This window comes from Microtus oregoni, unplaced genomic scaffold, assembly GCF_018167655.1.
Source record: "Microtus oregoni isolate MIOR12 unplaced genomic scaffold, Mior012 000040F_ref0000088, whole genome shotgun sequence".
NCBI classification, from domain to species: domain Eukaryota; kingdom Metazoa; phylum Chordata; class Mammalia; order Rodentia; family Cricetidae; genus Microtus; species Microtus oregoni.
Window position 1 is genome coordinate 19519203 of NW_024543207.1, and position 72089 is coordinate 19591291.

General features: G+C 47.6%; 1 protein-coding gene across 1 annotated transcript; it reads right to left on the bottom strand.

The window, feature by feature from the left end:
• Positions 1 to 12158: 12158 nt before the first annotated feature.
• On the bottom strand, positions 12159 to 53336 carry Ice1 (interactor of little elongation complex ELL subunit 1). The gene is made up of 19 exons (XM_041632108.1): positions 53022 to 53336; positions 40009 to 40067; positions 39540 to 39574; positions 38720 to 38738; positions 37869 to 37980; positions 36113 to 36189; positions 35424 to 35461; positions 33613 to 33695; positions 32399 to 32438; positions 31864 to 31920; positions 31416 to 31502; positions 28740 to 29149; positions 22222 to 26862; positions 21581 to 21749; positions 18558 to 18718; positions 16996 to 17186; positions 15787 to 15893; positions 13919 to 14017; positions 12159 to 12762 (listed from the first exon to the last, which is right to left on the bottom strand). Exons 1-19 carry the CDS (start codon positions 53100 to 53102, stop codon positions 12557 to 12559), a joined length of 6672 nt encoding a protein of 2223 aa, XP_041488042.1. The 5' UTR covers positions 53103 to 53336; the 3' UTR covers positions 12159 to 12556.
• Between the last annotated feature and the right edge of the window lie 18753 nt (positions 53337 to 72089).

The window sequence follows — 72089 nt, forward strand, 5'->3', positions numbered from 1 at the left end:
CAACCAAAAGCAAACTAGCACACTCATCCAGGTGGTTGGTGGAAGCCTTTGTATTCCAGTCTGCCTGGGGCTTGTCACCTGTGAGGCATTAATCCCTAGACTGCCTGTGAGAGCCTGGCCTTCACCTGATTGCTGAGTTCACAGGAGAGCAATCAGTAGTGTCATTGCCCTTGAGGACAAAGAGGCACCTTGTGATTAAAAAAATCTCACAGACCCAGAGTAACAACCTTGCCAGCTTCCGCTATTTTTCACGGAGGAAATAATGAACAGACGCACCATGAAGAATTATGTGGCAAGGACCGCAACACTCTGGCGTAAGACGTCTAGATCCAGAAATAGGAATGTCTTTGTCCTCAAATTTGCCAGCTGGCAGACACGCTCATCAATAACTCCAGGGATGTGTCCTTCCGTATAAATGACCTTTCACACCAGGCCACCTGTCTTCCTGAGTCTGGATGAGCAACGGGTGCCAAAAAGACACAGCCAAGGTTAGTCTAGGTCTTCTGTAGCTAGCTAGGAAGAGGTGGTCTCGATCTTGAGAATCGTAAACCAAGATGTGTGATAATCCAATCAATAGATGGATGCCAGACCCACAGACAGATTGCAGTGCTCAGACTTCACTCATCTGTGATAGGATATCTGGTAGAGAGAACCAAAGGAAGAAATGGAAGCTGGGTTGTGATACCCAGTTTCAGAGGGTTCAGTCCAGGGGCTGCTGGCTACATGCATGGGGCAGAACAAAAGCTTTTGGCAGTTAACATACCCCTCTCACTTGCTCTAAGCCTCAGGTGGACAGGAAACAGATTAAGTGAGACAGTGGAGGGGAGAAAGGGGAGAGAAAAGTTTTCGATTCCTAAATCCACATTCTTGTGGAGGCTGCTGGCACATCTGAAATCTGCAGGAATGGTTGTGTCGAAATCCAGGGACAGCTGCTGGGGCCACACTTTTATCTGAGTGCCCAGACCTCAGTCTGTGGTGCAGGAGCATGCGTGCTCGTGCACACGTGCGCACACACACACACACATACACACACACACACACATACATGCACTCACAGAGACAGACAGACCACACACATTTACACACACACATGTGTGCACACACATTCATGCACACACAGACACAGACACATGTGCACACACACATGCACACAAACAGAGACAGACACACACAAATACACGTGCACACACACATGTGCACACACACATGCACACACAGAAACAGACAGATACATACACATGTACACACACATGCATATGCATGCACACAGAGACAGACACACACAAACACATGTGCACACACACATGCACGCACACACAGAGATAGATACACACACATACACACATGCACATACTCACAGAGATAGGCACACACATGCACACACACATGCACATGCATGCACACAATGAGACAGTCATACACACAAACACATGTGCACACACACATGCATGCACACACAAAGACAGACAGACACACATGCACATACACACAGAGGCAGACAGACACACATACACATACATGGGGGGGGGGCAGTGTCTCTCACATCACTCAGATCCTGTGCTTTCACAAACATGCACCATTCTGGATTTTTCATGGCTTCCTGGAGAACCAGGTTTGTATTTATGCAACTGCTTATTCAGCTGAAGGACTTTATTTTAGTAATGCCTGAAGAGAAATGGTGGGGGGAAATTCTGCGGCAGACTTCTCGACCAGCGAGGAAGAACAACCACCACACCAGGATTCTACTCAGAACACGCTTTACTGGAGTGTCCTTGATTGATGGGGAGCAGGAAACAAGAGGGGCAGGAAACGAGGGGCAGGAAGGGAAGGGCAGGGAGCGAAGGGCAGGGAGCGAGGGGCAGGGAGAGCATGAAGCGAAGGGGTGAAGGGCACTGAGGCAGCTGCTTAAATAGGGAATTGGCACACGGGTCGCCCTGTGGTTGGCTGCCACCAACAGCTGCCCCACCAGACCGCATCTGGATAGGCTCAAGGACCCTTATCCACCACGCATGCGGGAAGCGGGGGGGGGGGGGGGGGGGGGGGGGGAACACGCCGCTCTCAAAGGCATAGCCAAATATGGAGTTGTTTATTTCCAACAAGAGAGGATGTCGGCGCCATCTTGTAATGGCGATCCCGTCCGGCTCCCTACAAAATTCTCCTTTTATCTTTCAAAGATGTGCTCCTTTTGACTTATTTAAATGACTCACTTTGTTCCATGAGAACAGTAGATTCATATGCAGTTGACAGCCAGAGATCCCCTGTCCCTTATGAGCAAAGCTTACAAAACCACAGCAAGGCATCATAATCAGGACAGATGTAGTGGATGCAGGCAGTGCCTCAATGCAGGGTTCTACACTCTGGGGTACAGCAAGACCTGAACCTCTGCCCTTACACTCATCTGTGGCCACTGGTAATTAACAACACCTATGACCACTGGCAATCAACGACACCTATGACCACTGGCAATCAATGACACCTATGACCACTGCTAATCAATGACACCTATGACCACTGCTAATCAATGACACCTATGACCACTGGCAATCAATGACACCTATGACCACTGCTAATCAATGACACCTATGACCACTGGCAATCAATGACACCTATGACCACTGCTAATCAATGACACCTATGACCACTGGCAATCAACAACACCTATGACCACTGCTAATCAATGACACCTATGACCACTGGCAATCAATGACACCTATGACCACTGCTAATCAATGACACCTATGACCACTGGCAATCAACAACACCTATGACCACTGCTAATCAATGACACCTATGACCACTGGCAATCAATGACACCTATGACCACTGGCAATCAATGACACCTATGACCACTGCTAATCAATGACACCTATGACCACTGGCAATCAATGACACCTATGACCACTGTCAATCAATGACACCTATGACCACTGGCAATCAACGACACCTATGACCACTGGCAATCAACGACACCTGTGACCACTGCTAATCAATGACACCTATGACCACTGGCAATCAATGACACCTATGACCACTGCTAATCAATGACACCTATGACCACTGCTAATCAATGACACCTATGACCACTGGCAATCAATGACACCTATGACCACTGGCAATCAATGACACCTATGACCACTGGCAATCAACAACACCTATGACCACTGCTAATCAATGACACCTATGACCACTGGCAATCAATGACACCTATGACCACTGGCAATCAATGACACCTATGACCACTGGCAATCAACGACACCTATGACCACTGGCAATCAACGACACCTATGACCACTGCTAATCAATGACACCTATGACCACTGGCAATCAATGACACCTATGACCACTGCTAATCAATGACACCTATGACCACTGGCAATCAACGACACCTATGACCACTGGTCATCAATGACACCTATGACCACTGCTAATCAATGACACCTATGACCACTGGCAATCAATGACACCTATGACCACTGCTAATCAATGACACCTATGACCACTGCTAATCAATGACACTTATGACCACTGTCAATCAATGACACCTATGACCACTGTCAATCAATGACACCTATGACCACTGGCAATCAACGACACCTATGACCACTGGTCATTAATGATGCCTTTCCTTTCAGTAATTTCATTACAAAGCTATATTTCACAGTTGGAAATATTAGAAGAGGGGCTTGGTCTTCACTACTGAAGCCAATTTTTGCAGGATATGAAATTCCGGGTTGGTAATTGTGTGGGTTTACAGGCATGTGCTGTTTTAGTACTTTAAAGATGACTTTTCATAGTTTCTGTTGGCTTCCATGTTTGCTGAGAACTCAGTGCTTGCTATGCATCATGCATGCTCTTCCCTGACTGTTCAGTATTTGATGTTCAGTTCTAGTTTCCAGCAGGCACTGTAGTGTGCCTGACAGCTTTGTCTGCCCTGGTTGGCATTTTCTGAGTGTTTTGAATCTGTGGATTGATGTCTCTAGCCAGATTTACTCTCAGTCATCTATCCGTGAAGATCCATTCATTCTTCTTTCTTCTCCTACATGTTGACCCCACTGCATTGTACTCCATGACCTCTATAAATTAAAGTGTTGTTGTTGTTGTTGCTTATTTTTCTTTGTAATTTGTTTGGCTTTGTTTTTTGAGATGCTCTAGCCTAGATTAGGCCATTCTCTTGCCTCAGCTTCCCTAGTGCTGAGACTGCAGGCGTAAGTCACCACGCCTACAGGTTTATTTCTTTCTTCCTATGATTTTTTTTATTTCCGTTTTAATACTACCATGCTTAATTTTGATTAGTGACTTTATTGGGCTGATAAATGCCTAAGGCATTAATGAGACTCAACTTTGCATGTGTCTGTGAGGGTTTTTCAAGACGAAATTAACCGAGGAGGGAAGACTTGCCTTGAAGTTGGTCCCCATCATCCATGGGTTGAGGGCCTTGGATGAATAAAAAGAGGGAAAGGAAAAATTTATCCAAGAGCCAGCATCCTCCTTTCTCTGCTTCTGGCTCACACAGATGTGAGCAAGCAGCCTCATACTCCTGCCATGGGAGCCAAGGGCCACTCGACCTCCAAGCGTCCCTGACACAATGGACTGTCCCTTGAGCTGTGGGTCAGAATAAACTGTCCCTTCCTCCAGTTGCTCCTTGTCTGGTGTTTGCTCCCATCACTGGAGGAAGCAGCAGCACAGACACTCATGCTCAATGAATGGAGCGACCTTGCCGGGTCTCCCTCCCCCAGCCCTTCCCCAACCAGAACAAATGGCTCCAGCACTCCTTCTGTGATGGAAGATTCCCTGCCTTTTCTCACCTCTAAGACACTCACTTTCTGCCAGCTCACCTGTGCAGGACACATTTACCATCTGCTATTCAGTGTCGCAGGGAGAGTCTCTGCGGGCCTCCCTCCTCCTCTCCTCTGCCTCTCTCGGTCCTGCTGCCAGCCATGATTCTCATGCCACAGCACAGCACAGCCACGCTTACAGCACTCTACAGTTTACAGTGCTGTAAACTCTGAATGAGAGAAGAAGGCCCACCCTGTCAGCTAAGGGGCCTCACCATCACCAAGTTCACTGTGCAGAGCATGAGAAGGGACCGGCTTGTCCCATCGCTTAAAGTGATTTCTATGCATCTCGTATTGCAGTATCTGTAAGTGCTCAGGCAAATGTAGATGAGGGTTGATTTATGTATTTATTTAGCAGAATTGAGGACCACCCCCAGGGCCTTGGGAACGCCAAGCCAATCTCTATCAGTGAGCCACATTTCCAGCAGAGAAAGACTGAATTAAAAAATGTATCATTTCTACAAACTCTCTTACCGACATCCAACTTCAAATAGTTTCAACAATAAAAGTCTCAACCTTCATTTCTAATTTGAAATTCATCACAGGTAAGAAATAATTATCTCCTAAAATGAGTGGATGTTGTTATTTAGCTATTGTTTGGGGATCTCATGAATAAATGTTTGATTGACTAAATCAGTGTTAGATTGGGTAATTTAGAAGCCAAGTGCAGCCCCGCTTCTGCAAAGTATCCAAGGGAGCTCCAAGATGTAGTTTATATGTTCTAAGATGGATGCCACCTTCTATGGAGGAGGGATACACATTATGTGTGGCGCCCATGACAGATAATGAGCAGGAGGCATGGGGAGTGCAACGTCTCTGGGTCGGCCATGCGCTATACGCTACAGTAGGATTCACGAGCAAGGGACTGGAGATTGAAAGACACACAGACAGACAGAGACACGGTCATCATTGAAACAAAGAATATCAAGAATGTCCCCTTGAATTAAGAATGCCCCTTTGAATCAAGAATGTTCCCTTGAATCAAGAATGCCCCCTTGAATCAAGAATGCCTCCATGAATCAAGAATGCCAACTTTATTGTGTTCCAGGGCAGATTATATAGGATCTCCTTGACCAATGGCCACGCCCTAACTCTCAGCAGCAAGCCCACCAGAAACCACTCCCCTGTCTCAGAGCAGGTGCAGGAAAACAAGTTGTTTACCCCCGTCAGGCAGGGGGTTACAGGAAATTCAGGGTCTGGAGGTCCACAGTCCTCAACAGGGGAGAAAGGTGGTTTCTGCAAAAACAGAGTGGCCTTGCCTGTGTCCCCCCTGCCTGTCACATGTCTACCACGTGGCAGTGATGTTTCCATGGTGAAGCCACCTCAACGGTGTTGTGTGAAGGACCATCAGACATCTGTGTTACAGGCAAGCTGACTGACAGCACTCTGGCCTGTCTGGAGCCAATTTGTTGGCCCAGTCCTGCTTATCTGACCGGGATCAACAGCATCTTCCTGTTCCCAGGAGATGACGATGGGCATGGCCACCATGCAAGACTAGCCTTTGCACGTCCTTTCTCCAACCCTTGCTTAGTTACTATGAAATGCTGAGATGCAGACACCAGAACTAGATCTTACTTCTGGTGAGCACCTTGTGTCTGTGAGTCCTCCAAGGCAGGCTCTGTAGCAAGTGATTCTCAGGAGATTCTGAGTCATAGCTGGCCTGCGCCTCGGGCTCTAGAAGCAGGTGTAGTGATGATAGCAGCCTGCCCTGAGGACGACAGAGGTGTAACATTCCTCTTAAAAGACTTTGTATTTTCTCTCCAGCAGAGAGGTTGAGAAGCTCATTGACATAACTGTAATAGCTAACCAAGAGCTCCGCAACAGTCTGTGTGAACTGGAACGGTAAAGCAAGTCCTGGCTCACTTCTACTCCCTGATCAACAGACACGAACCAAAGTTAGGGTAAAACAAAGCAATGGAAACCTTCCCATTCCAGCAGGATGCTTGCTAGTTCTGTAAGTTAATACCCCTTGGCTTGAGATGCCTTGATGTCAGACTCTCCCTGTACAATGGGACATCAGGATTAGATGCTTTGTGCAAATGTTAAAACCCACACAAGGTCTTGAATGACACTTACTAAAGCAGTATTTATGAGTTTGGTGTGGTGGTTTAAACCTAGAGTCCACGCCAGAGGCTGAAGCAGGAGGAGGGGGAGACTAGGAGGCCAATCTGGACTACATAATGATGGCAAGGACAGCCTGGGCTACAGAGTGAGACTTTATCTCTCTGGATTATGTGTATTGCTCCATCTTCGCTACACTAAGGAATGAGCTGAGCATACAGAACGTCAGGAGTCACGTGAAGTCAGAGGAGGCAAGTCCTCCCTGTGAGTGGGAATTCCAGGTCAGGGGCATGGGAGGCATCTCCAGCCCCAATGCTGCCTCTGAGGACCCTCCCTGGCTCTTTGGAGGCCTCCACAGCTGCTTTCCCTCTGAGGCCATCCTTCACATCCCCTGGGACTGCAGCCATGGAGGACCCTTTTCTAATAAGTGAGAGGCCCTGGGTTTGATTGCTAACACAGCAAATAAATACATAAGAATTAGGGTGACGTTTCTGAAGGAGGACAAAGTTGGATTGATCCTAAAGACCTTTTGTTTTCTAGCTGTGTCTGAGCCCTGTTCTCCTGAACAAGGTGCAGAGCACCCCCTGCTGGGCAGACAAGGCTGTCAAGGCCTTGTGGTCTCAGCAGGTTTTCCACTAAAAAGGCTCCCCTGGAATTAACAACAATTTAAAACTAAACACAACAAAAGCCTTGAACAGTCACATACAGGGATCTGTGATTTGAGGTCCCATCTTCATAACTCCTTTCTGTGTCCTGGCTTGGCCATGTTGTAGAATTTGAGTGAACAGGATGTGATGTGCAACTTGTGAAAAACTGAAATATTCCCAGACGCACTGATTTTTTTTCCTTGAGAGCATTTAGAAGGGGATGTGCGTAGTAAGAATTAAAGGAGATGTGCATAGAAAGAATTAAAGGGGATGTGCATAGAAAGAATTAAAGGGGATGTTCGTAGAAAGAATTAAAGGGGATGAGCGTAGTAAGAATTAAAGGGGATGTGCACAGAAAGAATAAAAGGGGATGTTCATAGAAAGAATTAAAGGGGATGTTCATAGAAAGAATTAAAGGGGATGTGCACGTTCGTAGAAAGAATTAAAGGGGATGTGCACAGAAAGAATTAAAGGAAACATAAACGAGATCTTGCTTTCTGGATTTACATCTTGCTTACATCCGATGCCCAGGTTCCTCTTTAAGAGTGAGTTGCCCAGTGAAGATGTAGGTTTAGGGTTGTGTTGCAGATGCACCAGCTGGGGAACAGCTGTCTAGGTGGACGCAGGCCCACTCAGTAGGAAGGAATCCCATGCCTGGCATGGAGAGGCCATAGACTTGAGAGCCACCACTACCTCTTCCTAAGGCACCATGACGTTGACCTGTTCTCTATCTGCATGAGTGACTGATGGATGCTCTCACCCTTCACTGAGGATGTAATGGAGACTTTTAGAGAGGTGCACACCAGTTAAAACACAGAGAATAGGGTGTGCTGGGGGAGGGGTAAGGAGGGAGAGAGGGGGCGGAAGTGATGTATAAAATTCTCAAAAAAATATTTACACAAAATCGTATCAAAACCCAGAAAATTTATTTTCTCATTACTGAACAAGTTTCACAAACAGAGAAATGCACTTCAAACAACTCTGGAAAATGGCCTATGTGATGAGGGCTGAATTCCAGTCTCTACAAATGCAAAACAGAAAGGGCCAGGAAGGAGCAGCGCTCTGTGTTCTGCTCAACTCAGGCTTCCTACACGGATCCCCTTCATGCCTGCCACAGACATCCCGAATGGATACTGTTAAAGCCACACCTCGCGGTCCCCACTGGGCAGAGGATGATAGCAGCCACCATGTAGTGGCTCTCTCTCTAGCAAGCACCACACACTTGCTTCCCCGACAAACTTTCCTCACAGCGTCGCCTATGGAACATGCTTGCATTTTAAAGTCATATTTGCTTCTCCTAAGGCAATCCTTGGTGATGCTTTCAACAGTAACCAACAGCTAGGACCCAATTCCGATTTCCCAGGGGTTTTGGTTAATATTCTAATTTTAATTTTGAGATATTCATATGTCTGAGAAAGAGTGGTGTGAGCGTACACTCTACAGTGTTTGTGTAAGGCAGGCAGGCACACCTTGTGCACCTGCAGACCAGAACCTCTTCCTAGACTCCAAGTGCTCACTAGGGAGCACGCTCCCGTGCTCTCTAACCCTATCTCTGGCCACCATCATTTTACTCCCAGGTTCTCTAAGAGCAGCATCTCCCAAGACTACTTCATGGCGCTTATTTCTTCTTTGCCCAAATAAGTTCATGTCACACAATGTCCAGTTCTATTCAGTCAGCAACATGACACTCTCTTTGCATCAAATCCTCTCATGTGCAGGCAGCTTCTTTGCACACCGGTCCATCAGCTGAAAGACACTTGGGCTGCTAGTAGCTCCCAGCGGATATGAATGGTACTGCGGTGTGCATGGGGTGCAGAGGTCTCTGCAACACGCTGGTTTCATTCTCTTTGGCCACATGCCCCAGGAGTGGTGCTTGTGCTTGAGGATCAGAACATCCCTATTGGGGTATTAATTCCTAGTACGCACGGCAGGGTTCTCTCCTGGCCATGCCCATTAGCCCTATCACCGTTTCACTGGCAACAGACACACTTACTGAGATGGACAGCTTCCTGGGACTTCGACCTACATCTTTCTGGCGATTAGTAGTTAGCATTTTATCACATGTCTGTCAGACATTCCCGTGTCTTCAGAGAGACATTAGGCGGCTTGCCCACATTTAATGGGTGTGATGATTAATCTTGATTATCCATTTGATGGGATCCAGACTCACCATGGAAACAGATCTCTACGCTTGTCTATGAGGGATCGAGATTAATGAGGTTAGTGGAGATGGAAAGGCGTAGTCTAAATGTGGTTGGCACCATTTCCACCAGCTGGGGGCTCAGAATGAACAAGGGAATGTTAGCTGAGCACAAGCACTGAGCACCCTTGGCTTCCTGACGGGATGCAATGGGAGCAGCCACATCATCGTCCTGCCAAAGCTTCCACACCACGACGGATGTGTCCCTTAGGATTGCCAGCAGAAATATCCCTTCTCCCTCCAGTTGTTTCTCACCCCGTGTTTTTATCCTGGGAATAGGAAACCAGTCCCACTGCTTGCTCCTAGTCTCCTCTTTGGTACGCCCTTGCATGCTCTCCGCATTAGCCTGGATAGACGGACACTTTGTAGGTGATGGCTTCCATCCTGTAGGTTGTTTCATTGACAAGCTTTTTAGTTTGATGTGATCTCCATTACCCATTTTTGATTTTTGTTTGCCTATGCTTTTGAGATCTGATAAAAAAAAAACTACCCCCCCAAGAGCCCCAGCTATTCCAGTACCCCAAAGTATTTTCCTCAAGTTTCCTTCGTTCTGAGAGTTTGCTGAATTCTTTAGTCCTAACACACTTCTGGGGGGTCTCTATTTAAAGTCACGTTAACTGCAGCGGCCACGTCCTTCCACTTTTCCAGTCTCACTGCTTCTTCCTGCTCTGCCATCTGATTCCTCTGGCTAGGAGTTTTAGAACAACATTGACGAGTGAGTGTCTTTGTCTTGCTCCAATCTGAGAGGAAAAATGGCCAGTCTTTCCTGATCCAGCTCACCGTTAGCTACTGGTTAATGTTAACTGCCCTTTGTTGACACCGACATATTCTCCTTCTGTACCAGCAAGTTCGGTCTCTGAAGTGATGTCTCCACTGAACCTACTCAGGTATCTTCACGGGCTTCACCCTTCAGCGAAGGTCTAGGCTGCCCCATTCGCTCCCAGCAGGAAGTGGGTGGGGCCAGAGTTCTCAGTGCAGCGGTTGGCACCGGAACGAGACACCAGGGGTGACCCCCGCTGAGTCTACTGAAGAGCTAACACCTTCCACAGAAGCACAAAGTCCTTCATAAATGCTGTCTGCAGATGTGCTACTTCCGCCAACTCCCCGTGGCCTTTGACCCCATTCTGTCTTCTCCTACACGCAGAAATTTATGTACTAGCAGGAAACAAACTGTCTCCAAAGAGCGGTGGCCTATATACAAATATGCCAAGCAACATTAAGGTGTTAATACATTGTTTAGAAGGGCAGGAGAGGGAGTGTGCGTGTTCACAATCACACTCGTGAGAAAGAGTCAGATAGGTAGGAGGTAGAAAGGGAATGGCTTACACACTAGTTCCTCCCTGGCTCTAGAAACAATTTCTAGAACCACCCTGTTAAAATCTCTGCCCTCAGGTAACCCTGAGTTACCCTGGGTGACTCACATTCAAATGCCTCCCACAGGAGTGTGGATCAAAGACTGATGACCTTGTCCTCTGGATGGGTGCGTCTGCTCTGCCTGCCGCAGTCACTGCCACAGCCACCAACCCGCCTGGACACGTTTATTTGCACCCTCAAGTATTTTGTGTTTTAGAAATCACCAAAAAAAAATTGGACTGAACAGTTAAAAATTATTTACCTGTTTCCTTGCCATCCACGCCCCTCCACCTACCAGGTACTTTGGAAATAATGGGCCCAGGCAGCCAAATTAGTATCCTGGGAGTGGAAAAGGGCTTTCCTGACAGGCAGACTGTGAGTAGCTTGCCTGTGACCTTGGGCTGGTCTGCAGCGCCTCTGCAGTGCCCCCTGGTGGCCAAAACGTAAAAACATTTCTCTTCCACAACTGCATTAGATAAACTGCACAGCCACATTGCTTTGTTTTTATACAAACAACAAAATGAGCCATCTCTGAGCCAGCACAACAGCTCCAAGGACACAGTGCACCCAACCTGACCACAGAGGCATGCCCAGCCCGGGGCTCCACCCAGCTTCAGCTTCACTCCGTCTGTATCCGGATGGGCACCAGGAATCAACAGGCCCTGAAGCTGCCTCACCTCGAGAGAGCCGCCGTCCAGCACTAGGGTGGCTTCTGCCCTGCAGATGTGCCATGGGGAAGAACAATATGGTAGCCAGATTGGAGCTGGTGCTGGTGGAAAATGCCGCTGTCCACGGAAACTTCCAGAGGTGCTCAACCACTGGATACCCCAAACATACAAAGCCTGACCCCTTGGTCTCACTTGCAACCCACTCAGTCATGGTTGTGAGAGCTACTCAATAAGCGGGTGAGAGTCACCAGAATCCTTGCCAGTTGTGATTTTACAGGCATGAACCATAAGTGACCAGCAAAGCCTACAGAGAACCATTCCACTCCACAGTCGGGGAGATACCTTCATCCCCACTAGGATGGGACACCAAGCATCACACATAACTAACCAGAACAACAGTGCATATGGCTGGCTTTTATTTTTTATTATAAAAACACATACAAGAATTTTAAGAAATGATGAATAAGACAAATTATAATCACAGTGAGTTATTAAACCCATTTCTATGTACAAGTATAAAAATTCCGAAAGTGGAATACCATCCAATGTAAGACACATCACAGATAGCACTGTCTATCTATGCACAGACCACAGGGCTCTGCCGCCTCCGAGTGGCCATTCCCACAGTCCAAACGGGAGCCTTGCACTGCCATCCGCCTGCTTTCCGCCTTCTCTGCTGGACTCTTAGCTGAAGGCAGGTTAACCCTTACAACAGGTGTCAAGGCACTCCTCTGCACAACGACCAAGACCTTAGGGGGACCCCTCCTCCTCAGGGAGCCGAGCCTCCCTCACTCAGGGTGCAGAGCTTCCTGCTGAGTCAGCTGAGCCCTCAGCACTCAGGGAGCCGACCTCCTCCAGGCAGCTGACGATTGCAGACGGAATAGTGTTGGACGTCTGTGTCCGCCAAGCTTCCAGGATCTTGGATATCTCTGCTGGGTTGCTAGGACTCAAGTCACAAAGAGCATAAACAGCTGCCAGCTGTACACCCCACGGGATATCTGAAAAGAAAGTTCAGATCCGTCATGACACAGCGACAGGAAGCATCTGCTCTTCAGAGTCTCCACTCAGAATGGATTGTTTTCTGCCAGCAATGAAAATTAAATTCCAAAGAAAAATGTCTCCCAATAAAAAAGTTCATTCAAGATATGTCTACAAAGGAAAACTAAAAGTCAGAGCTCCCCGTAATCTGAGCAATGGCTGTCATAAGGAGGGTGGAGCTCCTCTGGTCCCATGAAGCTGTAAAAACACATGGATCCTGAAACAGCCAACAAAACTCAAACCATCCTCCAGGGCGGTCTCTAAGTGGATCAGACATGAAAATCATGATACAAAAGACCAAAGAAAAGCCTGTCCTTGTGCCACACTGACAGCGGATGAGAGCCAGTGTGACTCTAGGCCAGTGTGATTCTTATGCCAATCTGACCCCAGGCCAGTGTGACCTCAGGTGAGTGAGATTCCATGACTGAAGTGACTCTAAGGCCTGTGTGAACCCAGATCAGTGTGACTCCAAGACCACTGTGACCCCAGGTCAGTGTGACTCTAGGCTAGTGTGTCAGTGTGAGTTTAGTCTTAGAGCCATTGCCCCTATCTTGGCAAAAGTTTAATTTTTTAAATATAATTTATTAATTCATAATTTAGTTAATGTAATTCATTGAAATTTAAATTTAGGAGCTAAAGTTCATTATTAAGCATGTACCTCTGTATTCTACCTTCTGTGAACAAGGCAGGGATAAAGAAGGCAAAGCATAGTTTAGGCTGAGTGTCCCTCATCCAACGCACATCCTCAGGCCTAACCATGACATTCATTAGAGATCCTGTATGCCCTCTATACACAGCAAAGGCAATCCAGCAGAGCACTTTAATAATTTCATGTACTAAGTTTCCTGGCAAGGAATTTTACAGCTATAGAATTTTGTCAGTGCCCAGAAAGTCTTATTTTTCAAATAAGGCAATGCTCATTCTCTGTCAAAGGCAAACACCAGAGAAACCCATGTGTCTAAACTGATCTCAAGACTCAGGGAAAGCATAGACCATGGCTCCCTTTGGGACCATGAATGTCAAAACCACATGATCGTCAAGTTAGAGGGGCATTGGCTCATGTCCTCAGAACAGGCAGGGAGAGCAGTTTGAAGGACATGAAATCCACATTCTTACCTTCATCCTGAGCGTGTTGTATGAACATACCAATAACTGAGCTGATATTCTTCACAGCAGTTGGAAATCCTTCCTTCAAACCCAACTGGCCTAATCGACCTGAAGAAACAAAATACAATAAATGTAGGCTTCAGTAAATGCTAGTCAATATTCCTAGAAACTGTAAGTTCATGTTGTAGTTTAACTGTAGCAGGAGACAACATTCAGTGAGACAGCTGAGGCCACAGAGCTCACAGCGTGACCCACCCTGCCCTCCAGGAGACATTCTGAGAAGGGCTCACCACCTCTTACCATGCAGAAGCACAAAACACCTAATGCATTCTTAGGTAGTATGCTAACTACTTTTATGTCACCTTGATGTAAGATAAAGTCATCGAGAAGTGAGAATGCAGTTGAGAAAATGCCTCCATGAGACCAGTCTGTAGGCAAGACTGTAGGGCACCTTCTTAGTTAATGATTGATGTGGGAGGCTCCCACTGGTGGTCCTGGGTTCTCTAAGAAAGCGGGCTAAGCAAGCTAGTAAACAGCACTCCTCCATGGCCTCTGCATTAGCTCCTACCTCCAGGTTTTTGTCCTGACTTCCTTTAACGATAAATTATAATGTGGAATCGTAAGCAAAATAAACCCTTTCCTCTCCAAGTTGCTTTTGCTAATTAAGACAGGTAGCAAGGCACAAATGGATTTAAATAGTGGTCACCACAAAAAATGTGAGACAGAGAACTTTACCAGGGTAACAGGGAAGGCTGGCATTTGCCAGCACGGGCCGTCTTACTCCCTTCTCCCCCTGCTCTGGGATAGAAAGTCACTAACCAAGGGTCTGAGACTGTGCCCCATAGAGTACATGGGATCACCAGGCCCCTGCCTGTCCAGGCATTGATTTGACTCTCGTGAATATCCAGCCTTTTGCTGTTGCTGGTTCTCACGTTCTCATATTAGGTAACATAATACCACACACATTTTTACTTATTCGCACCCAGGCAAGCTTCTGTCTCGGATGTTTTACACACGTGCCAAGCACAGCACCACTGACTAGTGTGAGGCTCATGAGGAGGAATGCGTGCGGGTACGGGACAGTCAGCAGGCCACGGCACTGCCCACTGTGTACTTGTTCAGGCGGCACATTCCCGAAGAGTGACATTATTCAACAGTGTTGCCTTTGGCGTTTAATTAGCCAAAGGGCTCTTTGAACAAACTAGGATAACTTTGGTTTGTGCCCCTCAGGAGGAAGGGAGCATCTACAGGTCAAACAAAATATGAAGGCTGTTAAAGAACAGAGAGTACTTCTGATGATCTGGAGGAGTGGAGGCTGCCACAGGAGGCAAAGAGGAACAAAGTAAGTGAAAGTGAAATCTTGGGGTTTCCGTGAGGAATCCAGAGGCCTTCTCCAGAGTTTACAATGAGGAGAGTCTGGGTCTCAGTTCAATCAAACAGCGACTTTGATTTCTAGAACAACCTGAAGTGATCTACTTAGACTCTATAACTGGGAGGGCTGATAAGGAGGTATGCAAGTTGTGGCCCCCCAAACTGAATGGAAGCCCTCAGGTTCAGCACCTGTGCCTTTGCCTACTGTGTTATCTTGCTGACCTATGATGTTATTTTAGACACTGAAGACCACTGTGTACTTGGTAGCAACTCAGTGTGTGTGTCGCCATGACCTCTAGAATCAGAAATCAAGCACACTACCATGGAGCAGCTAAGTCTCTGACACAAATGGCTGAAGGACTCAGGGTAGCGAGAGAAAGAGTCAGGAGCACAACGAAGCGCAACCTTGCAGGAGAGGCGCTGCAGAGCCAGTATGTCAGCATGCTCAGTCCCCACCAAGGGCCTAACCAGAACTAGGGCGGCAAGGCAGGCAGACAGCGACTTACCGATCAGCCTGAGCACAGACGCCACAATAACGTCAGGGGTGTACGCAATGTTCGAATGTCCTTTCCGGTACTTGATCCACTTGTCCATTACAGGCCACAGCTCCTTACTAGAGAACAACATGACAGATACATGCCCGTCACTGCGCAAACAGTACGCACAGTCCCACAGTACAGCTCCTGTAATTCTGCTTTTCTTTCCAGCCCCCAACCCCTTTCTGATTACAGATGTAAATGGCATGGCGAGAGAACAGGGATGGGAGGGAAGAATGAGGTCTGGAGTCACTGAGAGGACAAGGACAGAGCACTCGACAGGTGCCCGCTCTGGTCCCTCCTCTGATACTCAGAAAGAATGGCCCTGCATCCCTGAGCACATCATGCATCCTCAGACAGGCACCAGGCAGAGCTCTGCCATTCCTTATGTGGGGCCGACTGTGACATGCTCCTCTATGTCTGTGTACAAGGACCTCACAGACAGGACCCTTGACACAGTTACCACTCGAAAAACAGACCTCGGGGCAGTTCTCACCGTGGGACTGATGTCTGTCTTTCCTGGGCTCGGGAGAGTGAAAACACACCTCTCCCGCACAGACAACTCCGTGCAGAGGTGACCCTCACAGAAACTAAGTACTTCAAAGACACAAGCCACACACTGTGTGGTGAGCAGTTTAGTGTCATATTCTCTCTGAAAGCAGGCTTTCTTGGCCAGAATTCAAAAACAACTTTTTTATATGGGGGACAATTTTCTCCTCTCTCCATGGATAGAGAGAGCATGGTTAGATGCACAGACGAGCAGAGAAAGCCGTCTGGGACAGCAGACACCCTGTCCTATTGCAGAGCAGCTAGCTTGTCATTGGCACACTGTTGCTCCTCTGGGTTTTCTGGCCTATGGGGGCATGAAGGTAACGAGTGCACACTGCCCCAGCTTGTATTCGCTGAGGTGCCTGTGCCGATGTCATTCTGGAGAGGTGACTGAGCGCAGGCCCTCAAGTCTGAGTCACTTCCCTTGGGGCGACATGACATTACTGGGAATAGTGAAAGTAGTTAGTAGCATACAGAGAAACAAAGCAGGGGGATTTGGGTGACTCAGATATTCTAGGAGCATATCTGTTAACTCCTATGGAAATAAGTGGTTGGTATTTCAAGTGACTTGTGTAAGAAAGATCCCCCTCCCTTTCCCCAGCTCTATGTTAAACCAGCAAAGCTGCTCACCTTATGATGTTATCATGCGTCCAAATCCACCTCTGGTGGCAGCAGAGGAGATCAATGGCAAATATGTATTCCCAAATGTTTGCACTGAGGTCCTCACCAAACTCTTCACTTGACTGAAACTCTGTTTTGGGGCATAGCTGTATGGTCAAAAGCAGCTTAGAAACCACGATTCCAACATCTATGGGAGCATTCTAGCAAACAAAAACAAACATATTAAAAAGAACATCTTGGGATGCTAGCAACCTGAGATTTTAACAGCAATCTGATAGGCCGCCATCTACCCAAAGAGTGAGAGCTAGAAACTAGTTGTCACAGTAAAAGCTCCTGGAGCCACGATCTGCACCAATCAGAGAAGAGCTGAGCTGTGATTCAGACAGAAGCACAGACTGCAGTCAGTACAACCAGGGAATTGAGGTCATAAAACGCGGACTAACACTTAAAATTGTATAAACTCTGCGCCTCTACAAACGCTGACCAGTCTGCCCTCCCACAGACCACTAGATGATGGCGCCAGCCCCCTTCACTTCTGGGCTTCAGCTGTTCCATTCTCACCCATGTGAGCCGCTTAAGCACCTCCTGCCCTGTTGAGTAACAATCACACGGAGACACCACTTTAGGGCAGCTCTCCTCTCCAGAGACAAAGGCATATCAGACAGTACCCAGTTTTGTTTCTAAGAACATTAATATGACTTTGTGGCAAAAAGCTTCCTTTCCCTGAGGGGCCCAGGGTGGGACTGCAGGGGACTGTGCACACCAAGCAACTCCCAACACGGCTGCACTGCTCAGGATCCCACCAGCACGAAAGCAGATCCTGGGCCAAATGTGGGCTCAGACCAACACAGAGGAGAGCCGGAGCTTGGAAATCTGTGAGCCACCGGCACTTCTCAGGTTTCCACAAGAGCATACATCTTCTTGGAGAAGCTGGTGACTTTACAAGCTGAGAAGATGCAGAACCACATTCTAATACTTCTCGCCACATTGACCTATCTACGAGTCTGCAGCAGTACTAACTATGCAAGACGCTGGGGTTCCCAGTATAGGTTGTGGTTAGAGCTAAGGTACCTGGCACCAACACGATGAGTTACAATGTCTGAGAGACAGCCTTTATCATGGGAACAAACATTCAATGAAGCTCATATTCCATATTCTCAACTTGACTTCTAACAATCCCAAGTTAAGGGCTTAACAAGAGTCTACTTGCTAGAGCTGTAGTTTTCGAGGAACGTATCATTTATGATTACTTAAAATGCTGCTAACTAAATGAGTCAAGTTTACAAAGACCTCTCGCTTAGGAGATGTAATCTGTTGTATGTGCCTTAACACGACACTCGTCAGTGGTCAAAGTACAGTCACGCCTACTTTTAAAATTGTTACCTGATTTCTGAATGGAACAGGAATAACAAAGCTAAAAGCTTTAAAAACGGGTTAACTTTAAACCTTAAAACCAAGTACTGCTGTATAGCAAGTCATCATCTCTGTACACAGAAGCCCTTTGTGGACTGTGTCATCTCCATGGAGTGAACATGGAGGTGCTGCAGAAAAGAAATAAAAACCGAGTGTACCTTTTCCCAGCTGAGAAATGCTCTCAAGCAGTTCAGAACCTCCCCTCTGGCACGCTGCCTGGCAACCAGCTGCATGGCTTGACTAACGGCTGACTGGGAGAGAAACACTTCACGCCACATGTTGGCAATGAATAGCGTCAACTTCTCAGATTCTGGAAAGTCTGTAAGAAAGAGAGGGATAAAAAGAGAGACTTTATGTCTCACCTAAGAAACTGACTTAAAAACTAGGCACATATTTTACTTCACAGGTGCCTCTCACCCGGAGCAGACAGGCTTGTGAGTGGATGGTCAGTGGGGCTCTCTCAGAATTCGCTCTTCCTCCCTCCCCGTCTTGGGTACTTCTTTGAGTTTTGAGAGACAGGCCTCATTCTGTAGTTCAGACCGGCCTCAAACTGGTGGCAAACCTCTCACCTCAACCCCCTAAGTGCTGGGATTATAAGAGTGAGTGGTCATGTCTGGCTTGGCATACTGTTAGCTAGACTTTAAGCCTAAACAAACGATCAACAACTGTGTGGAAATGAATTCTCTCGAAATATGGTGTATCAAATAGGAAAATTCTGAGCCTGAAGCAATGTGAAAGCAAGATGCTTTACCTTCTCTCCGTCAGTGCACCCTTCCTCCCAGCCAATCCACTTTCCACATTACATTTGATAGTTTTGTACAGGTTTAACATACAACAGTCTCTAAAGTGGAACAATTGTTTAACATTTGTACTTATTGCTGCAAATTCTTACTCTCCCGGCTTTTCTCTTCTTAAATAAACTTGACAAACAGTAACATAAAACTTTAAAGAGTACCTCCTTTCCAGATGGAACACCCCAATCCGTTTGCTATCGCTACAAATCAAGTTGGTATTACTGCTTCAGTGTGCCATGTATTTTCTCTCTGACACAGGCCACCTAACTTCTGAGATCTGTCCATGGTGCTGATGCACAGCTAGGCAGTATTCAGCTGTTCAACAGACAACAGCGTGCTGTCCTGTCCATTCAGCCACTGGCAGACATTTGTTTCCAACTACAGGATATTATGAATTAAAATCATAAATATCCGTGTTCTCAAGTCTGGGTAAGGATGTCTCCATTTCTGTTGGATAAGTACCTACAAATGGAACTTCTCAGTACGTAATGAATTGAGTGTCTTAATTTTACAAACAAAACCAGTTTTCCAATGCAGCTAACATGAGGAGTTCCGTCCTGTTTGTCATGAAGACATAGCTGATTAAAGCTTTCCTCCCCTTTGTCAGTGTTCCCAGGAGCAAAGGGTGAGTGGGCCAGAGCACAACCACAATGCACTGCTTTGATGTGCTGCTGTGCAGCCTGTTACTCTGATGCCCCTCCTAGGCCTGACCCACATTCTTCACTAGACAGAGAAATTTTCCTGAGTCCTGTCCTGGACTATGAAATCCACCTTCCAAGTACAATCCTTGCTCAACAAATAGTTAATGGCTATAAGCAGTGCATTTTTCTGGGTGGGATAGAATTTGTCCACCTAGACTGTCATGCCACCTCCTGTGACGTCTGCGTGGTCTCTCACGTAGGCTGTGGCACGAGCTTCAAGGAAGCGTGCCCGCAGAGGTGTGTGTGTTTGTGTATGTGTGCGCTTCCTGCATTGGAGCCCTCACACTTTTGGCATTACCTGCTTATGTTCTAGGGAACACAGTCTGGTTTCCTCTGGAAGGGAAGACAGTATGTTAAATTTCCAGAGTCTACTGATGAGCCACTGCCATACCCAGGAGCATATGATGCTAATGGGGGAAGATGGGTTAACATTCAAGGGAGAAAGGTTTCCACGTTTAATCTGGTGCTTAGTAAATGAAGAACAAAAGGCAAACTTAATTAAGCAATTAAGACAGATTCAGCAAAGATGGGATAAGAATAGAAAAGAGAGATAAATGCCTGTAACTTCTTGGGATTGGTTTTGGGGAGGGTTTGAAAAGGAGTTTGAAATATGGAGAAGGAAAAGGAAAAAAAGTTGTTTTATTCATCACCCAATGAGAGAAACACATATTCACAGCATACAGGATGTCCTACATCCGGTCTGAGTGACCCTGTGTCTGGTGAGAACAAGAAATTTACACTGGCTAGAGCAGACTCCTCTACTCTCTGCTACTTGCCTTTGTGTTCCACGTTACCATGGTCTGCAGCCCTCCCATGGCCACACAGCACGCATCCCAGAGTGGGTTAGGAAACAAATCAGTGAGCAGACCCTGTGGGCACACTCACACTGTCTTGCTGGCACGAGGCTATGCCGTGTGAGGACAGACCCTGTGGGCACACTCACACTGTCTTGCTGGCATGAGGCTATGCCGTGTGAGGACAGACCCTGTGGGCACACTCACACTGTCTTGCTGGCATGAGGCTATGCCGTGTGAGGACAGACCCTGTGGGCACACTCACACTGTCTTGCTGGCACGAGGCTATGCCGTGTGAGGACAGACCCTGTGGGCACACTCACACTGTCTTGCTGGCACGAGGCTATGCCGTGTGAGGACAGACCCTGTGGGCACACTCACACTGTCTTGCTGGCACGAGGCTATGCCGTGTGAGGACTGATGGTTTGCTGCCACAGTTGAGGCTGAGGAAGTGAGGCCAGCCCTGCTCCTCCACCTCCTCATCATTACTAAGGTACATCTTTCCACGAGGCTACAAATCCATCTTACAGCTACTGTCATTTAGCCAGGGCACAGCAATACGGATGGACAGTCACTATACAAGGATTCCCATTATTTTGCAGTGCAAAAATAAAGTAAACATAGAGTGGACAAGAGACAATCTACATACAGATGAAAGTACACATGCCAATGTAAGTAAGCGTGAGTAAATTCAGCCAGTCGGACACTAGTACGGTTACGGTTGGGGATAATTCGTCACTTAAACCCTCTAATACAGCACAACTATTTTTTTTCTTAGACAGTATTTCTACATCAGCCTGGCCCCAGACTCACGGAGATGAAAAATATCCTTTTCAAAGAGGTGAAAACGTGACAGAAGCCCTTCAACACGAGCGCTGCAACCTGAACACACCTTCTTTCAGAAGGCTGTAGCAGAACAAGCGAGCTCTTTCCAAGTCTCCCAGCTGCCGACAGATGCCCACATATACTCTGCACAGTGCATGGATGTAGCTATGGTCCAGAGATGTCTTCTGAACCTTTAGCTCTGAGAGAATAGAGCGAAGTAAGTACTCTCCTAAATGCTAGATTGGGGAAAAGATAGAAGAATTAGGTTAGCGATGCAAGAACCAATCCTAACTAGGTATCTATCAGACACAGTAACTGCTAACACGATGTCTAGCATGGCAGCCATGGGTATAGCCGGAGCCAAGCTACAGATACCACATCAAGTCTATAAATGCACCTACTTGCCTATGATGACATGGTTGCCACTCAAATAAATTATGGTTTACTGGTTTATGCTAAGAACCCATGTGTGTAAGTATGTGTGTATGTACATTACCTAAGGCTAATTCTATCTCCATTTTTGCTTATTCTACTGTTTTTCTCCGCAGGTTTATGTGTCAAGCCTCCACTGTATTTCTAATCTATAGATGTGGGCTAGAAATAGACAAACTTTAATGCTGAGGGGTCATCTTCAGTGCCGCCTGCACCAGCCCATCCCTGCCAGACCCTCATGCTTCATACACCCTCACTGAGAAAGGCTCCGCATACCTTGTTTGTCGTGCTAAATTCATAAACAACTTCCTTCTCTTGGTCTCTCATGACAGGCTTTTTGGAGATATTGCCCACATACACGTGACTACGGATGACAGGCAGCAGGTCAAAGGGGGACTCGGCAATCTTCCTCAGAGCCCGAGCAATGGCTATGCTATAGGACTCCGCCATGTCCCGCGGTCTAGCAAGCAGCACTGATGCAGGACTGCAGACCAGGGCAGCAGTTTGCTCTTCCTCAGCTGGGACAACGTGGGCTGGTGAGATTCCTGATGGGGGGTCCTCGGGGACGCCTTCTGCGGTGGCCTGGCTGGGGTCCGCCTCTGGGGACTCACTGTCCAGGCGCAGTCTCTTAGGGCTCCTCAGTATGGACGCTGCCAGGGTCCTTTTCCCGCGGGCATCCTGCTGGACGTGCTGGGACTCACCTTGGCTACTGTCACCACCAGAGCTGCCCCCCGTCAGGACAAAAGCAGTTGATGTTGAGGTGATGGCTTTGAGGCCTATGAGGGCGCTGACACGCCCCGGCAACACCTTTCCGTCCACAGAGGAGCCTCGGGACAGCTGCATGTTCCCTTTGAGGAGGCTGAGGGTCCGGGCCCTGGCAGACAACTCTGGGTACATTGTGTCAAGGATTTTTACGGAATTTTCCTGCGGCCCACTCACGGCAGCATGGCCAGGCGCACAGGACGGGAGTCGGCCGGGCACAGGAAGGGCGTGTTTTGGGGTGGCAGCACAGAATTGCAGAGGAGAGGACACTATCCTCCCGCTGGCTGCTGCGGTAGACGGGGATGGAGAAGGATCCAGGGGGGAGGCCTGCTGGAGTTCTTCAGGCCATGGGGACAACACGGGAGGTCCTGAAATCTCACACAAGGGGGAAATGCGGCCAGCAGGTGAGGTCAGTGAGGACGGACTAGAACTTGATACCAGAGGAGACAGTGGCCGTGATGTCCTTGGAGGTGTGGCTATCAGTGGGGGGAGCAGGGGAGGCAGTGGAGGCCCCACTTCTTGCCGGATCCTGCTCAGAGCATCAGGGGAACCGTGGGTAGGAGTGGACACATCTGCACCTGCCATGGTGGACTGAGCTTGGCCTCTTGCTGTTTCTGTTTTTGTTCTTTCTCCTGATTCTGGCTGAGGGCCTTCACTCGGATGCATTTCCGCTCTGTTGTTCAGTCCTGGAGTCTTTGCTAGTTTGCTTGACTGATCTTTGTTGGAAATCTTTGACCGAGTCTTGCTCTTCCCAAGTGGTTCTAACTTCCAGTTATAGTAGGTGTGATCAGAGGCCACCTTCTCGGTCTCTAGCGTTTGGTCATATATCTGAGAGCGAATCCAGATGCTGGGCTTCACGGGCCTGTTCCGAAGACGACTCTTATCAAAGTTGGCACTCTGTCCACCACTGGAAACCTCCTCCTGGGCACCAGGGAGCCCACCAGCACATGGAGGCTCTTGAGGTAGAGGGCCAGCAGGACTGGCTTCAGGGGACTTCTCCACAGAACCATGGTCTAGGCCTCCCAGGTCCTCAGAAGCAAACGCTTCCAGAGTGTCACAAAGGACGACCTGCTCCATATCAGGGGAGATGGCCACGCCACTGATGATAGTCCAGTTGTCCCCCTTTTCGATCACGAGGTCTTGATTCTTATTTATAAGTACACTTATAACTTCGGAGGTCACCGCGGAGATCTGATAGCGAAACGCCGTCTCTGTCACACAGGCAGGGCTCTGCTCTCCCCTTGGTGGAGCTGGAGAGTCAGAGCTCAGGGCCAAAAGCTCCTCAGGTTCTGCCAGGCCCTCCTCCCCACTGCTGGGGCAGTCCTCGTAGTTGGTCTCATTCTCAGGGTCAGACCTGCCACTCAATGGGGAGCTGCCACCCGCATCCGCATCCACAGCTGCTGGTCCAGGGAGCTCTGCAGGGTGGGACATGGAGCTGGACGCTTCCTCGGGCGGAGTGTTCTCTGTTAGCTCTTCAGCAGTCTGGCTGTGATGCACACTCGAGGGTAGCACATGCTCGGCATCCTTCCCTCCGCCCCCAGACTCGAGGGGAATGTCAGACGGCACTTGTGGAGGACACTGGGCATGCTGGCTTGGGTTCTCGACACAAGAGGCTTCTCCCTCTGACTCCACCCACACTTCTGAGGCTCTGAGTATTTCTTCTTCATGGAACCTTTCCCCATGGCTCTTGCTGAAGATTTCATTTTGCTTGAACTCTTTATTCATTTCTTTATCTGGAGTTCCTCTGCTAGAACATTCTGAAGTAGAGGCCCTTGAACTATAATCCCTTAACTGACAACTTTCAAGAAACATAACCACCTCTGATGTAGAAAGCTTGTCCATGTAAAGAAAGGTGCTTAAGTTACATTCCTGCAGAGCTGAGGTCAGATCACCTACATCTGGGGCGTGTCCAGCCTCATTCACCCCAGCTTCTGGGTCTCCCAAAGGTCTCTGCGAGTCTCCTGCTGCATCCTGCTGCCTGGGCCCCATGACAGCTTCGGCCTCATCCTCTCCGTCGCTGCAGCTGAAGGACTCATCCTCTGCCTCCGTGGACTGTCTCTGCTCTCGGATGCCTGTGTAGCAGTAGGAAGTTCCAGAAAGACTACTTTGGGAGGCACTCTGCGTCTCCTCATCTGCGCTGCCAAGAACTGAAGGACAGACAGGGTCAGTGGGGACACGGGCTCTGAGAATCGCTCTGCTTGGCACTATGGGAGGTGTACTGACATTTTGTGGAGTACTACGAGAATCTCTTGCAACTGCAGGGGCTTCAGTGCTGGCCTGGTGATGAGCTCCACAGGGCATTTGTCTAGCGGGACAGTTTCTGGACGTTACCTCAGCTGGAAGTAGCTTTCCAGCCTCCAGCCTACTGGCACCTGACGGGGTGGTATGGGGAGAGCTCCTGGGCTTCTGCAGTAGGTCACTCACGACGCTCTGGCTCTGGATGAGGTTGTCTGCAGAAGGTAACTTATCTGTAGAACCAAAGTTCTCTGATGACACAGAACCACTTGGAGAATCACAACTTGACTTTCGCCAAGACACAGAAACCTCTGGAGCTGGGCTTTCCTCATCGGCTATCCTGCCAGTGCCCTGTGCTGTGGGGTCCCCGTCTCCAGCACACTCCGATACCGATGACATAGGATCCGTGTCCTCACTACTGTCTACAGAGGGACTCGGTGTGCTCCCAGGTAGCTGCCAGTGCTCTAGGCTGCTACTCCGCACCCCCTCGGGTCTTGCCTGTTTTGTTATGACTGACACTTGGTTTGGCAGCAGAGCAGCGGCTGCCCTGCCTCCCTGAGGGACAGCACTTTCTTCAGGAGGTCTCAGTGCCGCTGTCAGTCTGCTGTTCTGTAAGGCTGGCTCCGCCTTCTCCAGCTGAAGCCTGCTCTTCTGCGGATGTTCTGTGTTGGCCCTGGGACTGCCTTCCCCACCTGTCCTCAGGACAGCACTCCGGTGCCATGAGGTGCTGTCGGCAGAACCAGGGCTCCTCCTGGTGAAGCCAGCCTGAGGGCGTGCTAAGGAAGTCCAGTCTGACTTGGGCAGGGTGAGCGCAATGCCTGGGCCTCGGTCTCCACACTGCCCACTTCTCACTGGCTTCTGAAATACTGACTGGGGAAGTGGGTGTGTATTCGCTGTGCTTGTAAACAGGTTTCCAGGCTCCGGGCCCCTGCTCTTCCAGTTACTAAACGTAGATGCTCCTAGTTTTGATTTGGGACTCAGAGCAGGCAGGCGGTTCTCTGGGTCATTTGCTTTTGGAAAATGTGCTGCTGGCTCAGACCACAGAAGAAATGTGTTTACAGGTCTAGTTGATGACTTCTGTTCTACATGAGGCAGGTCTGTGCAGGTTACCTCTGCTGGAGTCCGTGCACTGACATAGCCTAGCTGTGAGGCCTTGAGGTTACTGCAGACAGACCCTGGCACAGAGGTAGACAAGGAGGAGGAAGGAAGACTGTCTGAACGGTCACGCCCTGCTGCGGCTGCGCGAAGGCCTGACTCCAAAGTAGACTCCTGCACATCTTTTTCCTTTCTCTGAAAATGGCCAGAATCCATTGCACAGTGTGACCTGGAAGCAAATTCACCAGGGAGTGTCCATTTAGTAAATTCTGACTGCGGTGAGCATGCTTTTGATGGCAGCGTTTTTCCTTCAGATCCTATGAGTTCCCTGAACGTCCTCTTGCCCAGGGAAGAATAGCATACCTCTGACTCTCCAGCTCTGGTGTCCTTCCGTGCTGGGCTTCTGGACGCCCTCTCTACCCACGGTCTCCTGTTCTGCGTAAGCAGCCCTTTCCCGACTCGCACAGATTTACCCATGTCCTGGGCCTCTGCCTGTTCTTCTGCCTCTTCTACGATGTCTCCCCTATGCCTCCCAAATACAGGCGATGCTATCCAGTGCCTTCCCCATGCTAGAGAAGATGTGGCGGGCTCTTCCAGTGCTCCTCTTCTGCTGTCACATCCAACAGGGGCCACTCTGTTTGCAGCCTGGGCAGCCTCCAAGGGCCTGGGCTTTTCCAGGCATGCGTCACTCCTTTTCAGTTTTTCAAGCAAGTCAAGGTAACTCCGAGACTCCGCTGTGTAATCCTCTGAAGCTGCCTCCGCAGAGGTTCTGAGTGGGGTGGAGTCAGTGTCGCTGGAATCTGTGAACTCTCCTAAGAAGGATTCCTTCAAGTGACAGAAAACACACAGTCATACGGATGCTCAGCAGAGCTGACCGTCAGAACAACGAAACACGTTTGCAAGAGTGGGTGCGTGAAGAAAGTCTAAAGCCATACTTTTGAAGGCTGGGCCAGGCTCTGATGTGGTGCTTGCACTCCCTGGTCCTTGAGGAAGCTGGTTCCCGCTCATAGTCCTTTCCCATGACCCAGGCTCCTAACCAGGCCGGGCGGGGTTTGTCCTCCTAGCTCTGCACTCTGTTAAAGGGGAGGCTCTCTACTGAGGCCCACTGGCCTCCAGCTCCACCACCCTTTGCTTCCTCTCTGCACTCACACTCAGGAAAGCTGCTGAGCCATCTCCTCTCCTTACTTAGCTGTCTCCCTCTCCACCATGTTCTCTAGTCAGTAAAATCACCTCTGCTCCAGAAAGTTTCCTCCATCCCAACTAGGAGCTCTCTTACGTCATCAAACTGCACTTCCCATGCAGAAGGGAAGGGTGAACTCAAGTGCCGGAACGTAACTCCCTAGTGTAGAACCCCATCGTCAAGGCCTCTCCCCGGCTGTCCCCACAGTCACACCACCTGTCTTTCTCCCCGGCCTCTACTCTCACTTATTGGCTGGGAGCAAATCCAGGGCTCTGACTGGACCCCTACCTTTTCTATATGCTTACTGAACGTCTCCACAGGCACACGGCTCTGCTGCACACAGCCACAGGCGCTAAGTGTCTGTGTCCTGCCCATCTCCACTGCGGCACCATGTGCTTGATCTCAGATGAGAGAGTGCACAGGTGAGAATCAGCAGGTAAAGCAATGGGCACCTGTACAATTCCCCAGCTGAGACAGTTCAGATCAGCTGTTTCGTGACTGCTGCCACTGCACCTCCCCCGGAGACCACACTCCTCAAGCCTTTAACAAATGGCCCCAGTGCCACGACCTCTATACAGAGAGTAAGAACTAGTCCTGACCCACATTCCTCCTGCTTCTGAACTGTCAATCTGCTTCTATTCAGACTGTAACTAAACAGGAACTGAACAGAAACCCTGTCACAGTCCTTGCCTTTAGAGTCAAGAGTCTCCTGTCCCCCTAAAAGTGCATGAGTTTCTTAGGAAGTTTGCAAGATCCTTCCAGAGACAGCCTGGCTCAAGTTTTCCAAAGCCACATTCACCTTGTGTCACACAGCACTGTATAGCAGCCTCTCCCGAAACCCAATCACTCCTCAAAGTTTTCTTTAGGGGCTTCTGGCATCCAGAAAGACTCGCACAGCCTCCCTGCCAGCCTCTCCTCTGCAGAGCTCTGTCCTCCAAGGAAGAAGGTGCCCTGCAGCCCTGCAGACATCTGCTCACCAGACGAGCTGTGTGCTCCACGCCTATTCCTGATTCACAAGACAGCCCAACACTGCGTCTTCCACTACCTTTGAGCCCACAGTTCTGGGCTAGGTGTCTAGAATACAACTGCATGCCAAGACTCCTTAGGGGAGCAAACAGTATGTAAACTCTTAAAGACAGACCGAAAGGCGACTTCTCCTAGGCCACGGGGGAGGAATGCAGACATGGAGAATTTTCTGTTTCTGGACACAGCCCATGTCTGCACGAATATGCTTCATTCTCTCCACGTCTATCATGTCCTAGGCACTAGCAATACAAATAAACTTTCTATATAAAAAGCATAATAAAATAAAATAAAATGTAACCTTCACACATAGTGAAGAAAATCCTACCACAGATGCTGATGCAGAGGCCCTGGCACAGCCTTTTATTTTCATATGCTACTTCATAGAAAAACTAGCTACAAAAATGAACAGTTTTGTCTAAATACACTAATATCTTTGAAATATCTTGGACATAAGACAAACATCCACATGAAATTAAAATTCAGAAAGCCAACTCACATGAGCCAGGGAGGAAGATAAAGAGCCCAGGTGTGGTGATGTCACTGGAGGCGGTGAGGGCACTGGAGACAGAAGAGGAGGGGGAAGCTTGAAGAAGTCAATTGCAGCTTGAAGATCATCGTCAAAAAAATGTTTATGGTCATAGACATTGGTCCTGTTGCCATCACCAGGCCTCTGCACTGAGACTTCGGGATGACTTTCTTCACAAAAGGCATGCTCAGCGCTAGGGCTTCTTCCACCAGGCTGCTCTTCTTCTGCACTTTCAGAGGAAGTGAAGTCACCCTCCACCTCCATAGACAGCTTGGTGAAGAAAGAATGCATATCGGAGGTCCTGGCAGGACTGCCTTGGCTTGGGAGCAATTCATCTTCCCCAGAAGCTCTGGATGCACTGATTTCTTTGGCAGGTTTTTCTGAGTAGGAGAAGCAGGCATCACATATTCAATGCCAGGAAAACTTACAAATTATATCCTGATAACAGGCCAAACTGCTAGTAGAAATAAGCCGATATGGGCAGACAGCTTTAACAATGACATCAGTCAACTTCTAACATTATCGTATAGACTGGACAGGGATGCTCATGGACAGTGGTCCACTGAGGCACCACAACCCAGTGGGAAACACGGCAGCAGGGACAGAGGCCTTATTGCCTCATCACATACTGGAAGATGCTTTCCTTTCCACAAGGGTCTCACGCACCTGTACACAATGCCTATGGGTAGGTTTGACACTGGTTGGCTTCAGATCGCTCTTTTACAGGGGAGCATGGGGTTGCAGTGCACTGGGAAGCAGCGGCAGAGAGAGGAGCATGGGGCTGCAGTACACTGGGGAGCAGTGGAGAGAGGAGCATGGGGCTGCAGTGCACTGGGAAGCGGCAGCAGAGACAGGAGCACGGAACTGCAGTGCACTGGGAAGCAGCAGTGGAGAGGAGCATGGGGCTGCAGTGCACCGGGAAGCAGCAGTGGAGAGGAGCATGGGGCTGCAGTGCACTGGGAAGCAGTGGAGAGAGAGGAGCATGGGGCTGCAGTGCACTGGGAAGCAGTGGAGAGAGAGGAGCATGGGGCTGCAGTGCACTGGGAAGCAGTGGAGAGAGAGGAGCATGGGGCTGCAGTGCACTGGGAAGCCGCAGTGGAGAGAGAGGAACACGGGGCTGCAGTGCACTGGGAAACAGTGGAGAGAGAGGAGCACGGGGCTGCAGTGCACTGGGAAGCAGTAGAGAGAGAGGAACACGGGGCTGCAGTGCACTGGGAAGCAGTGGAGAGACAGGAACACGGGGCTGCAGTGCACTGGGAAGCAGTGGAGAGAGAGGAGCATGGGACTGCAGTGCACTGGGAAGCAGTGGAGAGAGAGGAGCATGGGGCTGCAGTGCACTGGGAAGCAGTGGAGAGAGAGGAACACGGGACTGCAGTGCACTGGGAAGCAGTGGAGAGACAGGAGCATGGGGTTGCAGTGCACTGGGAAGCAGTGGAGAGAGAGGAACACGGGACTGAAGTGCACTGGGAAACAGCAGTGGAGAGAGAGGAGCATGGGGCTGCAGTGCACTGGGAAGCAGTGGAGAGAGAGGAGCATGGGACTGCAGTGCACTGGGAAGCAGTGGAAAGAGAGGAGCATGGGGCTGCAGTGCACTGGGAAGCAGTGGAGAGAGAGGAGCATGGGGCTGCAGTGCACTGGGAAGCAGTGGAGAGAGAGGAGCACGGGGCTGCAGTGCACTGGGAAGCAGCAGTGGAGAGGAGCACGGGACTGCAGTGCACTGGGAAGCAGTGGAGAGACAGGAGCATGGGGCTGCAGTGTACTGGGAAGCTGTGGAGAGAGAGGAGCATGGGGCTGCAGTGCACTGGGAAGCAGTGGAGAGGAGCATGGGGCTGCAGTGCACTGGGAAGCAGTGGAGAGAGAGGAGCATGGGGCTGCAGTGCACTGTGAAGCAGTGGAGAGAGAGGAGCATGGGGCTGCAGTGCACTGGGAAGCAGTGGAGAGAGAGGAACACGGGACTGCAGTGCACTGGGAAGCAGTGGAGAGACAGGAGCATGGGGTTGCAGTGCACTGGGAAGCAGTGGAGAGAGAGGAGCATGGGGCTGCAGTGCACTGGGAAGCAGTTGAGCTACACTGATGTGAAACAGATCAGAGTCATGAGTGGAAGGGGCAGTCTTTCTTATGCAAGAATTCCAGTAACTAAATGCAGAAGGAATGGGATTAAAAAAAGTCTTCAGTGGGCAAATTGGAAGCAAAGGAGCTCTACCATGGCTGCAACCCTCAGTGGGTAACAGTGTAACATATATTCTGTTACCAGTCCCCAGCACAGAGTGCTGAGCAGAAAAGGAAAGTGGAGTCTGGGACTGGATCCTGGACAGGTGGGAAATACACATTTTCCGTGAACCCCACAATTAACAGGACTGGGAAAGAGTTCTCAGAGAAGTTTCCCACTGTTCAACTGATGCTTTGTAAAAATAAAAGTAACATTGCTATTTTGTAGTACAGGAAGACTCCTTGGTCTCCCACCCACAAGGCCCGACCTCCCATTGCTCTTCTGAGCTGCCACCAAAAGTTGACTGAATGTGCTGAGATCAGTCATACTGCGTCACAGTGTGGAGTACCACTGTCTGCTGTCCACTGGAGGCTGCAGAGCAGCCTGGGGCAAACACTATCACATTCACATGTGAACAGTCTCTGTGTATCTCTCACCTGGTATGCGCCTGCCACTCTCCCCAGACAGCTTGTGAGCAGTGTTCACACAGAGCCACAGCTCTTTCAAGAGAACTTTCACCTTCCCTGGGAAGAGCAAAGGGCGAGATCAGTCACAGTTCCATGGCACGGACTCCTCATCCACTTAGCAGGCAGTGCAGCCATAATAAGGACACTGAGCCATGAGATTCAGGGTTGAGATATGAAGACAAGCATGGCTAACTTTTCCTTTCCCTTAGACACTTTCATTCATACACTTTAAGAAAATGGTTGTCTTTAAGCACGTGGATAACATGGATATATGAAGTCTAATTAACAGCATCCAAATAAAAAGATTTGTTCCTACCAAGTATCTACAAAGCCTGAGTTTTGCTATGTTAGGAGGCACATATGCCAGCCAACCATAATAAGCAATGCATAAAACCAATCACACGGTTAGAATACTTACTTTTATCTATGCTTCCATGAGAGTCACTTGAGATCTGTGTTCCAATGTGTCTCAACTCTAAAAATACATAGGAGAAAGGCTTCAGATAAACACTGCACACTGAACTGCTTCAGATAAACACTGCACACTGAACTGCTTCAGACAAACACTGCACACTGAACTGCTTCAGACAAACACTGCACACTGAACTGCTTCAGATAAACACTGCACACTGAACTGCTTCAGATAAACACTGCACAGTGAACTGCTTCAGACAAACACTGCACACTGAACTGCTTCAGATAAACACTGCACACTGGACTGCTTCAGACAAACACTGCACACTGGACTGCTTCAGACAAACACTGCACACTGAACTGCTTCAGATAAACACTGCACACTGAACTGGCTTCAGATAAACAGTGCACACTAACTGCTTCAGATAAACACTGCACACTGAACTGGCTTAAGACAAACACTGCACACTGAACTGCTTCAGACAAACAGTGCACACTGACTGGCTCTCTCTCCACACAAGCGCTCAATTAATACTCACCCCTTTCAGTCTGCTGTTTGGAAAATTCTTCAAACCTTTCCTGTGTTGGGAAAAGAAACACCAAGAGTGTTTATGCTGCACAGAAGCAAACATGATGAAGCAAAGGTCAGATGGGTGCAAGGCAGCCTGTGGTTACAACCCGGATGCCACAGAAGCCCAAGTGAGGGATGCAGAGGATACATCTTTTACCCGGTAGTTGTGTCCACAGAGGCCCTGGATCAGAGATGTAAGGTGTGCACCACTGTACCCAGTTCCTGTGTCCATGAGTCAGAGATGTAAGGTGTGCACCACTGTACCCAGTTCCTGTGTCCATGCGTCAGGATGTAAGGTGTGCACCACTGTACCCAGTTCCTGTGTCCATGCGTCAGGATGTAAGGTGTGCACCACTGTACCCAGTTCCTGTGTCCATGCGTCAGGATGTAAGGTGTGTACCACTGTACCCAGTTCCTGTGTCCATGAGTCAGGGGTGTAAGGTGTGCACCACTGTACCCAGTTCCTGTGTCCATGTGTCAGGATGTAAGGTGTGCACCACTGTACCCAGTTCCTGTGTCCATGCGTCAGGGTGTAAGGTGTACACCACTGTACCCAGTACCTATGTCCATGTGTCAGGATGTAAGGTGTGCACCACTGTACCCAGTTCCTGTGTCCATGAGTCAGGATGTAAGGTGTGCACCACTGTAGCCAGTTCCTGTGTCCATGCGTCAGGATGTAAGGTGTGCACTGTACCCAGTTTCTGTGTCCATGCATCAGGATGTAAGGTGTGCACCACTGTACCCAGTTCCTGTGTCCATGTGTCAGGATGTAAGGTGTGCACCACTGTACCCAGTTCCTGTGTCCATGAGTCAGGATGTAAGGTGTGCACCACTGTACCCAGTTCCTGTGTCCATGAGTCAGGATGTAAGGTGTGCACCACTGTACCCAGTACCTGTGTCCATGTGTCAGGATGTAAGGTGTGCACCACTGTACTGAGTTTCTGTGTCCATGAGTCAGGGATGTAAGGTGTGCACCACTGTACTGAGTTTCTGTGTCCATGAGTCAGGATGTAAGGTGTGCACCACTGTACCCAGTTCCTGTGTCCATGAGTCAGGATGTAAGGTGTGCACCACTGTACCCAGTTCCTGTGTCCATGTGTCAGGATGTAAGGTGTGCACCACTGTACCCAGTTCCTGTGTCCATGCATCAGGGTGTAAGGTGTGCACCACTGTAGCCAGTACCTGTGTCTTCTTAAATTCCTTTTCAAGTATTTTCTTTTCAGTTCTCAATTGCTTGAAGTCCTGAGTTTGCTTGACAGCAGCCTCTATGTGTAATAGGTACAGCACAGCAACAGAAAAAGCGGAGAGTTAGTGATCCAATCCTGTGTGAGCCAATGCCAGCTTTTTTGCTTTCCTCAAACTAGACACATGTCACAGACAGGTACACATGTCATGAAGCTACAGAGCTGACTAAGGCTGTGAGGATCCTTCCCACACCTGACACGGCAACTCCAAAACCTTCCATGCTACACTCTGGTGGGGACAGTGTGCAGACGTGTAAACTGTGGGCACATCATTCATTCCTTTTGGGACGGAAAGCACCAGACGATGCTCACCCCAGTATGAATCTGTGCAGAGCTGATATCTCAGGGAAGCCAAATTCCACCAAAGACTAATAACATTCTTCTCTCACTGAGTTTGGCTGTGCTCACTTTCAGTATGTCCTATCAATTCCTAGGGAAAATTATGTTTGAGACACTAAAAGTAAAGGCCACATTTGACTTCACAGAAGGTCTTTTCAAAGTTGCATACAGTCTCTTAGGCATTCCACTTATCTCCACACACAAGAGAGGACAGGCTGAGAGCACAGCCATGTCATGAGATGGATATTATCCAACCATCTGTAGAGTTCATATGTAAACCGAGGACAAGAATACCTCATCATCCTTGTTCTAAATGCTCTTGTGCAACTAACTTTGCACTCCTAAGTTCACAGCATATGTGGAAACACCTCACTCTGAGGCAGAGCACAGCCACTGTGATGCTGGAGTCCATGGAGTAGACACCTGGACACCATGCTGGGCACTCAGTGACAACACAGCATTGCCTGGGCCGGATTCCACTCATAAGTAACTGTAAACAAAATGGACATTCCATGCCTAGCTGACTTTTGAAAGCAGCACTGTCTGAAATGTAAAGACAGCACAGATCCCAGTGTGCCCATCTATACTCTGCCTACTCAGAAACAAGAAGCCCCAAACCCAGGAGGGTTATGAGGGAGGACCAGTGTGGGGCACTTCATAGAAATCTGTATATGTGTGCATGGGCGTGCATGCACATGAGTGGGGGTGGGGAGAGGGAGAGAGAGAGAACTATCTATGTACATCAATTCCTTGACATTATCTTGGCACAGGCTAGAGTGATTTGAAAGAAGGGAGTTTCAACTGAGGAAATACCTCCATAGTTCAGGCTGTAGGCAAACCTGTAAGGCATTTTCTTAATTAGCAACTGATGCAGGAGGGCCCAGCCCGCTGTGGGCAGTGCCATCCCTGGTCTGGTGGTCCTGGGTTCTATAAGAAAGCAGGGTGACCAAGCCACAAAGAGCAAGCCAGTAAGCAGCCTCCTCCCAGGCCTCTGCATCAGCTCCTGCCTCCAGGCTCCTGCCTTGCCGCCTCTCATTGGATTCTGATATACAAACTGAGTACACCCCTTCCTCCTCACAGTGCTCTGGACATGGTCTTCATCACAGCAATGGAGACACTGACTAAGACAACATAAATGTGGGTGCCTGTTATAGTAACCACAATTTCAACTGGGAATAAAAGAAACAAAAATGCAAAATCCCACCTTCCAACATTGAACTACTGCATTTCCTTCCATGCTGCCTGTTTACAGCAAAGGGTACAAAGGAGAGGATGTGAGCAGCAGCACACGCATCTCCACACACCGAGCCGATGGCTGAGTGAGTGGCACACCCACTGACACTCACAGCTCACACTTACCAGGGTCTGCACAAGGCATGGCTCTGGCCTGCAAACATCAGGTGCACTTACCTTCCAGCTTCTTCACCTTAGCTTCCAGCTTCTTCTTCCTAATAAAAAAACCTTGTCAGTTAGACGGCAAAGGTTTTACAGCTCATCACACAGGGTGTATACAAATTCTTACTCATAGCCAGTATCACATGTCAACCACATTAAACTGCGTTACCAGCAACTGGGCTCGTGGTAGAGGGCGCCCGGGAAAGAGCACCACACCACTTCCTGCGCAGCGTTTCCAAAGTGGGCTTTAGAGCCTGGCTAGTGTTTGAGAAACACAAAAAAGGGCCTATGAGTCTGTGCCACAAACACATGTGAGGCCCCTCCTTCAGCAGTGAGTGTCACCTGTGGGCTGTGTCCAGATGTGTCTCTGAGGGGTGAGGCCCAGGTCCCATTTCACAATGGTAACAAAGGCCCTTTGACAGTAAGAGACAAACAGGTACAAAGACAGGAGGCCCATGACTATATCTGGACACATAGGCACAGGGGCAGCTCACGCGTGATAAATCAGGCATGTTCAGTACCTCTCTGTGCATCCCTTCAACACCAAATGGCCTTAGTCACAATGGTGCTGACCCCTGTGTAACAGTGAAACCTGGGGCTGAGAGACTAGCCCAAGTGTGCACAGCTAATTAATTACAACAATGAACAGAAAGAGGAAGAAAGGAAACACTATTATTTACAAATATTCACAGTAAAGGACTTACTGGGCATCAGTTCTCAAGCATTCTTCCTTCACACGAGCATATTCCTGGTGAGTGTCCTGATACAGCTTCAGAGAACTCTAACAAGGAAACAGGAAACATAAGTATAGCCCAAAAGCCACTGACTGCCACTGACCATGGTCCTCACTCGTTTGATAAAAAACTCAGTTCTCATCTAGTAGCACAACACCAACCCAGTGCACAGCCTGAAATGTCAGCAAGGCCCAGAAGTCACTCAGCATCTCCACAAGTAGGGTAGGTCCCCAAAAGACAGCTGATAGTACAGCCAGGCAAATCTACACAATTCCAATCTGCACACCACACTGCTGGCTTAAATACCATGTCAGCAATTAGAGTAACAGGATCTAAGCTGGCATAAGGCTCAATAAAATGTTATGTTATTACAGTCAGGAAAAGTAAACAAGTTGCTGATCAGTATTGACTGGGAAAGTGCATGAACACCGTATCTTCTGCCATGATGACCCACCCTTTGGGCTGGGAAGACACTGTGTCCATGATGCAGTCTGTACCCGGCATTTCTCTGACCTAAGAGCTCTGAGAGATGAGCTTCATCGAGCCCTCTTCACCAAGGACTTGACAGGATGGCATATTCCTGCAAAACATGGTCACTCAGTGACTAAGAGGGTCTACCACTGAGGCCTGACTCCAAGGTTCACACGGCCTTGGGGATATACTGCAGACATTATATAACTGTGTGTGTACACATACATATACATATATACATACATATACACACACATATATACATATATACACACATACACACACACGACTGGATACGGATTGGCTGATTAACTTTTACTACAGTTAAACCATAAAGAACTCTCATAGAAACAGGAACACTGACATGTACAATCATAGAGTACATGGAAAACTCTATGACATATAGTGATGTGGCAACTACACATCACTAAAACCATAACATGAGGCAGATGGACAATGGATAATAGCAATCTTCTCCGAAAAGAGGTAGAAAGGACACAGGATGGATAATAAGCCAGAAAGCTCCACCTCCTCTCAGGCCAGCCACCTAGGTAGGGGCTGCAGCTGCTTCTGCCTATGAACTCCATGGACCCGCTCCTAGGGTTCCTATAAAGGACACACCAAACGTCACCAGGAAAGCATTTATAGCAGCTTGTGCAGAGTGCTACAAAGGGCTTGACCTGGAGAAGAGAGCCCATGAGGGGTCAAAGTATCAAGCATCATCTCCCAAAGCTCCATGTCCCTCAAGTAAAGGAAATGACCACTCACTCACCTGTAAGAACTTGAGATACGTGAATGAAAGTGGCTCTCTGTGGACCTCATAGCCCCGAGAAACCACAGGGACTAAGCACAGTTACTAAGCCCCAAACCAATCTGTCAAGAGCATACATACTTACTGGCTCAAGATTCAAGAGAGGTCCTCAGAGGACATTTGAACTCTGCCAGAGCAGAGGCCTGAGAGCTGAGCTGAAGCTACACCCGTCCTAAGGAAATCCAATTCTCCACACACTGCCACACAAGGATTCTACCACTCATCTGACGTCTACATGTTAGTCCCCACTTAAGTCAAGACAAGTTTTAAATTACTATTATTACAGGGAACAAGAAACCACAAGCGTCCGCACATAAGCCTCTCCACACTTCTACACCAGCCAGAGCAGGGTTTCCTTCGGCGCTTACGTCCTTCGCTACCATGGAAACGTTCCCGAGTCCCACTTGGCCGGCACACAAGCTCATGCTCACTGGTTCTCCGCACCTTTTTCTCCTCCAGCTCTGCTCTCAGGGACCCCAGTTCCTCTTGGCATTTCTGCAGGGGGGAGATTTTCTGAAGCATCTGCTCCACCTGGTGATGCAGCATAGTGTTCTCCCTGAAAGTGGACAAGGCATTGGCATCAGAGCAGAAACAGCTGGAGTGCGCTATTAAACCATAAACGAATGTTCCTGTTCACACTAACAACCTGAATCCTTTTTATCTTTTAAGCATAACAAACTTTTTTAATGAAACTGTACCAAAAAGCAACATGAGAAAGTAGTCCAACAGACTTTAGCACCCCGGAGACGCTGTCTGAGGACAGTCTGTCAAACATCTGGCACAGCTGATCTTCATCTCCCCGGCATGTGTTCCAATTAAGTGATATAGTGATGCTATATCTGATTTATAACCTCATATTGACTTTTAAGTGATGACTAAATGCAATTGCAATGTAAACTAATATAAATGCAACCTGATTTATAACCTCACTCTGACTTCTAAGTGATAACTGTAGTCAGAGCATAAAACATCATTACAATTTTAGTGGCTTTATTTTGTTATAAACAACACAAGATAAACGGCATTGAACAGTGCAATTGTATGGGCAACAGAGGACATCAGCTTCAGCTCACAGTGTGGTCAACAGTCACTGAAGCAAACCACAAGAGTTCCATGGGAAGCCTAAACAATAGATACATTTGAGGGATTTGATAGAACAATGCAAATCTGCTTGTAAGGGGAGCATTCAAAGCAGTTTCTCCGAGGCAGGTCTCCTAGGCTCTGGCCCGCCACAGATGCACCTCTACCCCAGAATTCACAGGTGTTGTCAACAGCTATGGAGACAGGCAGCTCACCTTCTTGCGAACTGCAGCTGTAAAACTTGTTAAAGAAAATGTTAACCTTTATGTCCTGCTATTTGTCTGAACATAAATTCTGTCCTACAATAATCATGTCCACCTAGGCTGGACCATTAAGAACACCCAGCTCTAACAGTGCTGAGTCTACATTATCCCTCTTACCGATGTATGAGTCTGTGGTGGACTGAATTAAGAATGGCCCTTAGAGGCTCATGTATTTGAATGCTTAGTCACCAGGAAGAGGCACTATTTGAGGATTAGAAGGATTGGAGGTGTGGTCTTGATGGCACAGGTGTGGCTTTGTGGAGGAAGTGTGTCACAGGGGGTGGGCTTAGAGGTTTAAAGAAGCTCGTTAAGAGGCCCAGCATCCCTTCCCCTGACCTCTCTCTGCCCACAGATTAGGATGCAGCGCTCAGCAAGACCCATTTCCTAGCCAGTTCAATAACCTTGGTTATTTTTCAGTAGATTAACAACACCAATCAGCAAGCCCTGCTGCAGCCACAATGTTGCACCTACACACTGACATCACATCACACCCCTATACAGGAGGAACATCCACTCAGTAACAAGCTGAAAACCCACAATCAGAATGAGCAACAGAAACAAGAAAGATGCTAGGCTGCCTTCTATTAGTATCCCCAGTACACACCCATTGCTACTGCACCAATTGTTGGCTGTGCTTATGAAGAGGGCTTCCATAAAGACAACAGACACTGCCTTTTAAAAAATAATTACTAAAAAGGAGGGCCCTCCTATCTTTTAAGCTATTACACATAAGTCAGTGCTGATATCCAAAAGAAAAATAAGTGAAGGATATCATCGCATTTCTTCTGATATTCCGTCAGCAGGTTACTGCAAAAGAGAAAAGAGAGGTTAGGCTCCCATGTCGCTGAGCAAGCACAGCACAGAAAACCATGCAGATTGCTCTAGATGGCCTTTCTCCTTTGCTCCCCAGAAACAAAACATGCCAGGCTGACATCACCTTGATTCCTCAATGCACTACACAGGTGTTATGAGCTTTTAATCCAAAACATGACATTATCAAAGAATATTAAAAACCATTAAATCTCATTATGCAGCATATAACAGTGTGAGCCAGAATATAGAATAGTTTTAGAGAGAAAACAGCTTTTAAAATCTAATTTGGCAAAGACCATTTTCTACTAAAAGCCTGTGAGCCACTAAACAAGTGTTCAGTAGTTCTATCCAGCACCACTGGGTCCACTGAAGGTTCCAACCACCACCCACGTCAGCCAGCTGGCCTTCCAACATGCAGATATACTTACTCTGTATTAATGATCTTTTGTTTCAAGGCAATTAATGCTTCGACATATTCATTTAAGTTCTGGAAGAAAAATGTTACAGTCAGCTATTTCTCTTCCCATGGCACTTCACCACATGTAACTGTCCTACAGTGTAGACATAAGCAGGCAGTCCACAGCACGACAGGAACAGAAACGGGCAGGTCCTTTCATGCACTGCAGGACTCCGCTGCAGTCCCGGCCTCCGCCCTCTGTGCAGTGCCCCTTCACAGTGAGGGCAGAGGGCAGTAACAAGTACTGACTGCCTACTACTTAGCAGAAACATAGAAACAGCAAAGTAACAAAAATTGAGATAACCTGACAGAGATTACAAACATTACAGTGGGATCAAGATTAAGTTAGAAACTTTGTGAGGCTCTGCATTATACTGCAGGGACCAACCCCATGCTGGCTCCCAGTCCTGTTAGGAAAATGAAGATCAAAGCATTATCTTTTACACTGTATACTCGATTTGTTTAGATGGTCCCAACAACTAAAACACAGATTGTTTTCTTTTCTTAGGTTACTTCTTTAGATGTCAATTTTTCCAATCAGTAAAAAATTTCAAGAATAACAGCATTGTATTAAATACACCACAGTATCTTTTAAGCATCTAATACTGACAGGTTCATACCAGGAAGTATACCCAACACTCCTGTCTCAACAGTCAATCTCTCCAGAGGATTTGGAGAGGACAGTAATATTTCCACTCAGGTGTCTATATCATTTTTGTAGCTATATGTACATACCAGATAAAACAGATAAAAACCTAGGCTTTACTGTGGGACAATGGTCTTGTACCCTGTAAAGATTTGTCACTTGTACTGGTTTAATAAAATGCTGATTGGCCAGTGGTCAAGCAGGAAACACAGGCAGGGAGACCAGAACAGGAGAATTCTGGGAAGAGGAAAGGTTCAGTCTGCAGTTGTCACCCAGATTCAGAGGAAGTAAGATGAGAATGCCTCACTGATGAAAGGTACCAAGCCACGTGGCTGACACAGATAAGAGTTATGGGTTAAGATGCAAGAGCTAGAAGTCTGGGCTAATAGGCTAACAAGTTTATAATTAATGTAGGCCTCTGTGTTTCTTTGGAACTGAACAGCTGCAGGACTGGGCAGAACAGAAGCCTCTGTCAACAAATGGTGCCCAACATGGGGCAATCACATCCACATAAAACCTGAGAGAGCTTGGGAAGGAATTCTAGACACAAAAGAACAGACTTAAGCAGCATTTTCTTTGGTGGTCTCTGTTTGCTAGGGGGCAAGTGTATCTCATTTAAGAGAGGTTTCCTGACTTAGCTTTAGCTGCAAAAACCTTGCAGCTCTTTAAGAAGCCAAGCCACCAAACACTTAAATGGTGTTTATGAATAGCCAACAGCATGCTTCTTGATGGTGGCAGGGACCTTGAAACTTCATAGAGTTGTAGCAATAAACACAGCTCCTGTTAGTACCTCTGCCATGAAGCTACATTCTAAGAAAGCTGAGGAATGGGGGGTGGATCCAGGCATCAAAGTCACAGCTTTAATCCTAGATATATTGCTTAGCAAATTAAAGACTTATGTGGTCAAAAGAGAGAGAGAGACAGAGAGACAGACAGACAGACAGACAGAGAGATACAATAAAGAGAGATTCAAACAAAAACAAACTCTAAACAGATAAAAAGATAAAATCCTAGAAAGAAAGAAAGAAAGAAAGAAAGAGTAGTTGGGTGTTGTGACACTAACCTTTAATCCCAGCAATTGGGAGGCAGAAACAGGTGGATCACTGTGAGTTCAAGGACAGCCTGATCTACACAGTGAGTTCCAGGACAGCTAAAGATACACAGAGAAACCCTGCCTCAAAAAACCAAAAATTAAAAATAAAAGTAAAAAAAAATCGAGTTTAGAATAAAACCATATAAAGACAGAAAATACACAGAGAATTTAGATACTGCATGTTATTGTGTTGTCTTTGAATTGTTTGATGGCTGAGAAAGGAGCAAAAGTTGCTAAAAGGTATCTGATTATAAATGCTGCTGGATTAATTCAACATATATAAAAATGCCTTGACTTCAAAATTTAAGCCAAAAGATATGTTACTTTGGAGAAGAGGTTCTGCTTTTGTTTCCAAAGAAAATGAGAGGCTGTGGATTCATTCTGGGTGAAGAAAAATCAGGTTTGAGCAAGGAAGACCCCTGAAAAATCTCCAATAGAAGCAGAAGGCCCAGATGATTCAACATTTCAGAGGACCTCTGTTGCAGTTTCCTCTGAGTTCTACATCCAGAACAGTTTCAAGACTGCTAACTGAGATGATCAAGCTTCACAGAGTATTCCAGTCAGGACTTGACAATAACTCAGATTATCAGCATCCCCAATCAGCAGGAAGTCACCTAGAAAATTATGCCCACATTCCCAAAATAAAAATGGATTATGGATATTTGTCTTTGTTTAGAGTGTTGGCTACAAGCTGTGATAGGTAATGGTCAGGAGAAGGCTATCCAAAGGAGATTAGATTTAGAGTTCTTATTTTGAAAAGAAAAAAGGTGGAGGAAGTAATGTAGGACAATGGTCTTGTACTCTGTAAAGATCTGCTGCTTGTATTGGTTTTAATAAAATGCTGACTGGCCAGTAACCAAGCAGGAAGTATAAGCAAGGTGACCAGAATAGGAGAATTCTGGGAAGAAGAAAGATTCAGTCTGCAGTTGTCACCCAGACACTGAGGAAGCAAGATAAGAATGCCTCACTGATCAAAGGTACCAAACCACATGGCTAACATAGACAAGAATCGCGAGTTAACTTAAGATGTAAGAGTTAGTTAATAAAAAGCCTGTGCTAATAGGCTAACCAGATTATAATTAATGTAGGCCTCTGTGTTTCTTAGGGACTGAACAGCTGCAGGACTGAGTGGGACAGAAACCTCAAGTCAACAAGGTAAGAACCAATAAAGTAAAAGACTCGGGTCCTCTGCATTCTCCATACAACTTAGCTTTTTGTTGCCTTCTCCAGGGGCTCAACGTCCCAATTCTCTTCTGAAGGGCACTTGGTCCTGCTCAGTCATTCCTAACAGCAAGCAATGAATTCCTTGCTTTGCCACAGCTGTGATCTTGGATAGTCTTACCAAGTATGCCTATTAGCATTTATTAATTTATTTGTGTGTTTTGTCCACATGTGGCATGTGTGTAGAGGACAGAGGATAGTTTTGTGGAGTTGGCTCAGTGGATGGAGCCCAAATTGCTAGGATTGTGTACAAAGCAGCATTCCTGGGAGTCGTCTCCCCCGCCCCTCATCATTGATGAGAGGTCTTCTCAGTTACTTTTGGGCATCCTTCCTTTTTTTTTTGTTAACAGTCTGACACTTGCTTGGTGCTGCCAGTGCATTAAGCTACAGTATTTGACAGACAGCAGCATCCCATCACGTGTGCACATAGGCGCGCGTGCTAAACAACCATTCACGGACATTCACAAGGCAACTGGAAATGTCTAAATACTGACTCAACTGAGTATGTCTGAGTATATGCTAAGGCTTTGTTTCCAGAAACAAACTTAGCAGGGTCATGTTTTCCTAGAACCAAGTGAGCTCCTACCACCTGCAGGAATGCCATCTTTGTTGCTTCTCTTACATTCCTCAAGCGGCTCTTACAGATGTGAAGGAATATGACTAATCTGTATTTGTTGACTGCAACAAATGTGTTGATTTTACAATGCCACTTACAAATAGATGCAGAAGTTGGCAAACCAGAATGCTCAAGTGAATTCAAGAGTGTCCACAGTGGACACTCTATGTGCCCAACTGTACATCCAGAGGCCCTCCGAGAGTGATGCCCTTCCACTACTGTGCCCTTGTCTTCCTGAAGTGACATAGAACAGGTGTGGCCACAGGCACCTGTCTTCAATCAGAAGTTCAGTTCAGCCTCCTTCCATCATATGCTGAGACTTCCACCCGTGCTAAAAGTGCCCCTCATGAGATACACTTAGCACTTATTTAAATATGTGGGTTCCTCCTATTGTCTGTAGTGGATTTCAACAATACACTTCTACAGCTGAAGAAGCTTTAATTTCAGATGAAGACATCTGTAAGCCATGACAACTCTACTTGAATGCCATGCTGGATTCAACCCCCCATCCACTTCAGCTTCTCAGTCACTCTTCTCTTTAAGTGGTACTGTTTTCCGCACTATGTCCAGTAACCCTAACAATGTCAAGAATGACTCCAAAACCCACCCCTCTTTTCCATGAGGCCCATGTGAGCCATGAAGAGCAGTCTGCTTAGTGTCAGTGGCTGAAGCACTGTCCTCTCCTCAATGGTGCCAAGTTCTGGGCCAACCTCCCCACTACTACCCGACCTTAGAACAGCCCTGCCTAGAAACCGCTCTGCAGCGTGATCAGGTTAACACAGCAAGAAACCACAGAGTGCTAACCCAGACTCTCAGTGTCAGGGAGGAGGAGGAGCCTGTGTTTGCATGCTTTGTTGGAAGCACCTGGAACCATGTGAAAACCGCTGTCTCTACGCAGAGCACAAACCAACAAGGTTGAAAGACACACAGAAACAAGAAGGCAAAAAAAAAAAAAAAAGAAAAAAGAAACAAGAAGGCGTCAGCTCAGAGTCGGAGTGAGACAGGACAAGGAAGCAGCCTTCCAGGTCGACTGCAGAGCCTCAGCGGGCTGCTCTATCTGAGCCTCTCCTGTAGGTGAAGGAGAATGCAGTTCAAGCAAGAGCCAGATGCAGCCTTTCTGTCAAGCCAGGGGCCCAGCCCTAGTCTTCCACTCTGAGGGAAAGTGCTCCTCTGCCACCCAGCAGGAAACCTGTCTTCTCAAGGTGTCTACTGGGCACACACATGTGACCACTGCTGACCCAGGATGACTCTAAGCATGGGGCTAGGAAATCTGAGCAAACTAATCTGAAAACAGCTGTGTGTCAACCCAGATCTCTGTCTTCCCGGAAAAATAGAGGTAAGATCCAAGTGCTGGTGCTGGCTCTCCCTCCTGAATCAGTACATAACTGACCGTATTACCACACACCAACCCAGAAGGTCTTTTAGACTAAATCTGCAGCCAGCGTAACCCACCCCACCTCCAGGCTCTTGAGGAAGCACCCAAGATTTCCAAACCTAAGCTACAATAATTGGAAAAAAGGAGACCAGAGCCAGACCTGAAGTAAACAAAAGTGGACAAGAAAATCTCAACAGCCCTACCACATTGGCATAAATGATGGCACACTGGAGAAGCCATGTGACAGTCAAAGGGACAAGAGCACTCAGAAAACCAGGCACCAGGACACCTAAACCAGTAAAGAACAGCCCGTACTGGTGAGGATGTAGGAAACTCGCCCCCATCACAGCTGATGGGGCATGAAGCTGTTGCCACAGGACTAAGCACCACACTCCTGGGTACACACACAGAACAGAAAACAAACGTCATGGCAAGTTCACAGCAGCACTGCTCACACTAGGAACAGAAACGTGAGCTTAAGGCCCAAAGGGTGGGGAATTGAGCCACCCAACGCTGACAATGAAAATCTCTCAGCGACACAACTATCCCACGAGTGAACCCTGAGAACTTCGCATGAGACGCAGCAGCCACAGGAGACCCCGCATGCTAACTCCAGTCGTGTAAACTGTCCATGATAAGCAAACCCGTGGATGAGGCCTTTGCAGGAAGTGCAGGGCAGAGAGCGGGAAAGACGCTGGCTGGGAGAGGCTTCTCTGAGGGCAGGTGTAAATGTTTCAGGAGGCTGTGGGTAATCACCCAACTGCTAGATGTGTGCACCATTGACTAATTGTACACATCAAGAGGATACATTTTACACTGTTTAAGTTACAGCTAAATTACAACCAGGGGAGAATAATTACAGTCTCAAAAGATCCAACCACAGAACTCAATGAAAGGTCCCAAAAAAAGCAAAAACAGAGATGGGAGAAAGAAAAAGACACCCAATTTTGGCAGCAGAGGAAACAGTCCCATAGGCCCAGTGATAAACTCTCTGGACAAAACACATGGAAAAGATAGAAAGACACGGGAGAGTTTCAAGACTTGGGCCCCATCCCCAGTTTCCCATTATGTAAAGACAAGTGCTCCTCCGAAGTCCAGCAGAAAGCCTGTGGATCCCAACAGGATGCCGCCCTTGGAACATTTAGGATCTCACAGCAGAGGAGACAGGGCACAGACCTGATAGGGCCTACTAGAGGCCAGGGCCCTACAAGGGGAGACTTCCCATTTTGGAAAGAGAACTCAAACTTCTAAGAAATATTTTCAAGTCTGCCAAGTCTCCACAAGCTTCTGCTCTAAGACAGCCTTGCTAGGGGTTGAGAAGATGTGAGCAGGCTCTGCTAAGAGCATTAGGTAAGCCAGAGTGGGGGTGGTGGAGCACAGAAGTGGAGGAGGAAGCAGGGTCAGCAGGAGAGGCGGCGGTAGACTATGGAGGGATAGACACAGTAAAGGTCAGTTTCTCAGAGAGTCAACCGCCGAGGAGCCCAGGCTGCTCTGAAAGCTGTAGCTCCTGCCTTGGACTTGGGAGTGCTGAGACTACAGGTATGTGCCGCCATGCCAGGCTGCACTGAAGGGTGCTCAGGCAAAGCTAGCAATAGGAAATGGCATCCTCGATTCTTTCTGAAGCTGGAATGGTTCTCTCTCCTTTTCTCATTTCCCTTGAGCTCTTTGCTACTCCATCTGGAACCTCCCCTGCCTTGCTTCCAGATGCTACACTGTGATGTCAAGTACTGTGCCTGAGACAGCAGACCAACCTTAGCTCCACATCATCTGAATCTGCCCGACTGATTCTCATCCCCTCTCTGAGTGGTGGGAGAGTTTCTTCCCCTCTACCTGCCTCAGTTCTAGGCTTCAGGTAGGGGCACTGAAGAGCCTAAGAGACATGTCACCAGGATCAGGCACGTTAAGTGCTCAGTCCTCTGCGATCTCCAGCATACAGCAAATATCCACATTTAGGACATAAAGTTGTTAGAGAATTATTGTTATCAATCTTCAAGGTCAACTTGACTAGATTTGGATTAGCTAGGAGATGCACCTCTGAGTGTCTGTGAGGGAATCTCCAGAGAGGTTTAACCACAGAAGGCCTGTTCTGAATGTGGGTAGCCCCATGCCAGGGCTGAAGTCCCACACTGAATGAAAAGGATCAAGCATGCTGAGCTCCTGCGCTCACCTCCCAGCCTCCTCACCGCTGTTGCCATGCATTCCCCGGGGACTGGATCCTCTCAAACATGAGCAAAAACAAGTGCTCCTCAAACTGTTTTTGCTAAGTGTTGTATTTCAATAGCAAGAAAACTAAAACTAAAGTCCAGTTACTAAACAAGGCATGGTGGTGTGTGGCTGTAACCCCTACGTTTGGCAAGTGGTAGCAGGATCAGGAGCTTAACTCGGCTCCACAGTGAGTTTCAGAGCAGCCAGGCCCGCCACACTATACTGTCTTTTAACTGACATGTGGCCAGACCTCAACCGCACGGCACCAACTGAAGTCTGCACACCAAAAGGATGGCAGGGATTGTGGAGAGATGGGAAGCCTGAGTGCATCACCCGCAACTTCCAAGATTAGGAATCGACACTAAATGTCAACGAAAAGAACATGCAACAGGTTTACTAAAGACAAGAAGGTTCATTACAAAAATTCACATAATGCAATTAAAAATAATGTCTTTTGGAAAGAATATATGGGCAGGGCTGCAGGTTGTTTTAATAGAACATTATATTCAGTTTTCTCTCTCAACTTTGACCACATATAACTCTCGCTTAGAGAAAACAAATGGGGGGTGTGGACCTTAAAACCGCAAAATATAACATCGTAGAGCAGTGATTCTCAACCTGTGGTCAAACAATCCTTTCATAGGAGTCAGCTCAAACCACCAGAAAACAGGCATTTACATGCGAGTCATAACAGTAGCAAAATTAGTCATGAAGTAGCAATAAAATAAATTATGGTTTAAGGTCCCCACATCATGAAGATCCGTATTAAAGGGTCACAGCATTAGGAAGGTTGAGAACCTCTGCCCGAGAGGGAAAGGAGAGCCTTCCAAGTTAACTGTTTCAGCCCCTTCTGCACTACTACCAAAGCCTTAATGAGTTCCATCGTCTCCCCAAACCTGACTAATTTTAAATTAAATGTTAAGACAGCAACAGTAAGCTGAGCAGTAGGGGTGCACACCTTTAATCCCAGTACTCGGGAGGCAGAGGCAGACGGATCTCTGTGAGTTTGAGGCCAGCCTGTCTACAAGAGCTAGTTCCAGGACAGGCTCCAAAGCTATAGAGAAACCCTGTTTCAAGAAAAGAAAAGAGGGGCTAGAGAGATGGCTCAGAGGTTAAGAGCATTGCCTGCTCTTCCAAAGGTCCTGAGTTCAATTCCCAGCAACCACATGGTGGCTCACAACCATCTGTAATGAGGTCTGGTGCCCTCTTCTGGCCTTCAGGCATACACACAGACAGAATATTGTATACATAATAAATAAATATTTAAAAAAAAAAAGAAAAGAAAGCAACAGTAAAGAAAATGGCGCAATGTCTTTTGCTCTGCTTCATTTCCTCCATTGCTTTCTCCTGGGCATTTTGCTGTGTAGAAGGCTAATGTATTTATATATTTTGGAACTAAGTAGTCATGGAACTGTATAGTCACAGCTTGGAACCAACATCCACAAATTAGAAAATTTCCCTCCACATATTATAAACACTAAGTAAATAAAGAAAAGAAAACAAAAGCCCAGGAAAGTCATTTATTTTCTGTTGTGTTGTCTCAATTATCCCCTACATGACTACCAGTCTATTTGATAACTACACCGTAACACGTGTGCAGGTCTGTGTAGGGTGAGACATCCTAATAGCACCAGTTTATACAGCAATGTTCAATCCAGATTCATTTGCATTGTTTGGAACTGAACTCTGAACAGTGAGATAGCAGCTGATGACGGGTGGAGGACCCTCTAGGTCCTTCTGATCTGCATGCCTGTGTGCAGGTGGGATCCATGCTCAGTAGTTCTAGAGAAGGGAGGGGTGCAATCTGCAGGCTCTCTGACAGATCTCTCAGCATTTGTGCTTTCTGCTCCGGGACTTTCACCATGCTGAGGATCCCTTCAGAGAAACACTTCTGACCAGCGTCCTGCTCTGGGGAGCTTCTGCAGCTTTTATACGCAGACAAATCTAACGCAGCAGCGCAGAGTCTCAAATGCTTCAAAGAGGACTGGGGAAAGATGTGACTTCCAACAACCAATTCCCCAGCTTAACCTACAATCATGGAACACAGAGCTTGCCTAATTTACAGAGTATCACCAGATTTAGGTTCTACATTTTGTGACTGCTGAGATTCTGGAACACGTGGATGCTGGGCTACAAATCAGTAACAAAGCCCTCTAATCCAAAGGTCAAGAGTGCTCTGTGGAGGGCTGGAGAGATGGCTCAGTGGTTAAGAGCATTGCCTGCTTTTCCAAAGGTCCTGAGTTCAATTCCCGGCAACCATATGGTGGCTCACAACCATCTGGAATGAGGTCTGGTGCCCTCTTCTGGCCTGCAGACATACAGACAGAATACTGTATACATAATAAATAAATAAATAAATATTTCAAACAAAAAATAAAAAGGTTAAAAAAAAAAAAGAGTGCTCTGTGAAGTCACAAGATAACCTGGGATGAGGGAAGCACAGCACCTTTAGATACATTTCTGAGGGAGTAGATAAAACCGCAACTGTATCTTCCACTCTAAAGGAAAGAAGGGACAGACAAACAAGAAGACACTCTGCAAGCCAGGGACTAGTCAGTTCAGAACATGGGCCTGTTACCTTAGGGCTCGGACTCAGAATAAAGGCCCAGCACTGCAGTAGGTGCCACTGTGAGAAAGACTACGTGGGCATCCTCCGCAGGATCAAGGAGTATCGGGGTTTAAGCTGCACACACCAAGCATTTGCATGGTGATGTCCAGTCATCTTTCTCCTCCCAACTGGCCAGTGACCCACTTCCTGTTTAAGTCTCCTTATCTCTTTCCACCCCTCCCCATTCCACGCTTTCTTCAAGGGCCCAGCCCCAGCGGCTGGATTCTCTTCAGATGTTAGTGGTTTTCAAAACTTAAGTGACTCAAAGGGCTGCCTAACACCTCCCAGCCCAGGAAGATTCTTATTGTGAATTCAGCAGCTACAGAAACCTAGAACCTGGCTGCCACTCCCTTGGAAGTGCATTAGGACATTTCAGAGACACTTCATAAACAATCCAAAATGGCTAAAACCATCCTAATGCCATCTTAAAACTCCAGTGCCACATCTCCAACAGCCTCACCACCTTGGCTGGCTTTGTTTTTCCCTTCCATTGCGGTTCACAGCTATTCAAAGATTGAAATCTTGGTACCTTCCACTTTCCCAACAGGAGAACCTGTCTTGCATCCCACACTCAGCTTCTTCATTCCCTAGAGCTTTGATCAACTTCGTGCTGTAATACTCTCCCTAGGTCACATCAGTGAGATAATTTACCTTAGTCAAACCCAGCTTCCACTCGCCAACTCACCCTGTGCCTTGCACAGGGACTACAGACTTCCATTCTGTACTACACACTTTAAGTTCCCATCTCTGAACATACAGGAAATAAGCAGAGACTCTTGGGATGCTCTATGTCTGCTAAAGACCCATCTTCCCACACTCATTTTGCAAATTAGTGTTCCAGAAGCGGAACTCACAGCATTGCTGAACACTATTGCCCTTAGAAGCCTTTTCAAAAGTTAACTTCCTGTTGTTAGGAGCACAGTCACAGGGATTCTTTTACTCTTGTCTCTGGCCGTGTTCACACCTGGATGGCAACTGAGCAGGTGTGAACAAGTTCCAAAAGCCCAGTAATTTATGATCTTGCCCCTTAAGAAAAGAAGTTCACAGATCAGGCCTACAGAGATCTAAAAGAAACCCTCCTCTAGTTGCTGTTTTGGGGACCAAGAGTGGAACTGTGTCTTGGAGGGAGGTGAAAGCGGTGCTCTTGGGAAGCCCTTTTAGGCCATAGGTCTGAATGTTTCCTACAGTAAAGATGGTAAGATTAGGGATGATGGGCTCAAAAGAACCAGTAAATAGATTCAGGCTGTCAGAGACCACAAGCACCAGGATGGTCTCATGCAACTTGATGCCTCTGCTGATTCAACAGGACAGAAACTCCTGGTGGGCAGTGTGCAGAAGCAGTTTTCAGGAGGGGAGAGAAGCACAGTCCACACAGGGTCTCAGAGACGACAAGTCCATACAATGGTGTGTAAAACTCACACAACCCAGGCTCTTCTTGCTGTTCTGACCTTGGCAAACAGCAAACCCTCAGTCATACCGGCTCTCTTGCTATCTTAGTTTGAGATTTTATTGCTATGAAAGACACAACGACCATAGAACTCTTTTTAAGAAAACATGTAATTGAACGGGTTTGCTTACAGTTTCAGAGGTTCAGGGAGCCATAGTGCCGGAGCTAGAACCACTACATCTTGCATGCAACTGACACACTGGGCAGCATCCTAAGTATATGAAACCTTGAAGCCCACCCCCTCAATGACACACTTCCAACAGAAGATGTGGCCCAGATTATAGAAGTGCCCTCCAGCCTCAAGGTCTGGATTAAAGGCTTCTGTCCTCCAGTCTCCTCCAACAAGGCCACACCTCCTAATAGTGCCACTCTCTGAGCTTATGGGGGTCAAATACATTCAAACTACTTCACATGCTGTTCGCAAAAACACTGGGAAAGCACTTACTCCCGGCTGTGAGGCATCCACTAAGATGTCTGTCTCCAAAGAAACCAACAGTACTCATTCTCTCACCATTTTGCTCAGATATGATTTTCCAAAATAACCACAAAATTCCAGCAATCACCATCCTGGTCCTCACCTACTCTCCCCTCTTATTTTTGACTCGATTTGTCACCAATATATTACTTCTAACATAATTTTTCTCTTCTCCTTGCCTTGCTATAAAACAGTAGGCGATGTAAAAAAAAAATTCCTCTGAGTGAATGCCCTGAGTAAAAAAAACCCCAAATATGGTCTATTAAAGATGCAAGAGCATGCCATTCAGAATCATGAGATGGGAGGGGAGGATTATAAGATACCGAACACATGGCCTGATTCTTCATTTTCTTTATATAAAAGTGTCAGTCCCATTTCCTATTCCCAAAACAACTAGAATATGGAAATCGGCACAACGACTGCATTTTACAATCAAATCAAGTTTCTGCGGATGGCTACCTAATCTGAATCCCGTCTGATCTCGTCTCGTCTCACCAGCCATGAGGAATCCACAAGCTTTGCTCATCAAGCATGTACAGCTCGTTCCCATCACGGAAACAGTCCCACACTGGTTAGAACCGATATCCAGAACTGCTTTTCAACATTCACGTCTGCCACGGCCTCAAAAACTCAGGCATCCTGATACCTTCCGTGATTTTCTCCCCAACATCTAAAATCCTGCCATGTGATACTTGTACAGGCTCATCTTAATCGTGTTCACCTGGCTCACCAGAACGTGGTCAGTGCCTAGAACACGAGGCGGAGACGGGGTGAAATGAATGGGGCAAGGAGAATGAGGTGAACTGGGACTATTCCCATTACGTCAGGAAACCAACCCCACAACTCAGCTGCAGCGAGCCACTGTTGAGAGCAGAGCATGCCACCGTAACAAACGACCGACGCGTACACATCTTCGTGGGATTTTAACCAGACAACACGTCACTTAGCAAAAGCTACGCTTGATGGTGCATTAACCGACAGGCGTAAGCTGAAATGCAGCTCCGAGCACGCAACATAAATCATAAAAGCCTTATCTTCGAGTAACACATAATCAGGAGTGCGAGAAGGTCTTCCCCCTAAAGAAGACTCCGTCTGCACTTAGGGTGACCCACCACCCCAACTCAGCCCTGCAAACCCTGAATCTGAGCAGGGGAGGAATGGGCCCTGCAGAGCACGCTCGCTCTTGTCTACCACCAGCATTGCGCCAGGTGAACCAATTTTGGAGTCCGTGACTAAACAAAGCACAGGGGCACCTGCTCCCAAGACAGCGCAAAAGGGTCGGCCAGGGATCCTCGTACCTGCTGCAGGGAGGCGCAGCCCTGACACCGCGCGAGGTCGGCTGGCCCGGGAGCCGCTGGGTGCGTCTCGCCGGGCATCATGGTGCTGCGGTCCGGCCTGCAGGGCGCGCGCTCAGGGGCCCGCTGCCTCGGCCCTGCCCCGCCGCCCCGGCCACCTCCAGCCTGGCCGCTTCCCGCCGGGCGCAGGCAGGTCCATGCGTGCTCTGAGGTCCCCGTGGAGGCGGCTTGAGGCGCAGACCAGCGTTGCAGCCCAGAGCACTGGGGAACGGCGCAGCCCGGAGGGCCCAAGCGCGACGACAGCACACCAGGTCCCCGCCCCACCCGGCCACGCCCCTTCTCTGGGCTGTCCGCGGCGCCGCCTGAACGGAAAGTCGGAGCGGGGCGGCGCCAAGGACAAAGCCCTAGGGCGTGTCCTGAGAGAGCCGAGCAAGAGCTACGCCCTGCCTCTGAGATTGGTCGGTCCACTCCTGCCCGCCTGCCGCATTACAGGCCCAGGGTAGACACCTAAGTGCCTTCCGCCTCTAAGGGGCGGATCCCGTGATGCCATTAGGTCGCAGCCTTCCGAAGGAGGACCCTAGGGTTGGGCAGGGCCTTGCAACCCTGCTGCCCCGCTAGCCTCCCGGGGGTGGAGGACGGACTACAATTCCCGGAGTGCCTCGCGGCAGGCGGGGACCGAGCGCCCGCTAAGCTCACCTCCCCCGCCCCGTGCACCTTGGAGAAGAGACCTACATCCGATCTGTGGGTAGTGTCTGCACACAGCCTGCCCCCGCATCCTCTCTGAGCCGCTTCCCAGACACCATCATGCTTATGCTGGAGAGGGAAAGGGAGAAATTCTCATTCCGTTGTAAAAGGCGCCTTGCCTTCAGGGTTTGAAATCTCCCTGACCTCCTTACATTGTATCCACCGCCCTCAGAAACTTTCTTTGTTGCCAGAAGTATCTATCTACTCGGAAGAGTGGACACTCCTCATCTTCTGGTTACAAAGTTCCAATTTCTGAGACTTTTTAACCATAATGTTGCATTATTAAGTGGGCACCCAGATTCTGCGGTCCTGTCCTAACTCCCCAGATGGAAAGTGCAATTGATAACACTCAAACCCCTCACACCCTGTCCCTTTTTAAAGTCACCTTCTTTGACATCGAAGGACCAGATAGATACCCAGAGACGACTGTACGTCTTGTCATTGCTGTTTGCACCTAAGCAAGACAGGCCCATAATCTGACACGCCGTACAAAGTCTGTACAGAAAGTCCGGTCTCCTCAGAGACTGCTGAATAGAGAGTGCCTAAGAGGAACACAGATTTTTCAGATCAGAGCCAATCCTTGATAACAAGCTAGGCTTGGCCACCCATCCACCACACGCCAACGAAAGAAGACAATTAATAGTGAGAAGCAGAAAAAGATGTACCCAACATGGTTACATTAAAAAGAAAAAGAAATCCACTAACTACCCCACGGGCAGTCATTACCCAAGGTCCGCAAAAGGACTGTGGTATGGGTTTAGGTTTAAGTAGCAAGCAGGAGACAGGCATACCTAGGCAGCCCTAGTCTGGGCGTGGTTCTGCCCATTATATCAGCATTGTATTGACTCCAGCATCTGCTGCAAGATGATCTGACAACTGTCAAAACTGTGAGGAAATCTTTGTCTAGATGCAGATCCCCATCTGGTTGGACCTCAGCTTTATTTTTTTTCTTCCATCACAGGATTCTTGTGGATGGCTTCGGTCGTCTGGCAATGGGGATGAGGGTGGGGACCCTGGTGCCTCTCAAGAATATTCTCTTACTGGGCAGTTAGTGCAAGGGAATGAGCAGGTGCAGGAGGGAGTCGTGTGCCCTCAGAAGCACACATGTCATCCGTCAGGGATGAGAAAGATGGACTTGGACCATTCTCACTTCTGACCCATACAGATATATCTTCACAATAATTTCATTTCCCAATTGGATGGGCTTGTGTTTTATTTATTCTATTGGAAATTGCCTTAGCCGTGAAGACATCAGCATGCTCTCACTCTACTGCATTCTGGCCAAAGAGCACACCATTACAGGGTTCTGAGAAAGAAACTCAGCACTGCTTTCCTGCCACAGCACATTTCCTGTGTTTGCCTCTCCCGAAACTCCCTGCCATCGACCTAAGCATGTGGAAGTCTCCCTGGCCTTCCAGGCTCCCCATTTCTTTCTTTAGAGCAAAGTTAACACCCGTTTCCCTCTTTGCTTCTTGTTGCTTCTTAGTTTCAACAAGTTTTTCTCTTTCTTTCTTTCATTCTTTCTTTTTTGAGACAGGGTTTCTCTGTGTATCTTTGGCTGTCCTGGAACTTCCTCTATAGATCGTGCTGGCCTTGAAGTCACAGAAATCTGCTTGCCTCTGCCTTCCCAAGTCCTGGGATTAAAAGTCTGCATCACCATCACCTGGCTCAACTGATTTTTCAAATACCACATTTTTAATTATGCGGTGATTTTTTTTTAACCACAGGATTTACTATGCAGAAACTAAGTATTTATCATTCACTGATAGCCCTATCCATCTTGGAAGACAGATAAATACATCTTGCTATGTTTCTGCCCCTTCCAAAGGCACTGTTGTTTAATTCTCTCTGCGTGCTATTAAGAGTACAGGAATTTACACCACTAGGTGAGTGTCTAGAGGTAGAAACTTGGGGAGCAGTAGGATTACAGTGGAGCCCCTTGATGGGGTACAGTAGCTTTGGAAAAAGAGAGGAATACTGGAGGAGAGACACAGATGCACTCCCTGCTTCCTGCCTTGTAGGGCCTCGCCTCAGCCTCCAGGCTTCCCCAGGCCTGAGACCACCACCAGGTGTTCTCCCTTAGCCTTAGGCTGCAGCAGCAGAGAAGCCAAACCAGTCCTTTAAATCACTCAGTGTGTGGCCTGTTGTTAGTAACCACAAACAGACTCAGACAATGAATGTGGAAAGGGGATTTCTGGTTGCAAGTACCTGGCAACATAGGAGTGGCTTAGCATTGAGACTGGAAGAAATTTAGAGGAAAAGACATCTTGTAAATTAAGGCAACCTTCCTAATGCAGCCAGCTTTTAATACAGTTCCTCATGTTGAGGTGATGCCCAACCATCAATTTATTTTCATTGCTACTGCATAACTGTAATCTTGTAACTATTATAAATCATAATGTAAATATCTGATATGCAGGACAGACCATATGCTACCCCTATGAAAGGGTCTTTTGCCTCCACCCACCCACCAAAGGGGTTGTGACCCTCAGGTTGAGAACTGCTGTTCTAAGTGATCTTCAAGAATGCTCTTGGTGAGGCTTTGGAAGATGAGAGTAAGGAACCACTCCCAGGTGGAAAGGAGGGTCTGCTGGAAGTGGGACAAAAGGTCATCCTCGCCCTTGTTACAAAGTCACCATTGTTGCAACATCACCATTGTTACAAACCTCCCCAGTAACTTAGTAACAGGACCAATGTCCCGAGGCTCTTAGAAGACTGAACTGGAAAGCAGTGCTTAGGGGATTTCAAAACAAAGCATTTAAGTTATGCCAGGGGTCTAAGTGAGATTGTTGATTGCCAGAGATGGAGTGGAAAGGTTACAAGTGGAGGGAATCCAGGAAGAATCAGAGACTAGTAACCACAGTACCAGGATGTGGTCAGGCTGAGGAGCAAGCCTGGTGCATTCTCGGCCTCGCTATCCAGGGCATCTTGGGTTCATTTTCCTGCATTCAGCAGCAAAACACCCCACAGCAACTGCAACCAGTGTGCATACTTCGGTGTTTGGAGTGAGAGACCTGGAGAAGTGCCTAAGACTAGATATGGCCCCTAGAGTAGAGCCCTGAGATGGCCATTTGTGACTTTGGAAGGAGAGAGACATTTGCTTCCTGCCATATGATACCACACATTGATATTCTTGAGGCTTTACAAGAGGGCCTTCACCTGGGCTTAGATTTACAGACCCATAAACAGAATAAATCTCTTTTTAAATCTTACCCAGCTGTTGAAATATGGCATTAGTATAAAAAAAAACCAGCTTAAGATCTATTTCAACATCCTTACAGAAAAAAACTAGCACTTTACAAAGCACAGCTTCTAAACTGCAATCATGGCATGAGTTCCAATACCCAGTGTGGTAGTTTGAATGGATTAGGCCCCCATAAGCTCATAGAGAGTGGCACTATTAAGAGGTATGCCCCCCCCCCCAAAAAAGAGGTATTCCATTGTTGGAGGGAGTGTGGTCTTGTTGGAGGAGGCTGGATTCAGACCTTGAGGCTTGAGGGCACACCCATGATCCTGGTGCCTCTTCACAGCAATAGTAAACCCTAACTAAACTAAGACACTCCACATCCAAATAAAAAGCAAGATGCAGCATGCATCTGGAAGGAAGAGGCTAAAGGATTCCTTGGCATGCTGGCAGCTAATCTAGTGGGGCACAGACACTTCAGGTCCCATGGGAGATGCAAAAAATGAAGCTGGAGAGAACTGAAGGAGTCGACCTAAATCCTGCCCATCACACCTGTGCACACTTGCTTACGTACGGCCCCACACAGTTTCATAGAAACATGGATGCATGTATACATGCATGTGCATGGATGCATATGCAAATACACCCCCACAGACAGACGGGGGGGTGCAGCAAAGAGAAGAGAGCTGTCAGGCTTTCAAGAACTCTTTCTCTGTTGGAATGTCCTCAGCCCTGGTGGGGCACCTGAATTCCAGCCTTGACTCCAGGAGATTCCCTGTCCTGTCAAGTCCCACCAGCCATTATGCGAATCCACCCAAAGGCCTGCATTCTCACCTCACCCCTTCTCTACCTTCACACACACACACACACACACACACACACACACACACAGCATCTAGGAAACAAGGCTTTGGAAGCTGGTATGATCAGCAAGCAGTTGGTTGCCTGACTGAGCGACAAGCCTCAGCTGGCGTGCCTGACAGATTAGGCTGAGAAATGAAGGAAAATGCCCCATGAGAAGCTACTTGTGATTTGAAGTCACTGTATTTTGCTTTATGAGAAGATATATTTTGGGTTGAGAGAGGTCAGTCATCAAAGGGCTTTCTGCTCAATGCACAGGCAGGAAGGGCGGACCTGAGAGATTCCTAGAGTCCACATTTAAATGATAAACACGCAAAGAAAGCAGGCCTGTTTTTTGACCTCAGTGCTGGGGAAGCAGAGGCAGCAGGTCACCGAGGCTTTTTAGTCAGGTAGAGTAGCATATTTTTTGACCTGCAGGCCAGTGAGAGGCTCTGCCTCCCAAACAAGGTGGATGGCACCTGAAGAATGAACGAGACTGGAGAATGCCCTCGGCTTCCACACGCATGCTCATGCAGGTGTGTTTTCACCCCGACACAAACACACAAGGAAAAGAGGGTCTTCCGTTTGATCAACTACCCAAAAGGGGCTGAATTTTGTTATGAATTTTAAATCCCCCAACCACCCCTAAGAGCCGTGTCTTCTGATAGTGTGAATTTCTCATTCTGGGAGATAATGTTAGTATATGACCACCAGGTGGCCATCTTTCCCTGCGAGTGTTTTAAATAGAGCCCTTTCCAATAGTCTTTAGGAGCTCCTTAATGGAGGTGGCCTTTAGGACCTCCTACAGAAGCAGGGTCTCTAGAAGTGACCTAGTTCTACACCTGTAAGACAACTCTGCTTGGTCCTAAAGGTCATTCTCCCGTTTCTGGAATACACCTGTCTTGGTAGTGTGCAGCAGGTGTCTCCAGGGAAAAGTGGTCATGACCCTCAGCTCCACCCTTCAGAATGGGTCAAGTCTGAGGACACACACAGTTCTGCGGACAATTCCTGTGCTCACTCAAAGACCAGCAAGGCCTCCTCTGTTTTAAATCAGTCCTGGCTTAGACCGAATGCAAAACTGACAGACGGGAAGGCAGAAGAAATGAGACAGGCTTCCATGCCGCTGTGCTCCGACCCAGGTAGGACCTCTGTGTTGACTTGTGCTTACGTGATGATTATAATAACCTTTCACATGGGAGGAAGGCAGGCCTAGAGGGGACAAAGGTTAACATGGGAGCCCTCTAGATGAAGATATGAAAGGGAGGTGCCTGTGCTTATGGGAACCAGGTGCACACATGGAACGAGCTACATTTTCACAACATTGGGAAAATGAGGGCAGGGTCTACAATAGACCACAGAGTGGCATAGATGCAAGAGAACACCAAGAGGTAAGAAATGGGGCTGGAACATGTTCTGTATCAGTCAGGGCCAAGGTGGGGTTTGCAGCTCTTCGGAGGGAAGCTGCAAGTTAAACTGCTCCTATATGCACTATAGTCAGAACCACAGACATCCAGAGCTCTGACCTTCTCCTTTGACCATGATGCTATCAGCTTATAAAACTTGTTTCTGTTTGTCCTGGACACCAAGGCAGCTCCCAGGACCCTTGCATCTGTCATTCGGTTCTCCTGGCTACCCATTAGTAGAATGATCTTCCTTTGCTGGTTGTTGCTTTCTACTAGTGGGAGAAAGGTGATTCTCGGACTCCGAACTGCAAGTTAAGCTGATCTCTCAATCCCAAAGCTTTCCTTACATTGTCTGCTTCGTGATGCTGGGACACGGGATGTGTGCCGTGCAGCTACATACCACAAAGTGACTGAGTTCCCACCTCCTGCTCCAGTGTGCTCATCTCAGTGTCTGAATCCTCACCCCTGCGCAATGGTTCCTTACACAGCAACATCTGTATCCCTTATGCAGTATCTCTTTCACAGCCAGCTCCATCCTATTGCCTTTTTGTGGCATGATATTGGTTCCCAGTTCCATTGACTCATCCCTCCCAGTGCAGAGACCATGACAACAGCACCACAAGTCCAAGCCTCTGTCCCCGAGAGCCCTGCCCAGCTATGACACCTATGAACCCCAACAACATCCAGCATAGCACAGTAACGCTAAGGGAGCTGTAGTGTTATGTATACCTTGGTTGCCACCAAGAACTCTTTAATTGGACTTAAAACTTTCTCTACAAAAGGCAATCTTTTGTACTGGAAATCTACCCAGGGTTAGTGAACTCACAGATCTTGGAGGGGAATTTACAACTGCCATGTTATTAAACAACAATAATCCCTAACAGCAATCTAAACCTGTATCCTCATACCAACAGTTAAGTAGAATCTTCATCCCCTCATCCTTCTCTTTGGAACAGACAGAGACCTGAAAAATCACAATCAATCAAAAGGCAGAGCTGCAGAGCCCAGTTCTAACTGCTGCATCTACAGAACAACCCTCTCACCTAAAGCTCACAGCAGAAGAGGGAGTGGAAGGATCGAAAGGGCCAGAGGAAGAGGGAGTTTGCTGTGAGGGTGTCAGAGAAGCTATGCCCATGAAGTCTTAACAATATGGCTGCCTAAACATGACCTGAGTAAAAACGACACCCATGTATATACCAATGTGGACCGGAAAAACTCACGAGCCCTCCACCCTACACAAAGGACTACAAGCAGCTAAGGAATGTTGAGAGTGGGAGAACACAGTTATCCAATACCAAACGCTGCCCTGGAACCTGGAAGCAAACCTACAAGTAATATTATACAGACTGAGCAGGTTACATTTAGAAACACACACACAAATACAAGCACGCATACATGCACACACACACACACACACACACACACGTAACAACAATTAATGGTAAAAGAGGCCATGAACTTGAAAGAGAGGGAGGAGGGGTATACAGTAACGTCTGACAGAGGAAAGGGAATGTGGAGATTATGTAACTATATTACAATTTCAAAAAATAAAAAAGTATTTTTAAAATGTCAAAGCCCAATCCTGAGGGATCCTCCTTCAAAGTGCTGGGTGCTGGCCTTCTTCCTTCAAGAGTACCTGTAATGACCTGTGTGAGACATCTTCATGGCCCTGTCTTGCTTTATCTTTGGTCAATCATGGGGTGCTTTGGGGCCCCTGGCTGACCCTGACGGAGGCTGTGCAGGTGAAAGCCCACGTGGTAAAGCTGCAGGGTCTTCAGAGTCTCACAGCCCTTGTGGGGCCATGAGAGGAAGGGAACTATGGCCTTGAAGTAGGTTGAAACACGTTGTAGCTGAAAGAGCCCTGCGTGATAGACATTGTCTCCACTGGTTCGTCTTCTCCTTGTCCAATCCTGGAGGAATACGCTGGATCCCACTGGAGTAAAGACCAGCCTTCTTGCCCTGCCCCGATCCCAGCTAGACCCTCAAGTAGCAGATTGGAAGTCCCAGACCGGGAGAAATTTTAACTGGAAGATAAAAGAGACAAGGGACTTGATAAGAGACAGGCCTGGCCAGCAACCTGAAAAGGACTTTGTGTTTTCTCAAAGGAGCTGTAAAGGCCAAGGTCCACCCTGAGATGGCAGCAAAAAGAGATCCTAGTGAAATTCCATGGGGGCAATTTCACATCCTGCTATGGAGATTTGCACTGGTATGGATCTTGGTTTACTGGTACAAATTTAAGGTCAATTTTGTTATATGTGTATTTCTGCTTTTGATTAAGGTATTGTGTTTGTGTAGCTCATTTAAAATGTAATGTATAATTAAGAAATATAGGTTAATAGATAATCATATAATAGTCAAGCTTGTAGTCATGTTAGATTTTCTAGATGTACAGAGATGTATTTCAGATGGATAGGCATTCTTCAAACCTTTCAAAGATGACAGAATATGGCATTTAAAATGTTTTAAGAACTTAAGATTTTTCATGACAACAAGACACATCTACTCCTGGCAGCACCAATCTACTTCAAGAAGAAGATGGGCATTGAAGACATTCCTTATGGAGTTTGCTAGCCATTTGGGCAATAAACTGCTCTAGCCTGGACTGCTTGATGGTATGCTGTGTGAACAAGATCTTCAGAGAAATGACTGCTGAAATTGCCTAAAGGTGAGACTGTTCTTCAGGGTTCCTGCTTCATGAAAGAGTCTGATAGACATTCTGCAGGACACAGACAAACTGCCAATATATGATGGAGGAAGGTCACTGGCTAATAAAGGAACTGCCTTGGCCCATTTTATTGGTTAGAACATAGGTAGGTGGAGTAAACAGAACAGAAGGCTGGGAGGAAGAGGAAGTGAGCTCAGACTCCACAGCTCTCCTCTCGGGAGCAGACGCCTCAGAGAGACGCCATGCTCCCAGCTCCCAGGCAGACGCATGCGATGAAACTCCGACCCAGGATGGACATAGGCTAGAATCTTCCCGGTAAGCGCACCTAGGGGCGCTACACAGATGATTAGAAATGGGATAAATTAATATGTGAGAATTAGCCTAGAAGAGGCTAGATAGACATGGGCCAAGCAGTGATTAAATGAATACAGTTTGTGTGTTGTTATTTTGGGGCATAAGCTAGCCAGGCAGCTGGGGTGCCAGGGACGCAGCCCTGCCGCCTCTTATTACTACAAATATAGGCAGATCTGTCTTTGAAATTTCCTGCTTCATGGAAAAATCTGTTGGACACTATGGGCCTGTAGGTTGAACATGAATGTCCCAACGGTACAGAAAGACTTTGATTGACTGTTCAGGCAGTGAGATGTCCCTGTCAATTCTAGAGTTTTGGAAGTTGCTTACAATGCATTTTCTGTTTACTTAGGTAATATATCATTCTGGAGTCTTTGATGGAGTTGAAGAATTTATAGTTATAGTTGTTGTTTTTCTTTGTTACAATAAAAGATAAAGTAGATATAACTATTATAACTGTAATTCTTGCTTGATAACTGTTTTATGTAATTTTACTATGTTAAAGTTAAAACTTTCCTTTTTATTTAAGCAGAAAAGGGGAAGTGATGTGGGATTCCCCTCTGTATGCTGTGAATACCATTGGTTAATAAAGAAACTGCCTTGGCCTGTTGATAGGGTAGAACTTAGGTAAACCAGGAAAACTAAATTAAATGCTGGGAAAAAGGAGGCAGAGTCAAGGAGAAGTCATTGAGCCTCCATCAGAGATAGACATGCAAAAAATTTGCTCGTAGGCCACGGCCTCGTGGTGATGCACAGATTAATGGAAATAGGTTAAATTGAGACGTAAGAGTTAGTAAATAAGAAGCTAGAGCTAATGGGCCAAGCAGTGATTTAAATAATATGGATTCTGTGTGATTATTTCAGGAGGCTGAGCAGCCAGGAGCCAACAAGCAGCCTCTTCACAGCAACATCCATGATGGATACACTGGCTTTCAGTATTTATCCCCTCCTCACCCCCACCACCTCCCACCTCCCGATACACCCTCCCTGGTTACGACAAGTGTCATGTGTACCCACCTCTCCTCCCTCCAATATACTTAAGACATGACTCTTAGTGAACACCAGGAAAATGGCATTTCTCCGGGTCTTAACCTCTTCCCTGTCCCACTCCAGGTGGCCACTCTGAAGGACTGCTCGGGGCATGCAGGTGGCACACCTAGCCATCCCAGGAGGGAATCCTCCCAGAATTCCATGGTCCCCTGGGAGGTCTCCTGGTGTTGGTTCATCTTCTCTGGTTGCTTCCATACAAGGCTGTGCTGGGTCCTTCTGGATCTTTCTCTTTGCAGCTTCACCCCTCCCTACACCCATGAGTCTCTGAATCCAGTTTCCACAGCTAGCTGTGTCTTCCTCTGCAGCCATCGCTGTCACCCCCCCCCCCCCCACACACACACACTTGCAATCCAGGCTCCCAGCTTTGTTCTGGGGTCCTGGAGGGAGCATTGCCATGTCCTGCCAGCCTGTGTCCTCCTTGCTCACTGTCCTTCACCTTCCTGCTGTGAGCATTGTCTGAGAGACAGAGACCAGACAGGTCCCAGATGCTTCTGCAGCAGACACAAAACCACATTTCCTTCTGGTGAGTCTGCTCCAAGCCAGACTTTCTGTATATGGTCACTATCATTCTCCAAGTCATGAGTGGCTGCCCAGACGTGACCAGTTCATGCCCTCCAGGCCCACAACCCCAGAAATCCCCCCACAGTATCTGGGTTACATCACCTAAAATAAAGATAAAATATTCGAAGTAGGTAAGCATAAGAGAGTAGGAACTCACAGGTGTGTTCTTTACCATTGCTCAGAGCCTAAAGTATCATGTAGGGACATGGTGTCTGTGGAATGAATAAACGGGTCTGCTTGTTTTAGCAGAAGGCCTGTGTTGATGTACAGTGCATACTTGGAGGTCAGAGTGGGCAGGTGGCTGGTCCTGTGTGATTGGCTTTATCTAGTTATCTCCTAGATACCAGCACAGTGTTTTATACATAGCAGGCTTCCTAACGGGCCGCCCAGGGTACAGTCTCAGGCACAAGTGGGGCCTCCCACCCAGTACACTTTCACCCCACTTTCAGGTATGTGTGAAAAACCCTGTCTTCCACACTTGGCTGAGACACCACCATCTCTTTAAAGCTTCTCAGGCTCTCTCTTACCACCACCCTTCCTGTTTACACCTGCCTATCCCCACATGCACTCGAGACCCCGCCTCCCGGAATCTCAGGCACTTGCCTCCAATGCTGTAATGGTGCTTCATTGAGGATGTGCTACCTAGAGCACCCGCCTTCACTGGGCCCAGAGCCCTGCGTTGTTCATCTCTTCTTCTTGTCACCCCAGCACTGGAGCAGACATTTACTGAATGAGAACTATGTGCTGGACACCGTTAGCACATGGGAACCTGAGCAAGCAAGAAAGGGGTGAGGAATCTCCCCAGCTGCATGGGTTCTCCAGGTCCCGTATCTTCTTGTCCCATCTTGCCAGATTCTTGCACGGTCTCTTTGATAGCCAAGTTCGCTTCTCCCACCTCAAAATACCCATGCCACCAGCATTTCTCTGGTTCCTTCTGGCACCTGGATGGTTGCGCAACTAATTGTGAGGTGAGGTGAAATGACATCAGAGACACTGCCCTCTGAACCCATCGGAGATCATTCAGGACTCTTCCAGTCCTATGCAAGCCTTGCGGGTGTGGATGCTGTTATGTTAGATGGCATGCACAGGAAGTGGCCTTGCCAGGTCCTTTTTCTATGGCCATACCAGTGTTCCTCGTTTGCACAATGTCATCATCCCCAAAGCCAGAGTCACAGACTGTCCACCACCACTCTCAAACATACTGAAATTGATCCTCAAACCCTTGTGTTCAATTCCACCTCTCTTCATACAAGGCCAAGGGTATTGCTGGCTGATTGATTTCTTGCATTAGCCGAGACATGTCTAGGTCTTGCCTCTCTCTTCTGTCTGCCTGCTTACCTAGGTCATCTGTGTTCCCTGTGAAGGAGCCGTCATCTACATTGCTCCTTCCATATACCATATATGGTTGTAGGACAAACCTCATCAGAGCCTTAAGACAACCGCAAGCTGCCTCTGGGAATATTCCAAGGAAACAAAGAGCTACTCCCACAGGGAGGCCCCCTGTTTGTGATCCCTGGGTCTCATCACGGAAAGGGAACATCTTTGCTGACTGAATCAGAACATCTCTAAGTTGACCTTACCGTGAGACAGATCCCACAACACCACTCTGTGGTCACTGACACAGGGGCTGACGGATTCCATTCAGTGTCCCGCACACAACAGCCCTTTGATGTCTTTGATCCCATCTGAGGAAATATCCGTCTACATTTGTGAGCCTAGATGTAGGCTTGCTTCCCATGGGAGTCTTCTAGAAGAATGTGGAAGAATATCGGCATTTGCAAGCTATAAATTCTCATTCTCCATCAGGGTAGCTAAAGCATGATTAATAAAAACTCAGGGTCAGAAATAGGGGTTCAACCTGAAGATCCGAAAAGCAAAGCAGCCAGCCACTGACTTTTACCTCAACCTCAGTCTGAAAATGGTGATCCTGCCCCCAGGAATCTCAGAATGAGACTGTCTGAGAGCTGTCTCCCCCTTGTATTAAATTCATATATAGGGCTGGGATTAAAGGCGTGTACCACTGGTATTAAAGGCATGCACCACCTGATTTCTATGGCAACTAGGGTGACTACTAAGATTAAAGGTGTGTGTTACCGTAACCTGGTCGGTAAGGCTGACCAGTGGGACTGTTTTACTCTCAGATCTGCAGGCAGGCTTTATTTATTAAAATACATTTGAAATGCCGCTACAGGTATCCTAGACTTGACATGCCTCTACATGTAACTACATCCCTGTTTGTTTCAGCCAGCCCCCGATACTGAGACCTCTCACACAACTCTCTTCCTACATGGACAATCATGTCCAGCTTCTCAGGGCAGCAGCTTAAGAAGAGCAACAGCCTGTGCAGCCCTGACCTTGTCTCAAAACAAGCCGTGTCAACCCCTGTTTCAACACTCGCATGTGCCATGCACATCAAAATAAAAGTCTTTTTAAATGTAAATCCACAATGTCTTCCATGGGTTAAGAAAGGAAACCCTAAAATTTGAAAACAATCAGTGACTCTTTTCATGCCTGCCTGTCTTCTCCTTCCTAGTACAAGTGTGTTCTCTCTTTACTACCCACCATGTGTCCTGCTTGTGAAGACCCTCACCGTGGTCTTCATTTTCTCTGGCTCCTTTGTATAAATGAAGGCAAAGTTTTTCTCTTTTGTCATGACTGCCTGATCCCAAATAAACACACAGAAGCTTATGTTAATTACAAAATGCTTGGCTGATTGCTCAGGCTTATTACTACCTAGCTCTTACATTTAAATTAACCCATTTCCACTAATCTATGTATTGCCACATCACTCATGGCTTTACCTGTCCTCTAGCATCTTACTTCTTGGGTAGGTCACTGGGGTCTCTATCTGACTCTGCCCTTCTCTATTTTTTTCAGTCTTGCTTTCTCTAGCCTTATTATACCTTGCTATAGGACAAATCTGCTTTATTATTAACCAATCAGCGGAATACATATTCACAGTATACATAAGGATTATCCCACAGCACCTATTCCTTCCCCTGACCTCTGACCTCACCTCACACATGTCCCTGTTCCAAGGCTACGCTGTCAGAGAACTTCCTGGCATGCTGGCATGCAGCTCATCCCACCCCTTCTCTGGTTCTCAGCTGCCATTCCCAGTAGACGGTGCCTATGCATTTTCTCACAGTCTCTTTTCCCAGGAGTGGGGGCTTCCATGAGGATAACCCATGTCCTTCTTTATTGCCGTATCCCAGGGGCTGACATCATTCCTCACACATGACAATCATTCAAAAAACAGTTGTTGAAAGAAGCATGATTTAAGGAATTAATGGAAGCTTTCCAGCTGGTATCTGAAGAAAATCACAACTCGGGGAGAAGGGGAATGGGAAAGCTAAGCAATGCTGTGCCTTGATCCTGACCCAGAGGGCTGGAAAACTGAGGACCGCAGAAAAGTGCACATGTGAGAATCTATAAAACGTTTACTGATAACCCCAAAACTTGGGGGGGACATCAAGATGTCCTTTAGAAGGGGAATTAACAAATGAGCATCCCAACAATGGAATATTACTGAACACTAAGGAGAAATGAGCAGCCAATCATTTAAGTGTATGGGAGGGTGGGCTTTAAATTGATTCATCAATGAAAGAAGCCCATGCCACAAGGCTGCCTGCTCTGTGAGTCATGGTAGGTGGGAAAGGTGGAACTGTGGAGTTACTGAGGAGGCCCCCCGGGCTCTAGGGAAGAAACAGTAAATAGGAGAGCAGAGGGGAGTTTCACAGCAAGGCAGCTGTTCTTGTGACTCCGTGATGTACACAGATACAGCTTTACAAACCCATAGAACGTGCAACTCAAGAATGAAGCCTAATGTGGACAGCGAACCTCCACCAAACAAGCATGACTCAGCACTGGTGGGAGTCGGCAGTCCTGGGGAGCTGCATGCGGCAGAGACAGGAATGCATGGGGAAAAGCCTCTCTGTACCATCTCCTTGCTTTTTTAAAATAAACATAAACCCTTTGAAAAGTCAAGTCTGCTGGAAAAACAAACAAGAACAAAGTGTTGGAGCAACAGCAGCCTCTGAGTCTGGGGCAGTTTGGTGTGCTGAAGTCAAAGCAGTTGGCAAGGGTCTCAAGAGAGCAAGGGGCCAAGGCTACGTGCATGGAATAACTGAGGTGAGAAGCAGGCACAGGTCAGGTTGGACAGGCATTCACAAACTGAGGTAGAGAAGTTTCATAAAATTGAGTTTAGGAATGCAATAGTATTGATATGGGAGCAATGATTAACAGGGTTGTCCTAGGGGGTTGATAGGGAGACAAGAGTAGAGAAGGCAGAGAGGCTACCCTATGACCATAATGCTGACATCAGGGGATACTTGACTGTGCTCCACACAGGGGAACAAGAAGGAAGAAGACCCAGTGTGAAGAGATGCCATTAAGGCTGGCAAGAGTGCTTGGGACGGTTGGTGAGCTGAGGGAAAGGAAGGGATTGTGTCCCCTCCTGGGAGTCTGGCTTGAACCATGTGAAGGGAAGGGTGGGGGTATCACTTCCTGGGTAGACTGTTGACTTGTCAGTTTACTCTTGTAGAGATGACAGGCCCAATCAAGTAGACACGTAATAGCTACTTGGCATTCCTAGTTTCACTGCTATTTTAACATTTATTTATTCATCTGAGCGTATTTGTCTATGTGTGTGTGAGGGGAGGGTAGTGTGCACATGCCATGGTGCATTTATGGGGATCAGAAGACAGACTGCAGGAGTTGATTCTCTTCCTCCTGCATGTGGGTCTGGCGATAATTTGTGTTTTAACAAATAAAGCTTACCTGAAGATCAGAGTTCAGAGCTAAGCCACTAGAGGCTGGCGGTGGTGGCACACACCTTTAATCCCAGCACTTGGGAAACAAAGGAAGATGGATATTTGTTAGTTCAGGGCCACCCTGGGCTACACAAGATTGAATCTGTCTAAAAAGATAAACAGAATTCACACAAAGGTGATTCCAGCACTTGGGATCCCACACCTTTAATCCCAGCATTAGGGAGGTGGAGACAGGAATGATATGGCTGGGTGAAGAGAGGAATATAAGGTGAAAGGAGACAGGGGCAGTGCAGTCTGAGGTCTGGTGGAGACAGCTGCAGTCTGAGGTTTGGTGGAGACAGCTGCAGTTTGAAGTTTGGGGGAGACAGCTGCAGTCTGAGGTTTGGTGGAGACAGCTGCAGTCTGAGGTCTGGTGGAGACAGCTGCAGTCTGAGGTTTGGGGGAGACAGTTGCAGTCTGAGGTTTGGGGGAGACAGATAGAGTCTGGAGATGCAGTCTGAAGACAGGGTCACCCCTTCAGTCTGAGCATTGGTAGAGGTAAAAGAACTCTCTCGTGGCTGGACTCTCTGCTTCTCTGGTCTTCAGATTAACCCTTGTATCTGCCTCTGGGGTATTATCAGTAAGACAAACTAGAATTGGTGCTACATCTGTATACCAAGTAGAATTCGAGCTACCTGTGGGTCCTGAGGATTGAACTCAAATCATTAGACTTGGTGCCCAGCACCTCTGTGGAATATTCCTTTACATTGTATGAATATTTGCTTAGGGTTAGGGTTTAGGGTTAAGGTTAGGGTTAAGGTTAGGGTGAGGGGTTCAGGTTAGGGTTAAGGTTAGGGTTGGAGGATTAGGGTTAAGGAGAAGAAAATGCTAGTTATCTTGAATGGATCATGGCCCAACTAGTACATAAAATTAGCACACTGTTCTATATACATACACATAATTTCTATTATGTGTCAATTATTTGAGCACAACTCGATATAACTGGAATTTAGATACAAGTCATACTTTGATGATTAGACATTCACAGGACAAGACATGTCTTGCTGACTGTGTACCTAGCAGTTCACAGATGAGCCGTGAAGCTCCCAGTAGCAGTGGAACTTAGAGTTTCTTGCTGTGGACAAAAAGAGGGTCTTGACACAGGCAGGATGTGGTATCTCTATTTCTGCCTTCAGCCTTCCTGAGTCCTGGAGGGCAGTCTCTGCTCCTTCTCTTTGGTCTGCCCTGGTCTACTGTTCTTCCAGAGTACTGACTTGCAGCCAGTTTCTGTGGAAACTGTATTTAAATTTTTTTCGACTCAGAACAGTTAGTGTCTTTTAAAACATGCTGAATTGACATATAATACTTGTATGTTTTTATGGAGTTTTTTGTGTGTGTGTGTGTGTGTGTGTGTGTGTGTGTGTGTGTGTGTGTGGCAGAAGGATTAAAACTGGGCAGTAGATACATCTGCCACCTCACCAGCTGTCATGACACATGGTGAAAATGTTATTAACTCCAGATGTATCCAAATACACCTATAGGCACAATTTTCTGTCCCACCAGTCAGTCCCACCAGCCAGCTCCCAAATAACCACAGAGAGACTTATTTATTATAAATGCTTAGCTGATAGCTTAGTCTTATTACTAACTAGCTCTTACAACTTAAATTAACCCCTATTTCTTATCTACACTCTATCACATGGCTCGGCACTGTTTTTTACCACTGCATGTTCTCCTTCCTTCTCTCTGCGTCTCCCATTGACTCCACCCTTCTTCATCCCAGGGCTCTCTCTCTATCTACATATCCTGCTGATTGTCTTCCTGCCTAGCTATTGATCATTTAGTTCTTTATTAAACCAATGAGAGCAACGCATCTTCATAGATTGTTCCACAATGTTCTCCCCAATTTGAGTGAGTGTGGAAGGTACCATGTGCCCTTTAAGGCTCTCCCACCAGGCAAGAGTGGCGGTTGCTCAGCTGTCTGGTTAGGTGTGGGAGGTAGAGTGTACCATGTTTGGGTGTGCTTCTGTCACCCATGGATGGACTAACTCAAAGATAATGGGCAAAAGAAGGCAATGGACTCTGCTTTCTGGGCCTGCCGCAAACATGTCATAATGGCGAGTGCTACAGAGACTTCGGTGAGCCCAGTAAAGACTCCACTCTTAGAAGGTTCTGTGCAATATTGTGGCAGTTTCAGCTCTGGGTGGTCGGACAGTTTTATCTGACACTTGAGTGCAGGGACACTCGCCATCATGCTAACCTTTTCTGTTGTGCCCCGCCTCCGTAGCTGCATGCCATTACTGACATTCCTGCAGTGGACAAACAGGAAGTGAGCTTCTGAGTCAGCCAGTTCCTTCCAGGAAGAGTTCCAGGCAGAAGGGAAAGAGGGTTCACCTCTCCGGGAGCAGGGCTAAGCTGTGAACTTCTGTGGCCTTGTTTCACGGTCTCACACTCCCATCAGCACATACAAAGGCAATTTCCTGAGTGTGTTCCTGCCATAACCAGTTCCAGCAGTGATCTCACCATGGCCTGCCTCCCTCACATGATGTGGGATTCCCCTGTATGCTGTGAATATCATTGGTTAGTAAAGGAACTGCTTTGAGCCTAAAGCAGAGCAGGACAGGGAGGGCAGAGCTAGGTAGGGAAAATTGGAATGAATGTTGGGAGAAAGAAGGGCGGAGTCAAGAGACACCATGGATCCAGAGATAGATGTGCTGGAACTTTGCTGGTAGGCCACAACCTCATGGTGATACACAGATTAATAGAAATGGGTTAAATGTGAGAGTTAGTCAATAAGAAGCTAGAGCTAATGGGCCAAGCAGTGATTTAATTAATAAAGTTTCTGTGTGATTGTTTCAGTTCTGGGTGGCCAGGATGAAAAGTAGTTCCCGAAACACTCACATTCTGATAGCTCAGTCTCCAAGACGAGTTCTCAAAGGCTCTGTCTGGTACCCAAGTAGAGAGCACCTCACTGCTCCTTCTGATCTCTCTACTGGCAGTCCCAAAGCCTGCCCTCAGCTGTGTCTGTTGACAATAGCTAGTGCACTGTGATCCTTGAATTTGTCCTGAGTATGGCCTGGTGTTCTTTCTCTAGGAGTTTCTCCTGATCATTGGTCCTGTTCTCCAAACCTGTCTCCTTCCGGGGACTGACAGTCAGTTTCCTTGTCAATCCCCTTTTTAGTTCTTTTCACATTCTTTCGGCTGCCCTGTCTTCCTTCTGCCAGCATCCCCTCCTTCTTGGCTCCTGGGTACCCAGTCAGAGAGACTGTCTCACTCTGGTGCCACCTGGAAGAGCAGGCACACATGCATTCCTTAACGCATCTAGAAGAACTCAGCTGTTCTTCAGTCCTAACATCTCTCTCCCTGCTATCAGACAAAGTCTGCTGCCGCATGAAAGGAGTCCTGCCCGCCACTCCCTCTCTGGACCTTTAGTCCCTAACAGTGAGTAGGTCCCTCCATCCCCCAACCACCCATCCTGACATGGATGCTACCGACACGTGTTCTTCTGCAGAATCCCTTCAT

Coding starts and splice junctions, on each gene's coding strand:
- Ice1 (XM_041632108.1), bottom strand. CDS start 53,102: ATGATGCCCGGCGAGACGCACCCAGCGGCTCCCGGGCCAGCCGACCTC. Junction 26,863..28,739: donor TATCTTCCTCCCTGGCTCAT/GTGAGTTGGCTT, acceptor TGTCACTTGAAG/GAATCCTTCTTAGGAGAGTT. Junction 21,750..22,221: donor AATTTAGCACGACAAACAAG/GTATGCGGAGCC, acceptor TCCCCAATCTAG/CATTTAGGAGAGTACTTACT.